The sequence below is a fragment of the Nelusetta ayraudi genome, unplaced genomic scaffold (assembly GCF_046127955.1).
Source record: "Nelusetta ayraudi isolate G7.1 ecotype Tasmania unplaced genomic scaffold, CSIRO-AGI_Nayr_v1 ptg000017l, whole genome shotgun sequence".
NCBI lineage: Eukaryota > Metazoa > Chordata > Actinopteri > Tetraodontiformes > Monacanthidae > Nelusetta > Nelusetta ayraudi.
Genome location: NW_027466067.1, coordinates 3069955 through 3140626, shown reverse-complemented (window position 1 = coordinate 3140626; position 70672 = coordinate 3069955). Strand labels below are relative to the sequence as shown.

The window sequence follows — 70672 nt, the reverse complement described above, 5'->3', positions numbered from 1 at the left end:
TTCGATATGGTTGTTTGCTGTTGTTGTTGCAGATGTTGTTACTGTCTGAATACAGTCCAACGTTTAGGTTTATTTTTTTATGGGAGAATAACGAAGAACATCTTCACATCATCAGCCCCAGGATCCAAGTTGTGTTTTCCTCTTTTACGTTTGGCTCATTGTCTTCTGAAATAATCATACACCGGTAATTCGCCCTTATGAGAATAAGAATAATTTGGATCAATTTTATATCATTTGTTCCTGAAAAACATAAATCCAGAGCTACATTTTAAAGCCAATTAACTGAAAACTAAAACACAGAAGAAACTTTTTATGATTTTTATCAAGTGATTATAAGTCATTCACATTGGATTCTCCATGAAGTTTCATTTTCCATACAATTGGAAGAATATTCTTAGACAGCTCTTTGATAATTGACTAAATATAACCACTAAGTTTTGAGTTAAATCAATTAAATTAAATGTATGAAATAAATACAACCAAACTGTGTGCAGAAGACACCACCGTGTGAAGCTTGGCGGTAAGAGCCAAACTATCGAGATTTCAAGGGTTTCAAATGTTTGACGCAAGATTTATTTGCCTAAACTGCTGTGCGAGAGCAGCACAGGATGAGGTGAAGCTACTCAGTTCTATTGAGTCCGCACAAAAAAATGACAAAGAGTCCTGTCACCAGGCACGACATGTTTATGTTGCCACCGCTGGCAGCCAGTGGTGACTCCAGTTCCCGCTGCGGAGTTGTTGACCCGGGCATGAAAGCTGGTTTGCATCCATGCGGACAAAAAACAGATGTCCGTCTGAGGTGTAAGTAATGTAAAAACCAAACAAACAGAACACATGTGACCGGCTCTTTGCTGACTGCAGAGGTTAGAAATATGCGGGGACAGAACGGGACCTCCTTGGTGAAGTGCCTGCTGCTGAGCACGCTGAGCTGCTGGTGGAATTGAAAAGTTTTCAGGAGCGTGAATTATGGACAAGTCAATCATGTCCATCGCTACTTCATAAAAAAGGGTTATGATTTCCTTGGATAACCGAGTGCGTGAACTTGGATGGAGGGCGGGAAATGGGCCATGGAATTTTTGGGGGCAAAAATTCAAAGTATCGTTCGCCGGTTTGGAGAAAAAGAGCGAGCAAGTGTGTGTGTGTGTGTGTGTGTGTGTGTGTGTGTGTGTGTGTGTGTGTGTGTGTGTGAGAGAGAGAGAGAGAGAGAGAGTTGGCCCATGGCAGCAGCCTGCGTATGGATTCCATGTTTCTGAGGTCCAGCCTTCTTGCCCAGCAGGCTAAACACCCTTTTTCCTGGCCTGAATATTTCCACCTGAATGCACTTCCACTGATGCCAAGTTAAAACCTATACAAAGTCTATGGGTCCTTTCACGTTCTGAGTCTTTATAATTTAAGAAAAGAAAATGATAGAATGACAGACCATTGCAGTAGTCTGTCATGACAACACCACAGTGTGCTAAAATTGAGGGCTGCCTCACTTTTGACTCAACAGGATAAATCTGAGTTTACTGGCCAAAAATTTTCAGATGTGGTGTTTGAATTTTTCATACCACTCGACAAATATCTTTACTTTTTCAGTGTGCAGTGTTTTGAATAGATTCAATTTAATTTAGTTAGTAATTTTCGTAATTAAATTAGCCCCTAAGTTATCTTCGTGATGGTATTAACATCTAACTTCCTCCTAGAACTGGCTGCCATTAGACCAATACTGTATATTGCTAATGACCGAGTGAAATTTAGGGGCTCCTCTTATCTGTCAATAGACTGAACGTTACTTAGCTATTGTCCTTTTTTATTTTTTGTGTTTGTGTTTTCTTCTGTTTTTTTTGTTGTTTTTTTTACCATTAAAAATCAGGGTAACATCTGGGTGTTGTGGACACAAAAAAATAACTGGCAAAAAAACATGCTTTATCACACAATTACTAAAATGACACTCGCCAAAAACTGTCTTGGCTTCTCATGATTGGACGCGCTTGGGGTCAAAGGAAATAAATCCTCAATTCATCAACTCTCGCCGTTTTCTTGTTGTCCCAACTCCTGTTTCAGATCATCTCAGCCAAACTATTTCCAACTGACTGACTCATCCCACCAAATGTTTTTATCACAGTACCTCCTTCTCTAGAACAGCAGGAGGTGCTATGAATATGTTCCTTTGCAAAAATAAAAAAATAAAAAAAAATCACCTGTTTAACCAATACGTTGCCTTGATGAACTGTGAACTGGATATATGTCCATTCATGTACATGTATTCTTTGGGGTTTTCTTACCACTTCCTTGTAATCCCTCATTTACCACTGTTCGTTCTAGGGATGGTGGGACGCGATCCAAGTCTTGCAGCTCATCACCTTGTACTCACATGTGGAGAGTCAAAGGCAGAACATCTGCACCTGCAGGAAGCAGTGTGGCGCAGTCCAAGATCCACACCACGGAGGAGAAACCACTTCCCCTTCCAGAATTCAGCCCGAACCACCGAGAAGGTGTGAAATGTTGTGTGTCATTGTCACCTGACGTCGGCATCACATGACAACTGCACAGGTACCTGCCAGTTTAGGGCGACGACTGGGACATCATGGACACATTCGAACATTGCCTGGTGGAGCACGACCCATAACTCACTGTGAACAAATTTGGTGTGCAATGAGTTTTAAGGCTTTTCCAATAGCTTTAAGATCATTTGCAATGTAAACTGTGAGACAAGGGTTGAACCAATCAATCCTCACCATCTATGGGTGGGCTTTTGGCTTCTACCATTGTGAGGGACGAGGCCAAGAAAGACTCATGGACTCCAGAACTTCACCACGTGTGTTTTTTGTTCTTTTTATTTTCTCTCTTTCCCTGTGGAGTGCAGGTGGAGTTCTGCAAAACACATTAAAGAATTATCCCCTCCCCCCCCAAAAAAAAACTTCAAAAGATAAGAAAAAATAGAGCTGGAGAAATTTTCTTTAACTATTTGACACAAATAAGAAAAGGAAAGAAAAAAAATTAAACAAAAAGCATGAAGGACCCAGGCTCATGGGCTGTAGTTGTTTCTGTCTTCCCGGCCTAAACTGCACTGTCACATGAAGCCACAATGACTGCTTAACAGGAGGCCCCACCTACAAGACAGTCCAATTTAATTGCAAATCAATCAAGCTTGAAAACTCACATCGTCCCTAAACACCTCGTTGACCTCTTCCCCACATTCATTGACACAAATTACCTGCGGTTGGTTGTATCCCCGATCACGTTCATCCCCTGGGACTGTTCCCTGTAATCAAAGGCACCAGGTTCGTGAAGTTTTGTAACGTGAGTTAGCCCAACTATGCCAGGCAACATCAGGACATCCGTCCACTCTTCCCACAACTTAACGAAACGGTGTATGTCAGTTCATTACGGGACAGGTTTTTTAGTTGCCAAATACGGTACAGGACAATCGCGTATTTTACGGGAGTAGACCACAGACGGAAATCAAATGAGGTTTTGTCATTTTCCCTAAAAAAAACGGGACAAATTATGTCCCGGTAGAGATTTTATTTTTCCCGGGACAGGTGGTGAAAAAAGAGAACAATTCTGGGGGAAACGGGACGGGTGGCAACACCCGGCATGACACATGCCAAAGCTACTTAGTACAATGCTCCCGCCTCTGTTCCACTAAAATTAGCGGGATGTCACCATGTTTTTGGACGCGGGATCGGCACTTTAGTCCTTGCTCCATGCACCAAACCCAGAGGGGTGTCACCCCCCGCCGGCAAGCTGCACCCCCTCCACTTTCACCGCTGCGTGTCTGCTGACGTCATCGCGCTGAGATCGCATGACGAAGTTCTACAGAATTCAAGAGTCCGGCGGTGGCCAGTGTTCTTAGTTGTTGGCCACTTTTGACTGTAGTGGAACGATGACGTCGTTGCCGCCAGACTCGAAGCGGCGCGAAGCTCCGCGGCCGCTTCCCGCCGTCTGGTCCATTTTGTGCGCGAGCAGCGGGCGAAACAGCCAAGAGGACAATGAACAATTATCCAGCACTGATGGAACGTGATGGAAAACCTTTGCATCGGTGCTTGATATACGCCGTGACTGGCGCGATATTATGATTTAGCGCACGTTACGCTCAACGTCACCCCGTGCGGCAGGTAAAAAAAAAATTTTTTAAAGTGGTGTTGTCCCGGGTGTCCCGATTCCATCGCAAGCCGATCGGTGCGGAGCCGATTATCACCCGGGTCGCTTCTTGCCGGGTTGTTTGACCCGTATTGTCGCGCAACAGCGCGGCTCAGTGAGCAGATTCCACCGCCACCAAATGCCGATTAGTTGCGGGACATCACCATGTTTTGTTTTTTTTTGGCCAGTGGAATTGGGACTTAATTGCTCTTTTGCCTTTAATGCCTACCATCTGCTGGGCGAGAAGTTGCTGAAGAGAATACGCTGAAGGTCCTTAAGCATCCCAGGAAGACAAGCACGTGCGTGTGCTGCGGGCCACCTAAGCCGCATCACTGCCGGAGATGGATAAAATTACTCAGCGGGGTATTATTACCCTCAGTCAAAATGCGGTGTAGTTTGAATGCGCTCCAGGCGGCACATCTCCGAACAAACGGCTCGCGATCGTCGGTAATCCTTCACGTTTCGTCGATGACGAACTACAGAGACAGCTCTGCTCATTTTCCAATAGACCCGCTCACGTCTGAAATCTATTCTGCTGTCACTGTAATGATGAGCAACAGCTCACATCTGTGCAACCAGCCAACGCAACCGAAAAGCTTTGAGGTTTCCCCCCCCCCCCTTTTTTTTAAACCTAGTTTCTCTCAAATGATTCTTCCATTCTTTAAATGCAAATATTGGTGCTTTGATCACAATCTTTATGGTTATAGCTGTCTTGAATGAAACACTCTGGACTTGTTAGGCCCCACCAGGGTTTTTTTCCCCGTCTTGTCGACCTGGCAAAAGTGCAGTACTCACTTTCAAGGTAAGCCTATCAGAGACAGAGTTTGCATTCCATTGGATTCTGCACACATTTGATTCTGTCTGTGCAAAAAAGGGGTAAGAAGAAAACTTGGATGGTGTTGGATCATAAAAAAAAATCTAAATGCAAAGAAAACATCTGCACACCCACAAAAGCTCCTGGTGGAGAAAATGCACTATGTGCTGTGAGGTTTTTCTCTTTCTCAAACGGAACTGCTTCCTTTTCATCAACATCATTCCCAACTTTTAAAGTAAATGACGACTTTGATGATTTTTTAGTTCATGCCCCAATGACTTACATTGAAGGTTTCACAAAAACCTAGGAATATGGAATCCAAATACTTGGAACTATATAAAGCATGACCATCGCCCATGCAATTCCTTTGTTTTGTATACTGATTATTCCAAAGTGCTTCCATTTGATATGATGGTGTTTCATTTTATAGTCAGCACTCTACAACATTCACTCCAAACACAGTTTTTAATCACAAATAACTTTGTCAGACTTTTTTTCCACTGCAGTCAACACATATAGAATAAAAAACAAAGTTTATTACTACAGTAAGGTTGTGACATTTTTGCCAAGCATTATTTTGGCACTCGCCTCTAACTTGGACTGGCCTATCCACGATAAAAAAAAATCTCATTATAGTTATAATACGAATTATATCATTGCTGCATTTAATTTCTTGGTTTCTTGACATATATACATATATATATATATATATATATATATATATATATATATATATATATATGTATATACATACATATATATATGTATACATATATATATATGTATATATATATGTATATGTATATATATGTATATATATATATGTATATATATATATATATGTATATATATATATATATATGTATATATATATATACATATATATATATGTATATGTATATATATATATATACATATATATATATGTATATATATATGAGATTAGTTTATGAGGCCGTGTTTACAAGTTACAAAAAAAAAAAAAAGATCTGCAAAATATAAGTGCCACAAAAAGAACACAAAAGGTTAAATAACTATCAATCAGGTTTATTTGGCCAAGGCCGACCACCACTACGCCAACCCTCAGACCTTTGACTTGGAAAGAAATGCTGACTGATTACATTACTAGATCTTGGCTTCTCAGGTTTGTCAAAACAGAGCTGCAACCCCTTATCTCTGCAGTTTTTATATCATAAAGCAGAATATCTCAAAGTGGCCTTGCGTGTTTAAGGTGAAGTTCACCGAGTGTGGACTGAAAGGAGTCAAATACAGTGGACCTTGAACTCGTACCACACTACCCTGGGACTATTAGCTCGCAACCTAAAACATCATCAGGAAAGGCAACTTTCTGAGAGCCTGTTCCACATGGGGAGTAAAACCGGTGCTGAGTTCTGATCCTGGGAGGCTATTATGGATTTACTTATTCACAACACTCATCTGTCTTTACATGCATTCAGTGAATGTGATTTCAATGACCTCTAGATGTGCTTCGCCCTCTTGGGCTTCACAACGTGATGGCAGGGAATGGGGGAGGTACAACCATATGTTGTTGTTTTTTCTAAGTCTAATTCATTTTTTTGAACTTTTGAGCATGTAGGTGAGATGAGACTGCAGTCACAGGTTGAGGCTTATGGTTTGATTATGATTTAAAAGTCAAATGATTGACTTAGCACTGCCTCAGAACTTCCACAGACCATATTCACGTTCATGTAAAATGAATCTCCCCAGGAAGAGCACTGAAGTTGTTTTTTTGCATTGAATTGTGATACAAGCTGGAGTTTCTATAGAGGCATCAAAGCATATTTAGAGAGTCAAAGAAATAACATGGCCATATTCAGCCAGTGTTTGAGGAATTTAATATAAAGTGTTGAAATTTCAGTGTTACAACAGCATTATAAGGTTTGACCTCCAGAAGGAAAGAAAAAAAAATGACTGATTTTGTGAAACGTCTTTCTATAGGGGATGTTTTGTTATTTACACTGAGTGCAAAACAGTTGATTTTGATCAGCGCTCATCTGCCTGGACAGCATTATCGACCTTCAAAACATTCTCCAAAGGAATGAGTAATATTTCGGTTTTACAATTTCAAAGCTGCTCGTCCTGATGTGCTCAGGTCATGGCAAATTGCCCCAAAAAACTGTAATTTCTCCACTTCTTCAAACGCCGCAAAGCGAAGAGTTAAATGCGGAGCAAGAATCATAGAGGTCAAGACTTGCAGGAGCGGCAGCCAGAATTTCTTTCCCAGAGCCCCGAAGCAAAGCCCACATTAAAATTGCCGTTTATGACTTAAACTACAGCACAAGAGAGGTTTAACAACACATTGTTGCTCCCAAGATCTCTCATTTGTTCTTGCGGCCCGTAAAAAGCAGCACAGTGCTTTACTACTTGGAGATGACATCACAGCTGGTCCTTATGGAATTCCCTTGAACAAATCAAACTTAACTGAAACCCACAACGGTATAAAGACAAGTAGTGAATGTGAAAATACAGTTTAAATAGTTTACTGGACATTTAAGTTTATATTTAATAAACTAGAGTCTGTAACTCGACAGATGAAGATCATCACAACCCACATTGCAGTTTATAGTCAGTGAGAAAATGTTGGAAAGGTTTATTATTGTTAACGGTTCACACAGTCCTAAGTATTTGACACAGGCCTACCTATGTGTGTGTGTACCACGGAAATTCTAATAATAGTTCATTTAATTCTTTACATGTTGAAGCAGCACAGAATATGGTTGAGTCATCAGCATACACCACAATGTTTGCTTAATCCAGAACATACTGGACATCATTGGTGAAAATGTCTAAATTAACCTGGTCCTAAATAGCCTCCTCATGGGACTCCACATACATGCTTACTTCTAGACAGGAGCCCCATTTTTTTTTTCTTCTTCCTCAAATGATCTGTAATGTGAACAATAGCAGACCAGTTACTAGTTCCATGAGTCGGTTGCTATTGTGTAATCAACCCACCGAAAAAAAGAATAATGTTGATTATGAACCTTGTGTATCATATTTGTATGTGATTTATTTTATTCTCTCCCTTCTGTACTGTTGTATGTAAATTGGCCAGTAGTCCAAAAGCAGAACAGTTGGTTTTTCCTCCCATCTGTGATGCATTAAGTGTGATCCACCTGGGAGAAAAACACAGAATTTTTTTAAACAGGCATTTACAACCAAAGTTTTTCTGTACAAGAATAGTGCTTTTTCATAATCCACAGACAACCAGCATTCCATCACGAAACCTGAATTCCTGTCAGGGGAGGATGCAGCTGGGTACATGAAGGTTTGCCCTCTGCTGAGAGGAGCTCTGTGCCACTTGTCCTCAAGTAGCATAATGTCACAGGACTTTCTAACCTCTACACCCCAGCTTTGCACATCACTTTGAAAATCCACACCTGCGCACTCTTTGTCGATTCCTAGGCCTCTTCTCAGACTTGAAGGTGAGCCTGCTGGACCAAGTGACCAACACTAAGAGTAATTGATCATATGACTTAATTGAAAAGGTCAATTCTTGGATTCCATCAAAGTGCACTGACTTGTGATACTGAGGGTAAATCTTTGGAGGCCATTTGTATCACTCTTTAAAGTAGCTGTGACTGTGTTTAACAAGACCTTCAATCCTTTGTTAAAAGAAAAGCCTGTTTGAGGAAGTCGAAGAGCACAACACACAACTCACAAGCCAGAGGTAATATTTAAATTAGACAGAACAGTTATGGTAACCTTTTGAAGTTATGGTAACCTTTTTTTTATTTATGTTTCACTACAAGGCATTACAAAGTAATAATAATATAGTCTGACTTGAGGCATATTGACTTTGATATTGAAATGATGGTTTCCATGTGTGTGTACCTTCATTTCCTGTAATAAATACTTTGCAAAAACAATGGTTTTAGTTTAAATTACCCTTTACTTTCTTCCACTGTGTACAACTTTAAAGAATAAAAGCAGGGAAGAAATTAATACAGGCTTTGATTGGCAGTAAATACAAGATAGATCACCCACCCCCCAAAGACTAATATTGAATCCCATTTTTAGTACCATAACCATTATATATGACTTTTTGAAGGTAAATGAGAGACAGCATTCCTTTGATCTGGCTGTCTGAATGATGGGGCTTATGAGATTTTCATTTAAGAACAATGAGCTTTTAATGCTTGCAGAGAGTTAAAATGCCAGAGACTACGATTTTAGTGAAGTGAGTACGTACTCACTTAGAACATCCAGAAAAAGGTAATAGACAATGTTGGCCTAGAACTGTGTTCTACAACAAGTGGCATCCTGCTTGTGTGCAAGGCAACATATTTTATCCAGGCAGGATCAAAAGTACCATCCAGCCCAGGTGTCTCCATGTAGCTCTTTGTTAAATTTCAGCGTTGCAGTGCACAAAGTGTATTTCCACAAAAAAACAAAAGAACATAGCATATAAAAATGAGGACAATACCCACATTCACAATTCATCCTCAAAAAACAACAGGGTAGAACTCTTCTTACTGCTGTTGCTAATCCTTTCAAGACTTTGACTTATCAGCAGCTGGAATGATTTATCAATTCAGCCGCTCAAATCAATGAACTGACTTAATCAATAACAATTTTTCCAAAACACAACTTAATTCCCACGATTTCGCTGCCTCGAAACATTGGTCCCACTTTTGTCTTTCACACGCCATGCAACATTTCTACTTCATACGGTTGTCGTTTCAGCCTGTTCTGAAATTAAGGAGAAGTTGTTTTTCACTTTTTTACTATATTTTATATTTATTTAATACATTGTTTTATCTAAGAATAAATGAAACAATTGAAAGTTGCAGCTCTGCTCTTATTAATACAGTTCCTCAAATAATGCACAGCCACCCGGCTCTCTTCACGACCGCAGACTATTCAGGAGGTGTCGGGTTTCATCTTGAGTTGCTGTGTGTGTACTCCCCCGCTATCCTGCCCTGCTCACACAAACAGCAGGCAGGCAGGATGAGCTGCTGAGAAAGAGAGACAGATCTCTCGTCTTCTCTGAGAACAGCAAGAATCCATCCTCTCAGAGGGCTATTAGTGGCTGAGATAAATGTGCTTGAAATACATTATTTCGCTGGAGAACAATGCTCTAGTATCAAAGGCTGAACCTTGAAGGTCAGAATAGTCATTAAGCACTGCAAGTGTACCCCTAGCTATGGCGACATATTTTATTTTTGGACGAATGATTTCAGTTATTAACTTGTCATATTTTACATTGGTTGATGGACAATACATTATATTTCCTTACAGTTTGTTGGCCATTTGCCCTGAGCAGAAAGAAAGAGCACAAAAGCACAAAAACAATGTTAATATCAAACATTGTCACAATAGCAGTGCACAATTTGGGCCGTTGCTACCCAGTGCTGCGATTAGCGTACCATACAATTGTATAATTGTTTACTGATGGAAGGAGAGGGAATGTGTGGAAATCTTATATTTTTTATTATTTTCACTACAATGTGGCTAAATATACATAGAATTATATGAGGTAATCATTTGTGTTCCGAGATTTATTTCAGTAAAATAGCACCATAAAAATGACAAAAAGAGCTAAAATTTAGCGCTGTTTGTCGCTGGGTACTTTATCCAAAATTGATCAATTCCATGACATACATCTCACCATGTCCTCCGTTTAACCTTGTGCACAACATCTGCACAGTTCATGTAGAAAGTTTATTGGACTTTCTTTTTTTTTAATCTATGGAGAATGTGAGGTACAACACAATGATTTATCATTTCCAAACTGTGACACATCCTGCTAAAACAAACCTGAAAGTTTGGCTCCATCGAGTAAGGCAGCATTTCTGGAACTTAAGGCAGCAAAGAGCTTTTTCATATATCTTGAAGCTAAAAAGTAGACAAGTGTTTCTTTCATGTCATCAGGCAAACTGGGATTTTACCGTATGGTTGGGATCCTTCTCAGTGTGTTGGGGTGAAGACTGACCTGATCTGCACATGGCAACACTTGGAGCCCATCCAAGTGAACATCCAAAAGCAATAGCTGAATGTGACATCCATGCATTTTGAGCGATGGTTAAAGCAGCATGTTTTGTTTTTTTTTTCTTCAATAATATTTCCAAGAAGAGGGTTACTCAAAGAACCTGGAACTACTTTGAAGACAGATAAAGGTCCTCCAGATGGCAGGGATGCAGTGATCAGGAATTCTGGGGCTGATCACCTGGGAGAAGGGACAGACTGATTAGCTAAACTTCAAGAGGGTCTTTTGTTATGAACTTGTCGATGATTTACCGCACGTTTGGATTCAATTTCGACAGCGCTGACTGTTGACTGCCTTGTCACCCTCCACTAATTAGTGTTAACGTTTTGTATGTAAGACCTTCTGGAAGGCTGAGTCCAGACTCACTGTTTGGCCAAGGGCAAATCATCCAGAAACCCAAAGAGAACTCAACTATTCTACCCTCCACCAAGTCACCAAAGTTATCCTGCTGTTCATGGTTTTAAACATTCCATTCTATTTTAGCATTCTTAATCTACGGAGGTAATTTTTTTTTTATCAACTTAAAAAAAAAAACAGTCTGAGACATGATTTCTTTCTTTTGTCTTTTCATTTTTCCACTCACCTTTTTCTTTTTTAACAAACTGAACCAGGGTGTCTTCGCGACGTAAAAAGATAGCGGCTTGTTACAGGGCTTTTGGATTATAATGGTTTTTATGACGCATTTTTACTTAACATTTTATCACTACAGTCCAGTTTGGCTTCTCACACGGTGCTCCAACGAAGCCTGTTTTACAACGTTACTTTCTGAGTATGAGAAGTAACAGCTCGCATCAGGCAGATACTGAAGACATCGGGTCATATTTGAATTTGGGTCAATCATTGAATCGCCATTAACAGCAGGGACGATAAAAGACAAAGGAAAAAATAGTAGTAATTAGAGTGCTACAACGACTTTAAGCTGTGGTCTTCAGGACGTGGCTCAAAACTGGCTGTACCACGCTCATTATAATGGGGACATTTGTGAGTTGAAAAATGTATTCCAGGATTCATTAAATCTTGAAATGTTTGGCTGGTGCTTCTTTTTCTATCAAATGTACATAAAAAAACTTTTCAAATATGAGAAGTAATCACACTGCAGACATGACGTGTTGTTCCAGCCAATGATCTTAACAATGAATACATGCAGTAATGAGTGTTCAACACCTTCCAAGTGTTGGCAGTCACTCTCACTTGGCCTTTGAAGAGTTCTCAAACGCGTTGATTAACACAGTGCTTGTCAATCACATGGTTTATGGACTCACACTGGTTAAATTATCCAGCCAGTCAAAATCAGCCATGTAATCATGAACAGTGGTTTGTAGCTGCAGTCGACCCATCTCATAGTTTAAGAGCCTGCGAAAGAAAAATCTACAATTATATAAATTGTGCCATCACATTCTGCTTCAGGGCAGGAAGTGCGTTAAATCCTGTGTCCAAGTCTTTGCTTATAGCACACTGTGTCATTTGAGGACAATTTATGTGTCCCATTCATATTTATTCAACACTTTAATTGTAAAAATGTGTCTGGTTTGGATTTCCTGCCACAGGCTTCTCTGACACCAAATTGACTATGTCATTCACACACTTTTTGGCCCTCAAAATCAAAATGCTTTGTTTAACAGAATCGGGATAGTACACGAACACCTTCTTAAAAGCTTGAAAGGAGACTTGCATTTGCAGTACAACAAAAACTGAAGACACCTTTATTTGAACTGCTTGAGATATTTTCCTGTTGAGAAAATTCCTGGCCAGAGACCCACGAAATGTCCAAACTAGACCTGGAGTTCCGTCCAGTCCAGGGGTGTCAAACTCATTTTGGTTCACGGGCCACAGAGGAAAATCTATTCCCATGCGGGCCGAACCGGTAAAATCATGGTATGGTAATAATAACGTAAAAATAATAACTTCCAGTTGTTTTCTTTGTTTTACTTCGTTCATGTTCTTTGAGCATTCTGCACTCTGCATCAGTGTTGGCAACTCCTCAGTAAGGAAAGTCGCCATTGGCTGTCCTGAAAGTCGCTAGAAGTCGCCAAATGACGTCATCATGTAATTTGTATAATTGACAATTTGCACTTGATCGCAACGTAATGACACCAGGAAAAGTTGCTAGATTTGTCGCTAGTCGCTTTTGACGACAATAAAAAAGTCGCTATGGGGAGAATAGCAACTTTTTTGGTGCTCTGCATCAGCTTTGTCTGTTTCGACAGAGACATTTTGGGGCAATGAGGGTAGCCAATAGGAAACGTTCTGGGGCAATGAGGGTAGCCAATAGGAGACGTGAGTGGCTGTACATGTGCCGATTTGCTCAGCCTCAGTATTGAGTTTGTTTGCGAAGCAGAAACGATATTGCGACACCAAGTGGATACATTTAGAACAGCACGTTCTTTCATTGATAAATTGCAGTTTTAATATTTTGCAAAATCATCTCGCGGGCCGGAAAAAAACAGTTTGCGTGCCTGATCCGGCCCCCGGGCCGTATGTTTGACACCCCTGGTCTAGTCCTTCAATCTAGAGCGCTTGAAGAAATACAAAATTATTTACATTGATTAGACCAAACAATCAACGTTTGGGATGCGATGTTAGACGTTGCAAGAAGAAGAATTTGCAAGTGAAACCACAGTCTTACCATCTGAATGTTTAGAAGAGGCGAAAAAAAACCAGCAGTACCAATGAATGGAACTTAGAAGGCCTGACTGTAAGTAGTGCTAATGATGTCAGTGATGTGGAAGAGATAACTTTCAGTGCTCATTTGGTGACCAGTGACATAATGAGCAGCTGTTTTAACCCGTTCAATATGTTTTGTGTCATTTGTAAAGACTATTCAGACATACTGTCAATGAGACATTTGTTTGCTATGTCTTAGACAATAACAATGCTAGTTAGCACCAACCATTCACGCAGGGTGTTGGTTAATGGCTCCAACTCTGACAACCTCCACACCAAAATGGTATCCACTGCCTCCCTTCTTGGCACTTAGTATTTAGGGTTGGTTAACAGTAAGTCCCCAGCACGGCATCGCTGCTGCTCACCGCTTCTGAAGGTGATGGTTCAAATGAGGAGGTCAAATTTTGCACCTTTTGGCATCTGACAATCAATGGGTCTTTAACATTTAACCTTTAACACCAATTACTGCAGGTCACCTGGTAAAATTTGCTGATGACAGTCCTGCTCTGCCTCCTGTCTGCCTCTAACCTTCACCATAGTTACAGGACTTTATCACTTAGTGTGAGGGCGCCTATATCCAGCTCAACTAGAGCAAGACCTAAGAGGTCATTAAGATGTTCCCCAGCAGGCAGAGACAACTGGCAGAGGCCGTCAATGCTAGGTGCGGAGGTGGTGGGGGAGTGCAGGTACCAGGGCACATTATTTGGCAACCTTCTGAGGTTTTCCTCCAACGCCGAGGTTTATGTTATGTTTATGACAAAAATGGTAAATGGACTGCACTTGTGTCGCGCTTTTCCAGCACATTCACAATACCCCAAAGCGCCTTACCAAGGCCTCAAAAGTAGTCTTGAGGTCTTCTTGCAAACATGACACCACTGGGAGTAATAGAAAAATGACTCCTTTCTACAGAAGCTGCACTGTTTCAGACTGGCTAGTGGATATTACTGGTTTCCATTCCAGTAACGCAGTATGGGAGAAATCGAGACGACATTGTAAAGGGCTGATAAAAGGAGTCTAAAACTTTGTCTGTCTGCCTGTCTGTCGAGCAATGACGCAGGTGTCTTTGAAGCTCCTTACAAATCAGCAGCAAAACTCTGTCTTGTTTTGTGTCTGTAAAGGCGCAGTTTTGGAAATCTTGTTCATTTAAAAATGATCCACTGTGAGTAAACATTCTAAATGACCCATTTCTAGATGGGCTGGCTTTTTTACTTGGTACATAAACCTAAAGAGTGTATGCCAAGCCTCAGAATATAATTTTTGTGAAACACCCAATTTTGGAAATCTGGGAAAAGAGAAAACGTTGACAAACATGGCAAAATGCATAATATGGGGATTTATTTCAAAGTAGTTTGTTTTATAAGATTAATAAAATATTTTGGCTTTCATTGCTATAATTTGGAGCGTTGTTTCACTGTGGTTGCGTTATAAAGTGACACAGTAACATTTGATGACTGATTGTCAGTAAAGACTACAGCACATACGGAGCAAAGTATCAAAAAAACTCCCACAAAAATGTCCGCTGATGTTTATCTGGAGGGAGAACAAAAGCTTTTATAAATAATGACATATCTCATATGTTAAAATTCATTCATTTTTGACCAGGTTTTTTTCTTTCAAGATGGTAATGATACACGCATGCCTGGGTGCCTAGACATATATTTAATTTGCTGGGAATTTGAAATGAATTTTAAATTGAATAACAAGCTTTAATACATTTCAACCAGAATGACATTAATGTTGAACGTCTTTGCGGAATATTAACAAATGTTTTGAAACACAATTCCCTCGAGACAGTTGTCTTTTATTTTTCATTAAAAAAAAAAAAAGAATGCAACAAAATGATCTGGAGTAGTCTTTGCTTTATTAATTAATCCGTTGCACAAGTGTGCACGGGGCTCATGAACACCATTCAAAAGCAGCTGTGTTTTTAGCACAGCTGCTATTTACCTGTAAATAGACACAATGAATTAAAGGTTGCTCTTTTTTTTCGCAAGAAATATCAAATTCTAACAGTTTCTTTATTTTTCAAATTATGAAAATCTTTCATTGCCTCGGGACATCTTGGGCCAGTAATGTAAAATGAACTGCTACGAGCACCAGTCATAGTACGACTGGTTTTAATGAAGATGATGTTTGTTTCGGAATAGAAAAAATATTGTCTGCAGATTGAGTTCGACAATTTCAGGTGTTAATGTTGAACTGCAAAAAAATTGTGTTGAACAAATATGACATTAAGTTCTCTAAAACCAGAATTGTATCACTGTCTTATGCACTAAATTGAGCGTAAAAAAAAGTTTAAGTAACCCGCAATTTACACCAAACGCGTCAGCGGTGCGTGCGCGGAACTGCGTGGAAACCGCTCCGTACCGTAAAGTCATAAAAAAGTCCGACCCAGGTGCAACGCAGGATTACCATTTATACTATAGAGGTTACTATTTATGTCATTTGATCAAACAATCAGGGATTGTTATGCTAAAGGGTTAGCGTTAAGTTGAAAGTTAAACCTTGTGTGCATGTGTGTTACCTGCTAAATATCAGAAATTTGGAATGTAAATGTAGAAAATCGACAGTTTTGTTGCATTTATGTAACAGACACTCTAATAGACACAGACAAGTGAAATTGAAAATAGTTCCTGCTTCCATTAGCAAAGACTGTTTATGTTGAAATAAGTTTATAAATGAAGAGAGCAGTGAGTTACTGTCTTGTTAAAAATCACTGAACCCACCATCACTCCAACTCTCTATTCATGGAAGCAAAATGAACAATCCCTTCAGGACACGGAAACAATATAGCACAGGTCTCTTCGAATGCATTTCAACAGTTCAGACATGCAGATGTTAGCATGGTGGATTGATAGTTGCAGGTGTGAAGAAGGTGTGTTATGTAACAAATTTGTGGTTCCTTTCACTCCTCTGCAAGATTCTTTCCAAATTCTTCATGATTTAATGAGCCACAGCTTGTTTTCGTTAACCCACCATGTGCACGTTAGGAAATCCACATGTGCCGCCTCGAAGTCAATTGAGAAACTCGGTAAGTCCAAAAATAGGTTAATTGGTGCAGGTTAATACCACAGATCCATCTTTAGTAGGATCAGTTGATAAGTGTGTCAGCATGGCAGTGACTGGGGGTGGTCTCTCTGGAAGGAAGTCAACTCTGTGTACATAGTTTTGAACTGAGAAATGCTTCAGAGCGTGGCACTGGTTAATGGGAAACACTTTCTGCTGCTCTCAGAGTTGTGAAACACCTCTGGGATTCATGAAGAAATTAATTATTAGCAGCATTTGGTCAGCACTTTGAGTGGGAGAACATTGTAGATTCCTTTAAAACTAAGTAACAAGATTTTTAAACAGATCGGGAGGGGGGACGTGGGAAGGAAGCTGCAGCCTTTTTGTCAACATATGACTTGTGGACTTCCTCTGGAATTGTTTAACTCAAGAGCCACACGTTAGCGGATTCACCCACACACTTGATTCCAAACCATCCCACTCGGCCACTCCAGTCAAACTACCGATAGTTTATTTTATTTACTATTTACTACAAGAACATAAATATGTATTTAATGAGCTAAAGCCGAAAGCCGAAGGTCTTCACTCTGAGCTGCTATCAGGAGTAAAACCTCAAAACAGCCCTATGGAAACTCTGTCTGCTAGCCCATTCAAAGCTGTCCAGCCAAGTAACTAAGGCCCTGTTTTCACTTGGTCACTTGTAACTGTTTTGGGTGATTGGATCACGAGAACGGATCTCGCAGCATCTGTTCGCACTTAGCAATTAACATGCGTCTCGAGCGTGTCATTTGTAATCGCATCACACCCCCCCGTGGCTTGTTTGGACCACCATTGAGGATTCTGAGTACCGCAGAGGGATTTACTTTCATTTTGTCAGAAACAATGTTTGAATCTTACACGGCAGCTCAAGTCTGAATGTCTGCCCTGAAAATATCCACATGGCAAGACAAGACAATGACCAATGACATAATCACCACTGTGTTTCCTTAGATGTTTTTTGACTGTCATTTTAAGGTTTGTTTGGAAAAGTTGATGAAAATCGTAGCAATTCCAATAACTTTCTCCCACTTTGTGTCAAAGTTTGTCCTCTCACCAAAGGAAACAGCTTGATCCAGGAACTGCTGATGGAACCAAGGTATGGACCACTGTTGGACTCTTCCTGTCAGTCTCCTGTTTTAAGAAAATCTCCATCCAATGGTTCCAAGTGGTTGTGGCAGAGCCGGTGAGCTACATTCCAGTGTTGCCCGTTGCTTCAGTGGAAGATATCGCCAACTCGCCTTGAAGGTATTGAATCTGACTGACTTTGGTTGAATGTGACAAACTTTCATTTAGTCTCCTTCAAAGTTTGCCTCTCTTCTCCAAGTGCTTCGCATGGTCTGCTTTTCAGATGGATATGTGAAAGCCACATCCTCAATACGTGAAACAAAAAAAAAAAAAAAGACTACATATGTTTTAACACTGATGGCAAAAGGTATTTCAACAGAAAGTTTCCTACAGAAACTTTACACTGAGACTTAATATATGTCGTCTTGTTAGGGTGGGAGACCTTTTCCTTTATAAAATGATGATAACTATGTTTTGTGTTTCATTTCCACTTTAACACAACCAGCTTTCTTCAGGGCTTATTTTTAATTTCTTAATTTGTTAAGCACCGTGGGTTGCACATGTTGTGTATGAGCAGTGCTATGCAAATAAAGTTTATTATTATTATTATTATTATTATTATTATTATTATCTTTTGGGTTCAACTGGACAAAGTATGAAATCATATTTTGTCAAGAAAGGCACTGTTAAGGATAACACTGTAAAATCATATTTTTTTTAAATTGCTTGCATACTGTAAATGTTTTCATGCTTTGTGTTTTTCTGTGGACCACAGAAACTGCATTGTGCAAGAGTGTTGCTGGGTCAAATAAGGATTCAGCTCTATTGGAAGAACATAATTATAATAATGATAAATAATTGGTGTTTTGTTTAGTATGATATTATATTGATGACGATTATTATACCCAACTGTAACAAAAATATTTGATCAATCCATCAAGCAAATCATTTGTGCGGCTAAAGTTCACCATTCTGCAGTCTGAGCAGTGAACACATTCAGCGAGTCTCGTTGTAATATTAGTGCAACCACAGCAAGGGAGGATTAATAGTCCTTCAAAACAAATTTAATATATTAGCCACAACTTTTGAAACATGGAACTTTTTTTTTTTCACTGCAATATGAAACAGAAGGCCTGTTCCTGATCAAGTCAAAATAAATAACGACTGAACGAATGAAATTGAAGTTTCGGTTTTTCCATCTTTGATGCACAGCTACCATGTCCAGGTGCCTACAACCAGTGTAAAGCTGGAACGGGACTCTTTTTTTGTGCGTGTTTTCGGAGTAACAAGATGTTGCGTGCACACATGCTTCTGGTTTGAGGGCTGTTTTATCCTTTTTATCTTCTGTGTTGATTTGATGGGTGGGATTATTTGTCTCCTTTTGGATTGGCAATCTGACAGGTGAAATCTAAAAAGAACATAATTCAGTCGGGGCGGGGAGGAGCCTCCCAAAACCATACGTTAGAAAAACTTAGCTGTTGCTGTCCTGAACATCAGTTCCACATAAGCAGAGAAAATACATCACTGAGGTGGCAAAGTCATTTGTGCGCTCTTGGCCGCCAGGTGGTTGCTGTTAATCTCTCAGGTTTTGATCTACGTTTGTCCTTTGTGTCCTGCTGGGATTCCTTTACGATTGCTGTGCTTTTCTGTGCATAGCAATTAGCTGCACAGTACATCTTGCGGTGACACAGGAAAAACTCTGGCCAATCAACTAATTGTTAGTTATTCATTTTTAATAATTAATGAATTTATGTATTTATTTTGCTTGCAACTTTTGCAAAGATATTAAAGTGTCATAGTGGAACTCTTCGTAGCTCCACTTCAGTCTGACTTTTGTTTTATAGGTCTAGTCGAGTCTCCAGCCAAAACGCTCAAAAAGAAGTGTTTTCAATTATTTTATTCTAGTCAAGGTGCAACATTAAACCCAACCGCATGTGTTTGGGGGTTGGGGGAATGACTTACAGGAGGTACCCTTTCATTTCCAGTTCATAGGAGGAAATCTGGATTCCCACAGCAGATCTATCGCTGCCTTGGTAGGGAACAGTGGTGAATGAAAGTGGTTTGGGGGAAAGAAAAAAAAATCACATCCTTAACGGTGTGAAAATTTGTCACAAATTGGAATAAAATTTGCAGAAATGTGACGCTGGGAGGGCGGAAAGCAATGAAAAGTGTGAAAAAGGAAAGGTCAGTAAGTATGTGCCGGCGCCGTGGCTTGTGACCTCCCGTGACTCCGTCACCACAGGGATGCACATGCACCAAAAACTGCTCCCATGCTACGTTTCTCTGTAACGTGAGTGTGATTGTATTGTGAGCAATAACACGACACTTTGTACAGGAAAGGGTTGACAGTTTAATTAAATTTAAGCGGAAAACCCTTAATTTAATATTTATTTAAAGATAATTCACAAACAGCCAAGGTCATTTGCATGACGCCAAGTTCAGAAACTCTGATCACATCTTCAAGGTCCCTACAGGGATACTGAGCAAACAACCTGCGCTCAACCCTGGTAATAAGATAGGTTTGCACACTGGCGTCATTTAATAGCAGCACTCAGACTCTTTTGTAGTTTAACTGTGCTTATAACACGCATATTTGCTCTGTGGCATTTTGTTCGGCCGAGGCAGGAGGCCGAGAGGTCAGTCGGGTGGGGGGGGGGGAATAAGAAGGTGTGATGAAAAAAGGTGCGATGTTAACGAGTCAATCTGGGAGCAGACTGAGCCAATAAGTGGCTGCTCTGCAGGGTGGTTTTCTGGCCCTGACCTCTCTGACTACAATATAATATAGAACACCTCTTAGCACGGACACTCGGCAGGAGTCCTGCCGACATTTGCGGTGATTTACAGCACATGTCCCAGAAGAAGAAAAGAGCCCCTATCCGATCAAACTCCTGCTCCAGTCGTTCATCGTGAAATGTGAGAGGAGTTCACGGCCGCACTTTGATCGCCGTCCTTTAATTAGATTAGCGTCTGAAGCTTCCTAACAACCAGATCGGGCACCACGGCCCAATGGTTTCCTGGCAGTCAGCAGTCTGCAGCCGGTTCGACTTCCCTGATCACCGCGGCCTGCATCACCACCTCTGCCGATCGCACCTTTCCGCAATCTGGAACAACAAAACCTCACAACCAGACGTCACGCAAAAGCCCCCCCCCGCCAGGTTTGATCGGATTATAAAAGTTGAACTTTGCATCACAAACCTGTCGGGTCGGCTTTTCTTGCACATGGTTCAGTGCGTTAGCGGACAACTTAAAAAAAAAAAAACGATGATAATAATGTGAAAGTTAAAGAGCTGAAATGATTCCTGCAAAAGCCCAAGAAACCACTTTCAAACTCAGACCAATTTTGCCAACACTGGAGACGGCAGAGAACAAGAGCTGCATGTCCCAGACAAAAATAACAACGCACGCCAAGAAATGACAAATCGGGTCAACAGGGATGCGTCAGTCGCTGTGATATAAAATTAGATATAATTGGGTTTTTTTTTGTTGACAGTTGAGTTTCTGGACCGTTAAGATGAGTATTATTTACACAGCTCGCCAATCCGGGTTTTGTTTTGTTTTCTTCTAGAATTTTCAGCTGTTTCTCATTGTTTCTCGAGGCGCCAGGAAAACAATGAGGATTAAGTTTGCATCTCAGACTGGGCGCAAGTAGCTGCACACGCACAAGAACAGAGAGACGTGACGACAACCCTTGAGTCAGCAAAACTCTTTCACCGGTCAAAGAGGGTTTTTGCAGCGGATCGCTCTGAGCAAAATGAGCCCCAAACCAGGCAGGTGGGTCCAACTCACTTCAGCAGCTATTTTCTATTGCACTCAGTGTATTTAAAAGTATTTTTGCTGACGGCAATGTGGTTGTTTTTAAACATATTGCATATTGCCTCTTTATCCGACATGTGAACGCAGTCTTGTGCAACTACCGCACTGGCAGGCCGGCCTGTGGCTTGTATTGTAGGTTTGAGACACAGGCACAGTTGTTTGTTCCTCTCTTTGTTGTTGTTGTTCCTCTTAGTCAGGAATTCTTGGAAAACAACTTGCTCTGAATTTATCGTGCAGTTCTGTGATCTGATGAGTGTGTCCATATTTGTCTGCGCCCCAGTCAGAAGCACGTTTGGTTACTTTTTCACTGCTAAAGAAAATAATGTAATTCAGCTAGGGGTCACATAGTGATGGAGCTTCTAATAACATTAGAATGCATTGAGGTTTTTATCCTTAGTAATCTGGGATATTTGCAAGTCAGCTCAATTATACTATACATATTTTAAATATCCTGTGAAAGTGGAGCTGAATGGACCCCTTGCGTGCAAACTTCTTTCCGCTCTTCCCTCTGCGTGTGGGTTGACTCCACGTGTCAGTCTGAAGGTCAAAGATGACACATGCAGAGCTCAGGGTGTGAAATGTCTTTCATGATTTCCACAACCTTCCTCAAACAGCCGGTGCTGTCAGAGTCGGATCTCCCTCCGTTTGATGGTTCTCCATGTGCTCGGCAGAGCCGACAATCCTACAAACACCACAATCCACAGCAATTTAGAGCCCGTTCCCTAATCAAGCTAAGGCTGAGGTTCATTGACTCCTCACTCCCGGCATCGGCCTGTTTCTTGCGTGCAGGTAGAAAAATCGGGAGAATCATACACCTGAAAAAGATATCAAGGGGCACTGCGCCTCAGGCTGAACTCATTAACACGCAGTCAGAACATTATGGCCTCCAGACCTGGAGTGTCAGAGAGATCTGCTGTGGTCTTGTGCCCCCGTCGGTAATCCTGTAATCTAAGTGCAGCGGAATTCTCCACTGTGTCACCCAGCGGAGTGAGGAGGCGACGTCCTGAGGCTCCTGATTATGGGGCGGCAGACATGTGTTAGTGATAAAAACGGGCAAACACACCTATCGCTGGTTGCCAAAATGAGACAGTCAAAGAAAGGACAGGGGTAAATCTCACACATGGTCCAGTTTAGTTACAACTTCCAACATCGGCCCGCCGCTCTGCAAACACGGTCAGTTCGTGCCAGTTGAATGCGTTGGGTTGCAAAAAAAAGTGACCGTTTACGTTCAAAAACAAAGATTGCAGGTGACTACGGCTGTGCAGACGTGTCATTTTTAGATGAGTCACGCAAGGTGACGTGGACCTGCCGGATCTTTCTGGATGGCTCTAGGCTGCAGCTATTGATTATTTCAGGCTCAGTCTTACACTTTCACGTCATTCGATGGTTATCACATGTATCAGCCTTGAGCTTCTTTGTGAAATGAGTCCAAGTACGAGCCCATGATGATGAGTGCGCAGCGGTAGCAGAAAAATCAGGGCAACAAAGGCTTCAAAGAACATTGAATTGAATAACCGTTCAATCAATTAAATCTATTAATCAGCTCTAGATGGAACAGAGCTACTGAACACCACCTAAGAACTGGGCATGTTTGAGAATCCGAGGGCCTGAATCACCAGAGGTTATAGAGAACAGCAAACATTTTGAGGGGAACAGAGCCCATGTTTGTCTAAATTACTGCTGTGGTGAAAAGTTTCCAATCCACAAATATCAGCTTGGTTGGCACACCAGCAGTGGTTGGTTGTATTTGCGGGACGGTTTAACAGCAGAGATCACCCAGAGTTCCCTTCAATCACGGCAGCAGTGGCTGCTGTGAGGCAATGATGTCAAGCGCGGCCGTGACCTTTAGTGTCAAGACAGAGCTGGTTATATTTACTGCGGTTCAGAGGATTACTGCACGGCTGCAGAACAACCAATGACTCGGACTTGGTCCCATCGACTTCAACCACCATTAGCGCTCACAGGCCCCCTATAGTGTGATCATTTCCTCAAGATTATTTATTCCTGAACAGACGTGATCTTTGTCCCACAAGTTTCCTTATATCAAAGCAAGGAAATGTAATATCTGAGTGCCAGCGCACGTCTGACATTGGAAGAGTTCCCTGTTTGAAGAAAAATCTGGAAGCCCACTCAAGTGTCCCGGCCACAGCTTTGGTGTTTCCCAACAGACGTGCCTCAGCTCCACTGAAGGTTGACGACATAAAAGTAACATCAGAGGTTTACGGTAATGACTGCCCAGTATCTATGAAAGCATACGACTTCATTTTTTGCTCAAGGCAAAGAATAATCGTCAGCCCTTGCACGCAGCTGTTGGCTTTTCTTCGTTTCATTAAACTAAATCTCTTGAAACTCAAAACTTGAACACATCCATCTTGTTTTATTGCCTTTCTGTCATCCATGTGTGGTCTGGCACTGCTCTATGAAATTATAAATTAAGTTCCAAACAATCTGATTGTTTTCAACAATAACTTCCAAAAGCTCCTTTCCAAACATTGAGCACAGTTTTGGATTGCAAATGTAACCTGTGTCACTGTAACTGTTAAAAAAAATCTTGTAACTAAGACCATAAAGCTCAGTTCAATCACAGGTTTTTGAAAAGAAAAGGGAGATTGGCAGCAGCAACTTAAAATAGACCCTCAACCCACACAAAACACACACACTTGATGAGAGACTGTTTACTTGCACACACAAAACAATTATGATTCCTCTCAAATAAAATTCAATGTGTTCCAATGATGTCTGGCGTGCAACTGTCTTTCCAATAACTAATGAGAAACCAAGATTCAATGAAATGCAATAACAGAATACCATCCATCCATCCATCCATCCATCCATCTTCTACACCCGCTTATTCCTATTCAGGGTCACGGGGGTCTGCTGGAGCCTATCCCAGCTGTCTCAGGGCAAAGGCAGGGTGACACCCTGGACAAGTCTCCAGTTCAAGGGCCACATAAGCCTCTGTTCCACTAAAATTAGCGGGATGTCACCATGTTTTTGGTCGCGGGACGTCGCGGAAGCAATCGGCATTGAGTTCCGTGTCCTAGCAAGAGTCTGGCGGTGGCCAGTGTTCTTAGTTGTTGGTCACTTTTGGCTGTAGTGGAACGATGACGTCGTTGCCGCCAGACTTGGAGCGGCGCGCAGCTCCGCGGCCGCTTCTCGCCGTGCAGCGATTGTTTCGGCGACTGGTTCATTTTGTGCCCGAGCAGCGGGCGAAACAGCCAGAGGACAATGAACAATTATCCAGCGCTGATGGAACGTGATGGAAAACCTTTGCATCGGTGCTTGATATACGCCACGACTGGCGCGATATTATGATTTAGCGCACGTTACGCTCAACGTCACCCCGTGCGGCAGGTAAAAAAAAAGGTGGTGTAGTCCCGGGTTTCCCGATTCCATCGCAAGCCGATTGATGCGGAGCCGATCGGAGCGGATTTTGACCCGGGTCGTCTGACCCGTTGTGTCGTGCAACAGCGCGGCTCGGTGAGTGGGGCAGTGGAATTGGGGCTTTAGAAAAAAAACAACCATTCACACTCACATGCACACCTACGGACAATTTAGAATATTCAATTGACCTCACATGCATGTTTTTGGACTGTGGGAGGAAGCCAGAGAACCCACGCAGACACAGGGAGAACATGCAAACTCCACACAGAAAGGTCCCAGGCCCGGGCCCCGGAATCGAACCCACGACCTTCTTGCTGTGAGGCGGCAGCGCCACCGTGTCACCCATAACAGAATACATTCACAATAAATGTATCCTTGCAGGACCGAATGTGAATTGTCTATTTTTGAGCTAAAAAAAAAAAAAAAATAGAATAACCGTCAGTCATATCCTGGCTGTTTTTTTGTTAAACAACATGCAACAAAACAAAAATCCAATTCCAAAAATAGCAAAGAAAATATACATTTTTCACCAAAATTGACAACAACTTCGTAATTTAGGTTAGCTGACTCACCAGGATATTCGAAGAAGAAAAAAACTTGTAACTTGTCGAGCTGCTAACGGCTCATACTCAGGTACAGGATGCGTTCAAGTTCATGGGAACTAATAAAACCAGCACGCTAAGGGATGCGGCATTTAAGACAGTGGGAAATTAGAAAACATAAAAAAAAATAATAATAATAAAAAATAACCAGGGTTACACAAAGAAAAATTGACACCCCATTATACTTCTTGTTTTGACATTCCAAGGACCCTCGGTTACGCCCATCATTAGTCCTCATATCTAAAGGCTTGTGTACTGCCAGAACGAGGTAAGCCTCCTGATTGGGCCGTCCTAGAAGAGATACATACACAACACATATTAAATCTTTGGCAATTGTAGCCTAAAATTCAAAAGAGTGGAACAAATTGTCCCCACCCCCCATGACTCCACAGTCATACAGTTGGGTTGCCAGTTTGAGAACATGAAACCAAATTCTGAAAATATAGACACAATATATACACGTTTAATCACAACACTTACACCATTTTTTGTTTTGGTTTTTCTTACTTTGCTACATGTGTGTGGCTAGCTCTACAGTTAGCCACATTGTTTCACCAAATTATGTACTAAATCAATCGTAAACTGAACATTCCTCAGTTTGGTCACTAAGTCCTCTGGTTTGTATCACATAACATGGGAACAGAGAAATAAGTAGCTGGAGCCTCGTTCCTGGCTGGAAATGTCCTGCAGAGAAGAAAACATACCAATCTGGGCGTTTGACTGACATATCATCTGTTCTAAACAGTCGCCGTCTTAAAAATCTCTCATATGTATCCTTTTACTACTGGCTTGAAGGACAGCGGGGCACATTGAGTAAAAACAAATATTCATCCAGTGAAAATAATTTAGGACCAGAATGAAAATGTCAAGACAAATTGGCTGTAGTGTCGCACAGGGAGAAGTCAGTACAACATCTCGGCTTAACCTTCTGCGATTGCATATTATGCCAATTATTTATTTCAAGACAGTGAATCTTATTATTATTTTCATTATTATCATTATTATTATTATTATTATTGTTACGGTTACTACATTGGTCCTTCAGATATTGTTTGCACCTGAGGATTCACAGACAGAAGTTGTGCTTCCGTTACAGTTTTTCCCAAAATAAAATCGATATTTCTAAAATTTCGACAAAGTACAATTACAATTTGCAGGCGTTTCTATTGAATGGAGTGATTGCGCATAAGCCTTAATTCTTGTAAAATCTCGTCCCGCGAGACCCCACTTTGAGGAGGATGGAGGTACAAAACATTTAGCAGCTTGTTCAGTTGTCACTACTGCTGTTGCCGCTGTTATCATCAGGAGACAAAAATATTCCGCAGCTAATGTCTTCTTATGTGCTTCACACCATTCAATGGAAACACCTGCCAATCGCAATTCTACTTTGTCAAAATATTAGAAATATCACTTTTATTTTGTGAAAAACTGTACTGGAAACGCAGCTTGTGCCTGGTGGAATCTTAACTCATTTGCTCTGGGGTGTTTTGGCTTAACTACCCTCCACTTCTACCAAAAGTGAGCTGTGGGCAACCTGTGTCTCTGTGTTTGTTTTTAAATTTTACATTGGTATCTCTCTTTGTTGAATTAGTAGGAACATTTTTTATCCTCTGTGAATATTCCACAGATCTCCTCCACGGATCTGCCCAATGCTTTAGCGATGGCTTAACTTGGTGAGCCATGTTAAGATGTTTTTTCCTTTGTGACGCATGATTCATTGTGCCCTGCCCAGTTTTAAACTTACCAAGTGGCCTGGAGTTGGCCTGAGTCAGGCTCCGTGTGTGAAACGACAATAAAACCATTGCATCTGTTTGTGAGAAACAGAGCAAATGAGGCGCATGGAGGAAAATCACAAAATTGCATTGTGATTCAAGCACTGAATGAAATCAAAGAAGCAAAAGAGGATGAAGGGACGTGGGAAAATATCATCAGCTTTTTACAAGTGGCTGGACATCGTTACTGAGTTCCAGGCTCAACACGGAGGTTATTTTTGCGTTGAGTATTGTACTGAAGCAAGCTTTAGCTTGTTTAACCTGTGCATTACTATTGGTAAGTGTCAGCAATGCAAAAGAGAATACGCAGATTTTTTTTTTTCTTTGATGTTCCAACACACATTTTGACTTTTGGCAGCCAGTGTTTTTTTGATTTTTGTTTCTTTTTTCTTTTCTTTTTCCCTGGGTTGACCTGAGCTGTGCGCACCTGAATAATCTCACGGCTCATCCAAGCATCTGCAAAATGAGACTCGCAGAGACCGAAGGGTTCATGCCTAAAGGTTCAGTTTGCCACACGAGTTGGACCTATGCGGTTAAAAACACAAAAGCAAAGTTTCAAACTTAAATGACGGCTAAAACAGAAGTGCAACAACAGCGAGGCCTCTGAGTCCGTCTCGGAGTCTACGGCGTCGACGGTCACTCTCATCTCCTGCTGCATGCAATGATTTGAGCGTGAGAGGAATAACAAAATCTGGATGTGTTTTACGGTCTTTTTTGAGGGAGGATAGATGTGCGTCACGGTGCGGGGGTGGGGGGGAGATCACTAGCGTCGCGTTGGGCAAGGCAAGAGTTATAAATGAGCATTATCTTGTTACTGGTCGTAAGACTGTTCTAAATTACATATCGGTATTTTCGGAGGTCGGCGGGGTTACGCAGCTTTGTGATTTTGAAGCAAAAACGAGACAGCGAGCACCTCTCATCTTCATCATCGCTTTTTATGCCAAAAGTGGAAGTGATTTCGAACCATCTGCGTTTCATTTTTTAGTGCAGAAAAAGGAATTAGCACGAGGGATTTATTCACCCGCCATCTTTAGGCATCTTGACTAAGCGAGATTTTCAGCGCAAACAAACAGAACAGATATGGATGAACGGCATGAAAAGAGTATATGAAAGACGGGTGTCAGACCTTCTGAAATCCACCATTTGGCCGACCAGTTTTACTGGGGTAAAAGCCAGCGTGTCATACCTGCCAAAAACTGTACGCATATTTTTAAGATTTGTCTTTGCCAAAACGAACATGTCGGCGATGAAAGTGAGGCTCGCCAAGTCGTGCAGATAGTTTGTCTCGACGCGGCCATGTGTCCAGACGGAGATCAGATGATCTAAAAAGAAAAAAGAAAATACTCTTGGAAGTCAACTCATCCATTTCATAGTTTTGCTTGAAAAAGCGAGAGAAAAAAATGAGGCGGCGCGAAGCAACAAAAGAAAAGGGGGGGTTATCTGATGTGAAGCGCACCACTCGGCAAACACGGAGCTTCGCAGACGTCACTTTATATGAACCTGACTTACTGGATTTCCATCCTTATTGTTATTGCGCCCGTTCGCCCGGGGGCCCCCGCTTCACACGCTACCATCAGTTTCAAATAAGACAGGTTGCTTTTGTAACCAGATATAAGAGGCGTGCTTCACGCACTGACAGTTGTACTTGGGTGAGAAGTCACTTCAGACAGCCTGAGATGTGAGGAGGAGGGCCGCAGATGTAGGGCTGGTTGCTCGCCAGGGGGATCATGAGTTGTCCAAAACACTGACCAGACCCCTGACTTTTTCATTAGGGTGGAGATTATTTTGCGGCAGAGTTGGTATGGAGCGGTTGCAGACGATTTCCACGCCCTCAAAGCAGGTGCCAAATGCTGTGACACTCTGAAATATCAAACACTTCCAGGAGAACCAACAGTCTAGGGAAGAAAAAAAAAAACACACCTGGGTGAAGTACCAATTCCGTTCCAGTGCATTATAGTAATAAGGGAATAACAGAGTGCCTGTTGACTCAAGTGCAAACTATTGTTGTTTCATACTATTGTTTGTTTGTTTTGAGCCTGCTGAACCCATCCAGCTGCCTCATACAATGAAGCATCCTGACACGGTTATTCAAAGGCAGTATTAAAACGTCAACAAACGCTAAATCTATAGCACAGCTTGTGCATTTCCAGCCCGTTCCAGAGCCGCTCTAGCAGGAGATCTGGACAGTATTGCAGGAAATCGCAACGTGACATCGCCGCAGTATATTTTTCCAAGCTGAGATTAACAGTCTGGAGAATGAGGAAATGCGAGAGAGGGAGGGGCTACTTTGTTACAGAAATTTTATAACTTGGTGGGATTGTTCAACTGCTCAAAAAATTAAAGCAGTTAGTTCCTTGTTTTTTGCTCAGTCTGTGAACCAGCTGGCAAGTGTGTCACCTGACCCTGGGATAATCTGTACAAATATGCCGCAAGACCACACCTATTGATGTTATAGTGTGATGCTATGTTGTCCTGAAGGATCCTGTCGTGCAAAATGCCAAAATAAAATGCATTTTCTTTCTTAGTTTTTGGAAAGGCTTGAAAAGACAGCAACTGTTTTTATTTGTCTTATTAATTTGTCTCTCCTCGTTGAGACGAACAGAGCCACTCCGGCACCCCTCCTTTACAGTGCCACTATCTAAACCAACACATGATAGCAATAACTGTCCTCTGCCTATGTTAGAACAACAAAAAAGTCACATTCATCCACCCCACACTAGGGCTGTCATGACTTATTATGGGTTTCAACATCTGGCATTTCACAGCGGAAAGCAGGGGGACAATAAATTGTCATACAGTGAAACCTGAAATCCTCTTCCCTCATCACCGTCTCAGCTCTGGTTGTGTTTGAAGAGCAGGTCTAAAGGCCTGCTACTTCCTGGCCATGGAGGATCACGAGGTGATGCAGGTGTGCTGGAGTTAGCGGAGTGGTCTGTGGTGACTCGGGTTTGGCCCCAGGTGCTGAAAGAAAGCCAGGAGAAGCCTGAGATATCCATGGTGCAGACAGATGAAAAACACTTGTGAAAAAGTGCACCTACACTCTCAGTTTGTATCCGCTCCAATACTGTGTGTGCAAACAAAAAAAGGCTGATCAGAGTAAAGTTGATAAGCTTGTTTGTAACTTGGAGATCCGGTGTTTCTCATTGCACTCGGTATTACCTCGCTGACCTGAACATTCTTCTCAGGTTCGATATGGAACCTGAACAGGTAGAAGGTACCAAAGGATGCAAAGACACCCAATGAGAATTAAAATGTGTGTTCTTATTCAGCTGCAGATGGGGAGTTGCCACACACACAAACAAAGCTGAGACCACCTGGCTGGACGACTGGCTGCTGGGAAAACAACCACTGTTTTGTGCTATAAAAGCCCAGCGGTCTTTAAGTTTGTTAAGGTGGGGATATGCTGGCAGCAGAGAGGCCAAATACACAGAGTAAACAACTTCTTGACCCTTACCTGCCAATTTAATGGTGCCAGTTCTCAGCTATCCAGTTGGAAGGCTTCAAACCCCCCACTTAGCAAATGAAAATCGAGTGCGAGGCGTCAACTGGTAGGACTGTGAATGGGTCGTGACTTTTATGAAAGGGCACCGTGCAGTTTATTTTGCTGAGGCATAAAAGTTCTTGCTTTTCTCTGCTCTCTAATGACTGAGGTTGAGGTTAGTTCCAACTGGTAAGTAACTCAGAACATACTGCATTTACGTGCCCTAACCTGCTTTAGTTGTTGACTAATAGACACAATAAATACCTAAAAGGGTAACAGGTTTATAGTGTTCACAGTAGTAACAGTTGTAGTGGAGGAGTGGAATATGAATTTTCATTGGCCAAGGAAATGGCTTCATCGGAATACTGTTTTACCTTTGTTTTTTTCACGAATGTTCCCGAGCTGCAGAGAAAGCCAGAGATGAAGTGAAGAGATGGTTGATTAAATGCGACTGATTGATCTCAAGCTTTAAGAAGGGCCTTTTTTTTTTATTAAATCTTAAGTTGATCTGGTTTGGATCAATTTCCCTGACTGCTCGCTGTCTTCCGTGTTTGGATTTTGCTTATTGTGTTGGGATGTTTCCTGCAGCAGCAGCTCGTTTATTTTGGACAATTTCTGACAAGGGCCTCAGTGGACAGGGCAAACAGTCAGACACAGAGACACACACACACAAAGAAAGCTCTGATGTAGAGGCATCTGTGCTGGTCAAAGTTCAGGACGCCTGCTGCCTGGAGGGCCTGATGTCAGCCAGCAGCAGCAGAGCCATCAGAGTGAGGACACGTGTTCGGGTGGCTGATTCACTGGTTCCCAATAAAAACAGATTCAGTAATTTATGAGGTATTGAGGATGTCTCACAGTGGACCAGTCAGGTTTGGGTTTTTTTTCTGTATGAAGCTAAACCATAACCATCGTACAACTGGAGCATTAGATCAGAGGTCACATCAGACCTCTGAGGAGTGATGGGAATCGTGTCGAGGCTGAGAAATTCTCGAATTCTCTGATAGCTACCGAACGAGGCTCCCACGATCCTAGTTACCGTCATATTCCGCACCACGACCTGGCAGGGAGCAGCCGTGACAACAGAACCTCTGACTGAATACTTAAGTTTGAGTTCAAGTTCAAAAGTCTTCGACTCTCACAAAATTCTTATCGTCCACTTGTGCATTGCTTCTGTGAAACGCTCGCACTCCAAGCATTTGCAGGCCGTGACACAAGGGGGACTTTGTGCTGTCTGGATGTGACGATTGGGTTTTTTACTCATATAATTAAGATGCAATGGCGCATCGGACTTAAGAACAACAAACAGACGACTGGACGCACCGCAAGGCGCGACGTGGGACCAATAAGAGAAGACAGTGCGGTGATGCTGCGCAGACATGGGCAGGGCGTGAACTGAAATCTTTGATAATATGGAGAGGCGGAGAGATTAAGAGGTGTAATGATGTGGTGCAGTCTGAGAACAATCGGTATTGAACTGGAAAAGACCTATAGTCCACATGCAGTCCAAATCTTTACCACCTTGCGTTAGTTCTGTCAAAAGTCTGGAGAAAAGATTTCCATCCACAAGGCCTGCTGGACTGTTGATTCACATGGTCAAACAGTACTTACTGTACATAACTAACTCAAACAAAATGTCATCAGAACTTTGCAAGAAAGGAGGATCTACGCAAACGTCCATGATTCTTTTTCTGAAAGCCATATTATTACACTGCATGTTGAACAGAATGACTTTCCAGCGCCTTTATGTGACACACTAATTTGTCATCTTAAGAGGAAAAAGTCAAGAGAGGGAAAAAAAGGTTTTTGACGAGACAGCAAGGTTTTGACACAGCGGGCGTCTTCTTGCTAAGTGAAGCTCTGAGGAAGACGCCTGTCGAGTCGGAGCTCCTTCTGAATCTGACTCTGTGCTCCACAGCTGCTGCTGCTGCTGCTGCTGCTGCTGCTGCTGCTGCTGCTGCTGCTGCTGCTGCTGCTTCTCATTGTGTGCGGTGACAGAGGGAGAATTATTTTTTAGTGACATGCTTGTGTAAAAAAAACAACAAGAAAATTATTTTTTTATTTATATATTTATTTATTGAGTTTGATTGATTAATGGAATTGAGAGCGGCAAATAAATGTTATTTTTCAAAAATCTTCTTCTTCTTCTTCTTCTTCTTCTTCTTCTTCTTCTTCTTCTTCTTCTTCTTCTTCTTCTTCTCTTTTCTGAGATAACATGCCTCAGCTGCATGTTTCTCTTTGGACCTCAACCTTCCATGGTCATTAATGTTGCTTAGAAAATGCACCAAAGACTAAAATCACGGCAAAGCAATAATGTGAAAACACTTCTTGTGTCATTAATTCCAGTACTTCACCAACTCCAGACCTTTAACTCTGTGGCAAACATACCCATGCTGGAAAAAAAAATACCCAGTAATCCTTTCAAGCCACATCATATTCTTTCTATTTGATCTTTGCTCTTATCTACATTGGGATTATAATTACTTTCCCTGAGTGTGTAAATTGTATTATTTGCATTTAGAATATTCTTCAGCTGCCTCGGTCTAACCCTCTAAATTGTCTTCTCACACTAACTTTCGTCTTTACCTCCTTCACTGCATCCATGAGTCTCCTCCCTGCTCTTCCTCCGGGCCTGCTGCCTGCCTCTTCCAACCTCAGCATCCTTCCGCTGATATATTCACTGTCTCTTCCTCTGGACAAACCGTCTCAGTCTGTCAGTTCCTCTCTCCTCTCTCTGGCTTTACCCCCAAAACGGAGCTCTGACTGTCCCCCTGACGTCCTCGCTCTCGATCCTGTCAAATCCCACCCAGAGAGGAGCTCAACATTTTTAACCTCTGCGACCTCCAGCTCTGCTCCGTCTTTTCCTCAGTGCCACTCTCTCTAAATCACACGATGCTGCTGCCCTCCCCGCTGTTTTCGGCATCTTTCCTTCGATTCTTCCGATGCTTGTTTATTGCACATCATATACCTTGAACTTGTCACAAACCTCTTCTCTCTTCCACACTGCCTGTTGCTCTGGACCATTGACCCTCAGTACCTCAGAATGCAGCCTTCCTGAATTAGAGACCAATCGTGTGCAAATGAAAGAACACAGTGATCAAAATGAAGGCCTGAAAAATCTGAGGAAGGTTTGTCCTTACACCAAAGCAACATTCTGCACTAAGTATTATCATGGCAGTCCAATTTTTTCCCACAGACTATAAAATAAATGAAGTGCTGAATTCTTTAGTGGTATTTGTTTTGTGGGTAAAATGTGACTGTATTAATCTGTTTTGTCCTATTTAAAATATATAATCCAATTTTGCCTTGCAGAATTATGTTGTTTTTTTCACATTGTGTTCCATTACGTAGGTGCAGAGTGCAAGTTAAAGGAATTACAAAAAAAAAAAAAAAAAAGTGGTCAAATACAGCTGATGCGAGGTTGGAATCCTCTAATTTCCCATTACGCCGCGGTTTTTTCCTTGTTTGTTTCCATCATCTGAACAAACCATACAAAATCATACTGTTTATGTGCTACAAACTCTAAATTAAAGGGTGATAAACTCTTGTAAAGATGTACAGATGGAGATTATTGTCCATTTTAGGAGGAGTTTAATTAGGCCTAATCTCGAGAAAATTGGTTACTTGGTGTTTTGTGGCTTAAATGTGTCTTGTATTACGTTTATTTTGTTCCCCAAGAACAAAAATGGTATTTGAGGCACTACAACTTACTCTTTCAAGTATAGTATTTTTCAGTATTAATTTGGTAATACAAACTGTATTAAATTGGATTTTATGGTGTTGTTATTGTTATTGATGTTATTTTCCTGCTTCCTGTTTTTTTTTTTTTTTTTTAACAGCTTTGTAGTTTCCTGCGGGGGGAATTGTCAGGCTGCATGTATTCTCGGTCTAAAACAATAAAGGTTGCATTTAAAATTTAAATAGGGAAGGACTCAATGACTAACAGGTCTGTGAGCCTTCAAACAAGCAACAAACAAGCTTTTAAGCCCTTTGGCAGACCCAAGATCTGCCCTGCTTTGATTTCTTTCACCCCCTGCTCTCTTCTCAATTAAATCATTAATGTGTTTTATAGAGTTATTTGTTCGGTGTGCACTGTGTCCAGCAGTTTTCCCACACAGACACTATCATCTTCTGCCTTAAAACTCTGAATGATGAGAAACACTTGCAGCCACAGCAACAACCTGACTTGAACCTGGATTTTCTGACTGAAACAAATGCAGCAAAAAAAAAAAAAAAAAATCCATGTTTTTAATGCAGACATTTTTGCATCATCACATTTTAGCAAAAGTCAACTTAGCCCCGGAAGATCAGTGTCAGTTTCGATCGACAGCGGACCAAAATGCCAAATATTGATCCCTGAGGAACACATGATTAAAAATTAAAAAAAAAAAAAAAAATGACTGATTTTTTTTTTTTTTTTTTTTTTTTTTTTTTTTGTTATCAGAAAAATTGCTAAATAGATTAATTTTTGGTTGGGCAATGATATCTGTGTATATGTTTTGTATAATACGACATATATGTCAGCCGACAGGTAAATCTTTTTTGTTAAAAACTCATCTTTCATCTGTTACCTTTCACAGGCTGACCAGACAAAGTGGTTAATAGTGTCAATATGTATCATATGGTAAACAGTCTCAGAAAAGTAAACATCAGCAAGATAAGCATTACATCATTCTGAAACCTTTTACATTTTTTTTTTAGATTGTTATTCTTTTAGGTGGATTTGTGTGATGGCGATTACAGCACGTGAGCAGCCGAACGTATGGCAGCAAGTTTATGTGTTAATTGAAATACATCAAGGTTGGCCTCTCCCAGGAAAACTGGTAAACACACACACACACACACACACACACACACACACACACACACACACACACGCACACTCCAAAGCACAAAGAAGATTAAAAAACGAACACGTCTATTTCCAATGCTTTCAACTGAGCTGCAGCACTCACTTTTGAGTGATTAGTAGTAGTAGTAGTAGTAGTAGTTAAGGTAATGTACAAACAAAAGAAAAAGTGATTCTTCCTAACTCTGGTAAAATCTTTATTGTAAACCCATTATTCCCCTCTGTCTCTCTGAACTACGCGGCAAGTGAAAAGCACAGTGTGTGAGAGTCTCCGTAATGAGCGACAAACTCACTTCATTTGTGCAACTGCTGCCGTTGCTGCTACTACTGAAAGGGTTTCTCGCAGTGTCTTGCTGTCAGATTAGAACACGGATACTGACATCTACTGGTGAAGAGAGTGGAGTACTGTATACTAAAGCTTGAAGAAGAGAAAAGTGGCACGGGCGGCTTTGGGCGCGACAAGGGAGGGCACATGTTTTTATTTCTGAGGGAGGTGCTGTTGGTCTATTGGGTTCATTTTTTAAATTCAGAAATTTAAGACCTGTATGCAGGTACATCAAATGAGATTTGGAGCATGTCCGGAGTGTCAAATTTGTACTGGAAGAGGAAGCTAATGTTTTTGAAAAAGCTCATTATGCAAGTTGTGTGTATTTCTGCAATTCAATTTAAAAGGTGAATTTGACATATTATATCAACGAATAATATGCAAATCAATATATTTCAAGGTTTTATTTCTTTGGATTTTGCTGGTCAGGTCTCGCAGCTTAAAAAAAACAAAACCTGAAATTTTATAATAATTTTCTGAGTTTGTGGTTTTAATGAGCTGAAAATCTTAATCAGCAAAGTTACAACAAGGAACTGCTGGAGTTACTGCTGCTTCAATTTGAGTGTAATGGCTCAATAAAATGAGTTGGTTTCATCTTTTATGTTAAGTTGCCAAAATAAAACAACTTTTACTTGATATTCTAATTTTTTGGGTAGTACCTGTAAGTACATGTTTGCACTTTATCAAACTGTATTAACAGATCTGACATGCTTGCCAAATTTGGTGTGTTTTTGAGTAAGTTCGGGGGGGATGAAAGGGTTTGAAACCATGTCAGGAAAACGGAGGAATAATCAGAAACCTTACAAATACAACCGAGTCTTCCACATCAGTGGAAGGCTGGCTCGCTCACTAAGCCCCACATTACAGCTCTGGCTGATGCACCAACTCAAAACAGCAGGAGGCGACTTTATCAGAGCTGTGATGGTCGTTATTCTGCTCAAACTAAAGCACTCACTGGCACATCGTTGCTTCTGCATAAGTAAATTCATAGCTTCCTGCTATGCAGGTTTTCTTTGTCATACTGTTTCACAGCAAAATTGTCTGTAATGGAAACAAAATCAAAATTCCTCCTCAACTTTATTCAGGTTAATGTCAAAGAAACAACCGCGACACAACTTGTGGTTTTCTTTTTATTTTCCCAGAGTCAAACTTGACAACAGTTGTTTACGAGCAGGTAAACATCTTTCAGGCTGTAATCGTTGAGAGCTGAGGCAGCTGCTATCACTTCATCCTGATTGGATACGGTAAAAAAGAAAAAAAAAACAATTATATATATATAGAAAAGAAATACAGGGAATAGCAAGGGAGCATGTGCATGTTTGGCCCTTTACCTTGATTTAAATAATTACATTAAAATAAAGTTCAAAATATTAAGACCGTTTTTTTTTTTTTTTCTTAAACCGGGCAAAAACATGATGTGCTTTGGCAGCAGTGCCTCACTTTTTTATGCTGTACAGGATGACAGTGGCAGCAGTCGCACCTCACACTCTGTCTTTCGCTTTCAACAGAAGCACCAACAACAGGTAGCATTCAAACACTGGGGTTAAGGCAGTGGCCCTCAGCGTTTTTGGCTTGATTCGTCAAGATACGGGAGAGAAAAAAGTTCCATCACTTCCAACCTCAAGGAGATGAGGGAGGACTCCGATAAAAAGCATTTAAAGGTTATTGGATTCCAAAGGAAATGGAAACGGGAATGACAAAAGGACGAGAGGAATTCTCTTTCAGCCACAGTAGCACTTGGTGTTTCAGTAGTACTGATCGGAACAAGGAGACAAAGCTGGGCAGACGGTGAGTGCGCGGTGGTGGAAATGAAAGCTGACAACGTTGCTTTAACTTGGTGAATCAATTCAGGTCTAATGGGAAGCTAACGGGAAACTTTTTGGCTCAAAATTGCTGCTTCAAGCAGAGCTGATCACCAGGTGTCCTGGTGGAGCGGTGGCCAAGCCTTGAGAGCTGACCTGTTAAAGCTCAGAATCCAAAAAAATGCCGCCCAGCGTCTGTGTTCCCGCACACACACACACACACATCAAAACAGAATCACCACCGCCCTCTCGGTCTCCTCCTCCCAGCAGGCCATGGGGCTTAGTAGCGGTAGTGGTCAGGCTTGAAGGGCCCCTCGGTGGGCAGGCCCAGGTACTTGGCCTGCTTGTCGCTCAGCTTGGTCAGCTTCACTCCCAGTTTGTCCAGGTGAGCCGCTGCCACCTGCTCATCCAGCTGTTGAAGACATCCAGAGTTTTCCCATTAGATAATTAAATTATGGGCTACTAATTTTAGTGTATGGTATGCAAAGCGTAGGGTAGCATAGCGTTATTTGACGTGCAATCTGGCCACCAGGGGGCTTAATTTTAGCTTCATTTCACAAAATTCTGTTCTGCATCTTTATATTGTGCACATAAAAGTAATTCAAAAAGTGGCTTCTCACCTTCTTAGGCAGGAAGTAGACTCCCAATGGGTATTTGGCCGTGTTTGTCCACAACTCGATCTGAGCCAGAACCTGCACAGAACAAATAAAATTTGATCAGTGGATGCGTTTGTTTTCAAACCGACACATATTCTCCTGCTTCGTCGTCTCGTATGCCGACCGGACAGTACCTGGTTGGTGAAGGAGTTGCTCATGACGAAGGACGGATGTCCCATGGCGCAGCCCAGGTTGACCAGCCTGCCTTCAGCCAGGACAATGATGTGGTTGCCGTTTTTCAACAGGAAGCGGTCGACCTGCGGCGGAGGAGACAGTGGGAGACTTCAGATTTGTGTGGCAGAGGCGAAGGCCGAGAGAAAACCAGGGAACAGCAAAAAAGAAATGAAAACTGTTGTAATAAAAATCCCACCTGAGGCTTGATGTTGACTTTGGCTTTGGCGTTTTTGGTCAACCAGGCCATGTCGATCTCACAGTCAAAGTGTCCAATGTTGCAGACGATGGAGTCATCCTTCATGTTCTCAAAGTGGCTGAAGGACAGGATAGAGAAATATAAAACTAAACAAGATTGTAACGTAGTATTGTATTATTAATTAGTATTACCAAACACACCAAGCTCCTTTCTTTCCTAGTAAACGTACCGGCCCAGGATGATGTCCTCACAGCCGGTGGTGGTGACGAAGATGTTTCCCTCCTTAGAGGCTTCATCCATGGTGGTCACTTCATAACCTGCACATTAAGGTAAAATATAAATAAAAGATGCAATTAAAAAAAAAAAAAACACACATTTTTTCAAAACACTGGTGATGACACATTTGAAGCAGGAGGTTAGAAGACCATTAAGCAGGGCTGCGCAAACATTTTTACTGGTGGGACCACAATGGGGTCTAAGACTTGACAGAGGGGGCGGAGCAGCAACAGATGGATGGAGTGTTTGGGTGACCCAGCTCATAGGAGGAAAAAAATGTATCATGGGATTTTAAGAAAACATGTGGTTTAAAGTCAATGGAAAACGAACAAAAGCAAAGTTGGAACAAAATCTGTGTCTTTGAAGCCCCATGGTAGCATGATGGGCTGCATATGGCCCCCGAGCCGTAGTTTACCCATACCTGCGGTTGGCATTCTGATCTCCTCCAAGACTTTGAAAGGCCTTAAACAAACCCCTCCTTCTTACCCTCCATGGCAGCCTGCAGGGCGTTGATGGGGTCGATCTCCGTGACGATGACGCGGGCGCCGAAGCCGCGCAGGGCCTGGACGCAGCCCTTGCCGACGTCACCGTAGCCGGCCACCACAGCCACCTTGCCGGCGATCATGACGTCGGTGGCGCGCTTGATGCCGTCGATCAGGCTCTCTCTGCAGCCGTACAGGTTGTCGAACTTGCTCTGCGGGATGACACAAAATTACAGCTTGTGGAAAAATTCTTGTGAGAAGAAAGCGCCCTCGACGGGCCGTCCGGTGTCAACTTTCAAAGAAGTAAAAATAACCTGGTGCTTTTTTTTTTTTACCCCTTCATTTGCATACAAGTAAAGGACAGCACAGAAGGAATTCTCACTCCTGCCGCTTAAGTAACTTGCTGACCAACTTGGCTGAAAGAAAGGTCTCGTATTATTGCAATACTTTGATCTCTATTTGCCATGCAAGTCTCCAGTGGAGCAGGAAAAAGAAATAATAACAAAACCTCATGTTTTCTAGGGACAAATGGAAAAAAAATATTTAACAGAATTCTCCTTCATTTCAGATTTACTCATCTTGAAAAAGAAAAAAAAAAACTTATTAAAAATATATATCAAACTATATGGCTCTGACATTTCCCCCCTTTCACAAGAAAAGGAAACATGAAGCTGAATGCACCGCTGTGAAAGAGCCTCCAGTTTGCTTCTATTGCCCTCTGGCTGAGTATGGCAAGAACAAAAGGTCAGTTTTCATTTATCGGGGAGAAGAAACACGCTTGTTCCTGCAGCCAGGTTCCCTACGCTTCTGGAGCCTCATTCCACGTTGACCTTTTTACCTTGGTGACGGAGTCGTTGACGTTGATGGCGGGCACCTTCAGCTCGCCGCTCTTCATCATCTTGTAAAGGTTGTGGACTCCTGTCGTGGTCTCCTCTGACAACCCGCGGATTCCTGAACACACGCCCGCACACAAATGAGCCAAATACACCTTTTTTCCCCCTTCGATACTAAAACATTAATTTAAATAAAAGAGTGACGTTAGAAATTCTGAAAAATGTATCCCCCCAAAACGACGTACGCCTACAGCAGTCGCAGAGACAGTTGCTGGCAGCAATGGAAATATGTGCAAGCATGTCAATGCAGCTGCAACTCTTACTATTATTATTATTATGAAGTGTCGGTGGCGAGTTGTTTGGAGTCGTCTGCGTGTGCGGCAGCAACTCCCAGTGTGGCCCGCCACCGGCCTCTCTCCGCCGCCTTATGACACAGCTGCAACACTTGCAGTTGGGCTGCAACGCCTCAAGGGGCAGTGTGCACGCGAAGGTGCGACTTTGTGAAGTGCTGCTTGTTACCAGAACTTCACACGTGACGACGCCTTGGCTGTTCATCACCAGCCTCTCAGCAACACGCACATTTTATTCCTACTGAGGACTTTTTTTTTTTTTGGGAAATTCTTTTTGCATGTGAAAAATATCAAGTCAGTCATTGTAGAGTTTCAAGCTTTGCTTGATCCATATTCAAGACTTGCTTGGATCCATATAAAAAGGTTCACGGTTATATCTGCAGGAAGATCTTTTTTCAATAAAAAATAAACTTTGGCCCCACTGTGTATTTGAGTGCGACACCCCTGTGTTGTGTGTGTTCAACCGACCTGCCAGCAGCTTGGGGTACTTCTGGTGGACCATGTTGGTGAGGTCCCCTCCGTCGTCCAGGATCATGTTGAGGGGCTGTCCGTCCTTGAAGTACAGGGTCTGCTCGATGCACCACACGTACTCCTCATCGGTCTCGCCTTTCCATGCGTACACTACACAAACACACACAGACAGACACACACAAACACACACGGCACAGTGAGAAGCTACTCCCATCAGAGTCGCGTGGAACTGCTTTCAGGAAGCGTGATGTCAGCGGCGAGAACCAAACTCCCGAGTCCTCGCTGCGTTGCAAGAGCGTCTCGGTGTGGCCCGCCACCGGTCTCTCTCTCTGCCGCCTTATGACACAGCTGCAACACTCGCAGTTGGGCTGCAACGCCTCAAGGGGCATCAAAACATTTTGCAGGTGCGGGAACAATATTCAGGCTGTGTTTTTTTGTCCGATAGCGTCAAAAGAAAACTTTACATTTCATTTCGACCGACAACAGGACATTGGCTCTCACCTCGACAGTGAGAAATCATCTTCAGTGAAAGCGTGAACAGCGACTGTTTGCATTACCTGGAATTCCAGCCTTGGCGATGGCAGCGGCGGCGTGATCCTGGGTGGAGAAGATGTTGCAGCTGGACCACTGGACCTGAGGAGAAACAGAGGAATTAGAAAACAGTTTTACTCCAGTAGGCTTGGGTTGAAAGGATTTTCTCCGCCAAGACAAATCTAGAAGGTCAGAGCCACCTCAGACAATGTGCACTTAGCACCATCTGGTGGACAACAATGTCACTCATTCGTTGTTTGGTTTTGTTTTTTTAGTTTGGATTTGCAACATGAAATTGTGCAGACAACTGCTGATAATTCTTGTTTTTACAGTTATTTGAAATATTACACGGTTCCCCACTGCAAGCCTGCTGCTGCAGTACTCAGTGTATGTGTTGTTGGTGGCGAGAATCACTCGAGTGCTCGGTGTGTTGCCAGAGTATCTCGGTGTAGACCGCCACCAGTCTCTCTTTGCCCCTTATGACACAGCTGCAACACTTACAGTTGGGCTGCAACGCCTCAAGGGGCATCATTGTAAGATATACTTCAAAAAAAAAGAGCAGTGTCTGCTCACTTAAGCTTGGTTATTATTCAATATAAAAAGAACTATTTGCTTTTACTCAGAAAATTAACTTAAAATTAATTTTAAAACAAATACTAACAAAGATCATGTTGTTTTATTTCCATGACAAATGAAGTTCATTTGCAATCTGCACATTTACAGAGGTCATCAGGTGTTAACCTTTGACCACACCAAAGTTCCAATAACAACTTTCTTGGATGCCAGTGCCCTCCATAACCTCAGTAGAAAAAGACTGGGGCAGTAGAAAAAGTAAAAGTCTACTTGATTTCTTCTGTCAATTTCTAGTTCAAAAGAAATGAAAAATAAATACTTCAAAGCATCCAGTAACATGGAGACACATTCCACCATCGTACTTTTCCTGAAAATCTTTTTTTTTCTCAAATGCAGCAAGCTTGAAAATTTGACTGCAGTGTGGCCGTGCGTCCGACGGTTTCAGGTTCTAACAGCACTGCGCGAGTACGATAAAGGTGAGGGAGGTCCTCGCACTGCCTGGGCTGGATATTTGCTCTATGATGCTTCTCAAGGTCCAGGATCCTACAGGAAAGAACCAGCCATGGTCGGACAGATAAAGCCAGCACGATAACCCTACGCTCTGACCATGAGCCAAATACAACAGTAAAACCTTTAGCCACAGATGGACCTCTGCCCCAAACATTCACTATATAGTCTGTTGTTTTAGGTCGAACTAGAGCCAACAACGTGACCAAGATGTTGCTATATTCAAGTCTAGCATGACTGCTTTTCACTCTGGCTGCTTGCTGGCACATGCGTATCATCAAATCCTCGATGATTTAGAGCCGTTTTCCTTCGGCGACTGGATCTTTATTACCTCGGCACCGAGGGCGGTGAGGGTCTCGATGAGCACGGCCGTCTGCAGGGTCATGTGGAGGCAGCCGGCGATGCGTGCGCCCTTCAGTGGCTTGGTCTCGCCGTACAGCTCCCTCATCTTCATCAGACCGGGCATCTCATTCTCCGCAATTTCAACGGCCTTGCGACCCCAGTCGGCCAGGCTGATGTCAGCTGGGGAGACAGGGGAGCGTCAGTAATGCTTCTTTCACCATTTGCTTTCAGTGAACGTAATATTACAGCTCATTTACAATGAATATGTTGAAAATAACAATAATAATGATTAAAAAAAAAAAAAAAAAAAGAATAAGTCAATCTGAATATGAAAAAGATTCAGCTGTGCTCCTCAGTTTTTAAACACAACCCTGTGGGTTACTGTTTGATGCCGCAGGTTAACTTTAGAATGGAGGTCCCAAAGTACAATCTGCACCTGACCAGCGCCATGTGGCTGCAGCCTGTGCAAACACGCCGACGTCGGGCCAGCTGCTTTGAACCAGCACGAGGCTGAATGGTCAGCCAGAGGGGATCAGTTCGACCACATTTTAATACAGCGACTGAGCAGAAACACACGGTGGGCAAAGAGATTTCTGGCTGGGATTGCCAAATATTTCAGGGGTCCAAATCCTGCGTTAGTTCAAGAAAAGGCAAACAGGAACAAGAACTGCCTGCTGCATGTATTATATCAAGGGGGCAAAGGAGCTGCCCAAAAAAAAACCCTCCTCATAAGCTGCTTATCTTTAAACATGTTGTGTCTTATGTCTATACAAATGCAGAGACTCAATGTGCTGATGGTTTTCTCTCAATTCACACTTGTGCTCACACGGCTGAGCAAATGACTTTAGCAGCAGATTAATACTACACATTAACAGGTGGCAATAGATCATTCATAAACGGTTATTACGCAACGATAGTGAATGGTCAACGTGCCCCAGAAGAACCGGGCCTTGGGGCAATGGGGTGATAGTGCATTAATTAACACGACAGGGCGTTGCAATGCAACTTCAAACATTTAATGAAGAATTTGGGACTTTGTCCTGGTTATCTGTCACCAGGCTGTTGTGCAACCTGTTGATTCAATGTGGCAGCTTTTCACACATACGTGCAAACAGAATAAACAAAAAAGATAATACAGAGAGCAGCGTTCTGAAGAGTGTCTCTCTCTCTTCAGACGTCTCTGACTTTGACATGGCATGATCTAACAATCCGACAAGACGCAATAAACGTGTTGAAATGCAGTTTGTTCTTAAATCATTTGATTATCTAATGAAACTTTATAGAATATTTATGCTGTACAGAAAGTTTTGTTTGTGTGTGTGTTTTTTTTGTTTTTTTTTTTTCATTCTATAGTTATCTGTTTGAAAATCCTTTTAGTTACATTTAACCGTTTGCTATTCCATATACATCAGTGGTCACAGGCAAATTAACTTTAACAACTTTGCAACAACGTTTTAATTAACAGCATTTAGCACCAATGGCTACAGCACACGGCACCACGTGCGGTCCCCGCAAGGTATTAGTTACGTACAATGCTGCTTAGACTACCTGCTCCTGTCAATCACGCCAAAGTAGCTGGCGGGCCGCGCAGAACCACGGGAAATGAAGTTTTAGAGGTGTGCAAAAGCAGGCGGGCGCGAGGGCCTCCCACGCCAGTCAGAAACTACAACACCCAGCAGCGGCCGTTTTCGTTCCCTGACAGAGCAGCCCGTGCTCGGCGCGAGTCCGACTGATAGATGTCGATTCATTCTGAGATTTGGTGCTAGCACGGGGCGGAAAAAGTAGGAAGTGTGCGAGTAAGCGAGTCAGGCGGAGCGCAGGCGCAGAGTCGATTAACGTGTAAAACGATGCAAACAGAAGACGAAATACAAACACGTTAGCAATAAACGAACGATAAAAGTCAGCCGACGCAACACGCATGTAGCGCCGGTTACAAGTCGCTCTCTGGCCACATGCTACCTTTCCACGCTAAACAAAGCTCCGTGCTCAGCGGCCATGCGCGCGGTCTTGTCACTGTCAATAAAACTTGTTTCCGAGCTAGCAAAAATAAGCTAGCAAGCAGTGATCTACATTGCAGCACAAACTTAAACGCGTTGATACTGACCAACTTTGTAGGTAAGTTTCTCGGACATGGTTCGCTTTTTTGGGGGGTGTTTTGCTCCGGAAAGGAAGAGAGAGAATCTGCGGTTGCAGGCAGGGACAGAGAAGGAGGGACGGCAACGTGAGGACTCGCTATTTATCCGCTCTCTCTCCGCAGCCGGATCATATTTGAGGGAGGCCCCAGCGCGGGACGGCTCTGCAATCCTATTGGCTACCACAGCTCCCGCCCCATGTGTCATGAGTGCGATTGGGTGGCCATTGATGTTAGGCGGGTCCATATCAGACCGAGCCTACGTTATCAACCCAGCGCCAAGGCCAAATTCCAGTTGTAGGAGAGGAGTGTTGCGTTCGCTTACCGGTTAGAGGAAAAGTTTGTTTTTGTTATGAACGAAAGAAAAATGCAACGATAGTACTCATGAGAATGAAAGAAAAGACATTAAATGCATAGGTTGTGTCCAAACTTTTGACTATAGATAGATAGATAGATAGATAGATACCTTAGTGTCTTTTTCCCCTGTAGAAGAATGCATAACCAGATATTGTGGATGACCCTCTCCAATCTTTTCCTTCAGTGTCATGCTCTTTTTGTTATACTGAAAAATAAAACATTGTTTGAATTGGAAAATACAACCTCAGGCTAATTTTATTGGAATTTTGAAAATGTTAATTTGAAACATTTGCAGAGGCAAATAGGCAGTTCAGAAAAGAAAAAAAACACGATGTTCACAGACCAGAAGACGCAATTTCAAGACTTGTTAAAGAATATATAAAAACAACTTTTACATTCATTTAGCTAATGTCATCAGTAGCAGCTAATGTCAGACGCTGGCATTAATAAACATGACAGGCACTTTCCAAATAAATTGTCAGTCAGACAGAGATACACACCCAAAGATCCTCGTGCTCACGGCACACTGCCCCCCGCCAGCACTGCCAGGAGCAGGACAGCCTGTAGCACGGCTCGCCCTTCACCTCATTAGTGGTGGAGCTTCCCGTGTTTCACACCGCTACTTGTGTCATATACACTGCTGAAACTTTGGAGTGCACGGGATGGTTTTGTTGCTGCTGCTGCTGCTGCTGTCCAGTGCAGATGGAGATCCTTGAACAATACTGCAACGTATTAGAGTCCAAAGGTTCCAGGTTTTAATTTCTTCCACAACGGCAACAACTTTGGGTGGGTGTAACTGCACTGCGTAACTTTCAAGCGCGGACGAACCACTTTATGGCAACGTCACACGTTTATTTAGAGGCAGTCTTACACACTAATATTACAAATACATAAGATTGTAAAATGGCGGAATGGAACCCATTAAGAAACCTCGATGAAAGACGAAGTAATGAAAGTGTTGAACGTTTGCTACGACGTTATTATCGTAGCAAGCTCAAGTTACTCAGAGCTGCTTTAAGTGGTTTGAGGCAAATGCTGAGTGTTTTGGTCAGAATGAAAAGAACACACAGACGCCACTCAATTTTTTATATACACCATGGGAAAGAAAACCTCCCAGAAGGCGACAGGTCGGTCTCAACTCCCACCTTCTAAAATGCAGCCTCAGGCTTTATTTGCTACCACCAACAATTAAAGAGTTCTTCCCTTTATTTTCCAAATATTTGTCCTCTATTGTCACGTTTTTGCATGTTTGGTTCAATGTTTATTCGTGCTGTTTATTTTCTAATGCATTATGAACTGATAGCTAATAGGCTTGCCTTGCCCAAGGATGTTGACATATCTTTTAAAAATAAATGTTGTTTAATTGTTTTCAGTGCTCATATTGTGTAACAATGTATTTAAATACTAATGTGCTGCGTTCTTTGAATTAAATGTTAAGAAAACATATTTGAGGATAAACAACTGCAATAATGCCAGTTTCCATCCCAACTTTATTAAGATAAAATGTATATAACCCCAGTCACAGAGCAACATGGCTGCAACATTGAAAATCTCCACATTCAGCTTCTTTTTTCTCATTACAAGTCAAACTGTGTTTCTATACAGATTGAATATAGGTGACATTCAAAAAAAAAAAAAAAAACCTGTAAAGAAAAATTACAATGACTTTAAATAAGATTAAGTATGTTTAAATATCAGGACCATGGTCCCTGTATATTTGATTCTGCAGACTGATTTAGCAAAAGTTCTCAAATTAACCTTAAAAAAAAGTGCCTGCTGATGAGGGTTGATACATAACACAACATAACGCAATGCCTTACGTTGGTCACTTTAAATTCAATTTGCACAATAAGAGAGACAAGGGCAATTGAAAAAATATTCCGTTCTCAGTTCCACTAAATATTCACAAAGGCATAGCGTGCACTCACCCATGTACACACGCACGCGCACGCGCACACACACACACACAAAATTATTTTTGAATTCAACCAATATAGGATATTCTTAGTGTAACGGCAGATAGTCCGTAGTGGAGGCACGTGCAGTTTTATGGTGGTCAGATCACGTTGTTACTCAACCTCTGACAGCCACACTAGAAGGCCCACAGTTCACATTTGCTTTTTTAAAAAAAGAAAAAAAAGACAGGGACGCCAATGACAAAATCCATTGCGCCTCTGGTGAAACAGGACTTTTGAGTCGTGACTGATTAAATCTGTGGGTCTGTCTAATGCTAAACCTGTCAGAGATATGGCAGACAGCCTTCTATTGTTACTGCTGTAGCAAATCAATTTGCTTGGCTGATTTTCTCGACACTGAAGCCGTGATGTAAACATCCTACACTATCATTTATCCTATACATGTACCTGCAGCCGGGATTATTTTTGAATGACCAAGACACGTCGTCTCCGATTTTGTTTTCATCCTTAAGTTCCTGATTCATGACATTCCTCCCAGACTCAAGCCTGGCCATGTTGCTCCACACACTTCCTTAGAAAGTATGCACTTGCACACTCCTGAAGTTTTATTCATTCACGCTTTGCAGAATTAAGAACTTTAATACAAAAGTGTACAGGTTGTCCGGGCATTTTTTTTTTTTTTTTTTAAAGCTCTTTGCCCTTTTGACACAGAGGGAAGTACAGCTGGAGTGAAGATTCTTATTCTAGTATTATACAGAAGAGAGAAAGCCTGCGTTCGATCCGTTCTGCACTCGCTCATAATGTGTACGAGTGCAGACTGTAGCACTGGGGTATGCTTAGTGTTTGTTGGGATGTTGGCTTTATGGTGGGGCGGCAGCCAGCTCAGCAGCCCGACATCCATGACTGCGTCGCAGACGTGTGGGACTCGCCTGGCAGCGCGGCGACAGCGGAGGCAGGGCGCTGGCCAGCTCACAGAGCTCGGCTTAGTTGGTCGACCAGGCCTGCAGTTCTGCCATGTCGTCTTCGTCTTCCTCCACCTTTGCAGCTAAAGAGAGAGAGAGGGAGGGAGAGAGAGAAAAGAGAACGCTGTATCAGCTGCAGGAACAGATAGTACAACAGACAGGCTGCTGGTTTGCGTGTCCAATCAACAGTAATCAAAGCCATAGCTGTGAATAATGTGGTGGAAAGAAAGACTAGAGTTTACAGTATATACACTACCGGCCAAAAGTATGGACACACTTGTTTCTTCTTTATCTTCACTACTTTCTACACTGTAGATACATACTGAAGACATCAAATACATGACCAAGATATGTGGATTAATGTGGCAAATGAAAAAAAACAGTTTAATACCTAAATATGTTCTATATATTTTATATGAAGGGTAGCTATTGTGTATCATCTAAATAGTTTTGATGCTTTGAGTGACAATCTACAAAATGAAAGAAAAAACATTGTCCAAACTTTTGACTGGGAGTCTATAAGCTGTGAAACTGCTGCCTGCAGCACTGAGGCACTCCTGCACACAGGAATGACTTCACAAGAAAAAAACAACAACAATAAAACAAAACTACTGTACACCTCAAACCATAAACTGTTTGCTAACAGCCAATGGTCATTTGTTGTTTGTTACAGTTAACAGTAACCAGGGCTGCAGCAGTTGTGCAGCAGCTGTATTTGACCCTGAGGTCACCATTAAAGGAGAGAAGGTTGCAACTCACGAAGGAAAGGAAATTAAATTCACAAAAAACAAACTGGCCATAATCAAGTTTGATACCTGGTCTTGTTGGAAGGGTTGTGGAAGGTACGCTGGGAAGAGGAACATCCTCTGTTCCCTGGATGTCCAGGAGATTCTTGTCCAACTCCTCCTGCTCGAGCTCCTCGAGCTCAGCCAACAGATCGTCCTGAAACACCACATGACAAAGATTAAAAAAAAAAGCATTAACACTTTTACATTATCAAAAAGTAGTGTTGTAGTCCAAAGACCGGTCTCAAGACCACTTTTTAAGGGCCTTGTTCTCGTCTCAGGCTTCACTGGTCATTTTTTTCTGTTGTTCTTTTTCTTGGATATATCCAGTCTGGCCTGGTCTGGTCTTGGTCTCGATACTCTCTAGTCTTGATAACACCTTGGTCGCGGTTGGTGCCGTCTTGACGACAACACTAGTAAAAAGTTTCTTGGGGTTACTAGGCTAACGCTGGCTCAAGCAGCGGAGACAAAAACCAAGCCATTGTCAGACACCACATTCATCCTGGTCATGTTATTGATTATTTCTGGCAGTCTGGCCGAATTCCAGACAACACAATGACTTTGCCTGCTGCATAGGAAACCAGCAGAAAACTCGCTACCGGAGTCGCCAAGCATGACAAGCCGTCTGCAACAAATAATTGTTTGTCCATGTGGTCCGACTACATCACTGATCACACAGGTCCTAGCCAATGATTAACACCGGCTGACGGCAGGTAACAGGTGCGCTGATACTTCCTGTGCAAGACTAGCCGTTTGTAATAGTACATGTTGCTCCTCCCTGCCCTCAGGTGCAGTTGCTGTTTGCGTTTATCTTTGGATACATTCAGCAGCAGTTGTAGATTGGATCTGAAGCCTGACTCTAAAAGTGCTGCTCCATCCAATCCAATCAGTCCTCCTTATTTTCCCAGCTCCCTACCTCGCCCCATGCTCTCAAGCATCCCAGCGCAGTGAAATTCATTTGCGCACGTCCAAGTGACTGTGATGTTCAGTGCTTGTGAGCAAATCCTACTTAAAATAGCAACTCTGCAGCTGACCATTACACTGTGGCTGGCACATTTTATACACTTTGTGTATACGAGAGAGAGAGAGAGAGACATGTCTCACACACACACACACACACACACACACACACACACACACACACACACACACACACACACACACACACACACACACACACACACACACACACACACACACACACACACACACACACACACACACACACACACACACACACGACTTGATGAGAACCACTGGGCGACTCTTACCTCGTCAAACTCATCGTTGAAGCCATATGGCTTGGAGATAGCTTCTGAAATTTCAACAGCCAGATCCTGTTGTTCTGCGATTTCAGCCATCAGGTCGTCAACGTTGTCCACGCCCCTGGAAAGCAGACAGAGGGTATTAAACTCCTTAATGTGATGAATACATCAATGAGGGCTCACCAAAGAAAAGCAGCAGCAACCTTGAAGCGAGGACAGCGTTGGAACATCACTCATTAGAGTTTTACAATGCGTACATTATGTTTGGTCTGCACGTGTTAAAGTGAAACTCCAAACAAAACAATCAAACCATTTTGAAAGGCCTCACTTACACTTTTTCATGCTCATGCTTCATTGCTTTAGCAGCCATTCCCATATTTTTGAGGACTTCAGTGTTGGTGTTGGCGTTCTCCAGTGCTTCCCTCTGGTACTCAATGGTGGACAGAGTGCCGTCGATCTGACCCAGTTGTTTCTCATAGCGCTTTTTCCTCTTCAGGGCCATCAGAGCGGCTGCACGCCAAGAGAAATAACAGCATTTGGTAAATTTAGGAGTCAAAGGCAAATCCCTGAGATCGCCAACCTGGTGAAAACTTCTAATGTTCTCGTCATACACACTTTCAGGTGCTTACGTGGCTTTTCATCGAGTTGGAGGTGTAAGAAGGGTTTTATATTTGAGCCCTGCTGGTCACAGGCATTAAGTGATTTGACCGAGAACCGATCAAGGGAAGGAGGCACCATGCCCATGTTAGATAACCTGCCTTAAGCTATTGTCACGATAAGAGACAGACTTTGTAGTACTGATAAGAATAAGAATGAACAAAAGTTTCAGGACACAAGACTTCCACCAATGTATCCTTGATCAACTCTACTGTCCTATGCTGGTGATCTTATCTGCAGCTGTCTCACTCACTGACTGACTGACTGACAGACAGACAGACAGACAGACAGACAGACAGACAGACAGACATATATATATATACACACACATGTATACATATATATATACATATACACATATATATACATATACACATATATATACATATATATACACACACACACACACACACACACACACACACACACACACACACACACACACACACACACACACACACACACACACACACACACACACACACACACATATATTAGTCAATTTTCCATCACAAAGTAAAGCTACTCTTGTGAAAATGACCCCAAACATAAAGAAATACATTGGCAAGACACCATAAAATGGCTGTAATACAGTTTAGAAGTAGTGATTAAAAACTGGAAAGAAAATCGCACACACACACACACACACACACACACACACACACACACACACATATATATATATATTAGTCAATTTTCCATCACAAAGTAAAGCTACTCTTGTGAAAATGACCCCAAACATAAAGAAATACATTGGCAAGACACCATAAAATGGCTGTAATACAGTTTAGAAGTAGTGATTAAAAACTGGAAAGAAAATCGCTAGCGGCAACGCCAAAAAGGGGGCAGACTGGAAAGCACGCAAACACTAATGCAACAGTACAGTAGCTGGAAGAAATGCTCTTCGAGTAGGCCATCAGGTAAATATTGTCATGTCGCTGTAGGCTTGTATATCCTCAGAGAGTGACAAAGCTGAAGCTAATGTTACATGATCTTAAGTTTATTGTGATCCAGGAAAGAGTTTGAAGAGCAGAAATGAATCAGAATACGCACCTTCCTTGCAAATGACGGTCGTTTTTATACGCAACAATTTATTCGCGTGCAAGGGTTGAATGTGTTTCTGGATTTTATTTTTTCTTTCTTTCAAACACACACTTTGACTACTGTACATTTTATCTCGCTAGACAGGAGGCGGCCAACAGGAGACCGTCCCAGTTTCATCAGATTATATCTGTGCCAGCCCCATTTTTTTTTTTTGAACCGATAATATCATTACCTGACCTTGACAAAACATTATCAGATTATACAGACTGTGCTGCTGCTGTGCTCAGAGCTTCCCCGACCATATCATGCGGTCACATCTGTGACAATCTCTTTTCCTCATCCCAGACTCTTTTCCTCCGAACAAACTCCCTGAAAACTGTAGCGGTGATAGATTACACGCAGTACGCTACACTCTGCGACGTATTTTGGCTATAAAATATTACGGCTTCCAGTAAGTACGCATAGGCTACACCTTGGTTAAAATGAGGCTGCCCCCCAAAAAAACAAAAAAACAAAAACAAAACAACAACATTAAAAATAGAAACATTTCAAAGGCAGGAGAAACAAAACATTCTGAACACTGTTTTGTAGCACTCATCGACAGAGTATTAGCGCCGCTCAGAGGGAAATACATACATACATGTTTTGAATTACAAGGTTAAAGTCATAATTTTAGAAAAGTTGAAATATTGTAAAATTGATTTGTAAAAATGAAAATAAAATCAAAAAGTTGCAATATGAGAATAAAGTCGTTTGTATGAGAAGCACACTACAGGAGTTACTGGCATGAAGTTTTTTCCTCTTAGTGACATCCAAATACATTGCTGTAAACTAAACTGTAAAATAAATACTAACTGAAGCAAATAAACAAAACAAAGTATTTCCTTTCTTTGAGTTAAATATTTGCTCTACCCGACTGTGAAAATACAGCTTCTACCTCTCTAATAAGCGGAATACTGGGAATGGAGAGAGGCACACAGGCGCAGCGCTATGTTGACAATCCGGTTTTTGGAAATAAAACTGTTCACTGGGTGCGGGAAGGGTTTTTAAGAACCAGTTTTAAATGGACTCCACAGCTCGTGTTGGCATTACGTAATGTTTATTATTATTATTAATGTTTACCATAAGCTCTGCGATTGCCTCAAAGATCTCTCAGCAACCACAGCATGGCACCATTTCATGCAGTGTCAGGCACATATTTGCCAACAAAACCGCAACATTTCGGGAAAAAATAAATAAAATAAAAACCACACAAAAAAACAACAACACATTTTTAACAGCAGACCGACTTTATATTTCAAATTCAGCATGTCAACTGCTGCTTTAAATTATAATGTACCCAGCTGCTGCATGCAAGGTTGTTTTTGCAAGTGTTTGTTAACATTTAGGAAAGTTGTTTTCCTGCTCTGACAATTATATGTTTACAAAACTTTACAGTATGAAATAAAATAAAATAAACATATTACGGCAAACGTGTTAAAAACTTTACAATGTCAGAATTTTGATTTTGATTTTTAATTGATGTTCAGATTACGGAAGCTGCCCATAAATTAAAGAATGGCATGTTGTAACACATGATGCAATTAAAAAGGTATTAAGACAACTTGATAAGTCAAGCCGGCATGAGGAAGCAGAATGGTTCAGGACAGACTTCATCGAGAGAACACGTGACCCTGATTTAGCCTCTCAAAATGTTCGCTAGTCGTTTTTACATTTTACACAACAGGCCTAACTAGAGGGAAACATTCGTGAAATTAAAGACTGTCTGAAGCCTGAGGAAGGATTGTGTGTTAGTTAATTAGAAAACGAATTCGTAACGACAACGATGGTGTTTATTAACGTTAAAATCGTTTTCTTTACCAAATATCTCGTGTCATTCCGACCGACTTATCGAGACTTCCTGGTTTCTTACGTCACGTTTAAAAACCCACGAGTCAACTTTTCCTCCCAGCGGTTTTAGTTTCCTTTTTTATAACAGTCCCCGTCGTTTATTTAGCTTCTGTCTGAATATATAAACTTGTCATTTAAACAACAAACCAGTGTCTGCCTAAAAGACGGTGTTTAAAAACATGGAGTCTTGTGCGAGTGGGGAGGGAGAGGTCGGCGAGGCTGCCTGACAAGTGGCAACTTCTCGGCTAGCCTGCGGCTAACAACAAAACTACTCCGCTCGCACGACTTAACAGCACCAAACACGCATTTTAAGGGATTTTCTCTCACCTCGTTTGTTTTTCATGCCATTCTTCTTTGCCGTTATGATCTCCTGCTCGATTTTCTTTTCTAGAAAATCCTGCTTTTTCGTCAACATTTCCTCGGTTTCCCTCAAACGCTGGATAGCCTCTTGGGTCGTCGGCGCTTTCACACTCTTACCCCCGCCGCCAAGCATCTTGATAAACCGCGACATTTTGACTCTTCGATACGCACGATGGCTACCGAATGTTGGCTAAAAAACAACCACCGTTGCCCTACGACACCGATTAATTGAATGTTAAATTCGCTAGGATCGTCTTCCTCGTTAATGATCGCGGCCAACCTGGGAGGCTACCGCCGCTGTTGTTGTTGTCCCGTTCTCTTCCGCTTTTTCACACAGGCCCCGTGATGTCATTACGTCAGTAGGTGACTCATGCGTGATGCATATTTTCCCATCGCTAGATATTTTTTGTATTTTTATTTCTGATTCTTTTAAAGTCACAAATTGAAATTTGTCACATTTACCATAACAGTCAGCTCTTAGCTTACTCGCGATGTCTTACAACCATATTGCTTTCTTAAAAGATATGTTCACATTCATATATTAAAGCTCACAGCATGACGTCATCCATGACTTTTCCTGAACACAGAAGATAAAAGTTAAAGCTCAGAGTAAGAGGACCAAAAGTTGTGGATGAGAAGAAAAAAGAGTGGGGGAAATTATCCCTACATTGGAATCAGATCATTTTAGCAATTGGTAAAATATGGGTGGGAAAGTTTTTTCCCCTCTATTTTTCAATGCTGAGGAAAAAAAGAAATGGTTGGAACGTATAAACAGGTTTGAAAGTAAAGATACTCTCGGCTAAACTGTACAATTTTTAACTGTACAATGCTGCATCAACCGTGTAATAACTAAATAGATTTAAATGTAAACATTACATGTTTACATTTGTTATGTGCCACATTTTTTTTTTTTTAATGGAATGATACAAGATTTGCTGACATACAATATGGATAAGAGGTTAATTTGTGTTGTTTTTGTTTTTTTTTTACTAAAAAAAAGAAAAAAAACCCTTCTAAATAGATAATAATACACATCAGATCAGGTCATCACAAGGAAAGTTGAGTGATAATTGCATTGCAGCTGCATCAAGAGATTAAAAGGGTAGAACAATAGGCTTACATTCCTTTTTTTACTATCAATTACACCAGGCTTCCACTTTTCAAAGTATGATTTCAGACATAGCATCAAGACCGACACAAGTATGGAAGCGTCACAAATCACTTTTCATGCTAATGGTTGATATTGTTAATGTGTATCTTGACACTGGACACCACTGTCTGTGTTTCAGCTTCACATTCAGCTTTTCACCGGAGTCAGATGCAAGCGTTGGCGGGCCAGTCCAGCTCCTTCAGAAAACTCCTCCTCCCATAATACACTCTGCCATACTTTTCCAATGGAAGACCTGAGCGCCAGCCAATCAGAGCCTGAGTTGTTTGAGGGACAGGAGGTGAGGGGGGCGTCTGTGGGAGAGACATGGACAGTGTCAGACAGACAGATACAAACGTGGGTTGGCGGGTGGATAGATAGATAGATAGATAGATAGATAGATACCTTAGTGTCCTTTTCTCCTGTAGAAGGATGTATTGCCAAATATTGATGACCCTCTCCAACCTTTTCCTTCAGGGTCACGCTCTCTTTGTTATACTGAAAAATAAAACATTGTTTGAATGGGAAAATACAAACAACCGCTAACCTCAGGATAATTTTATTGGAATTTGGAATTTGTTGATTAGAAACATTTGCAGAGGCAAATAGGCAGTTCGGCTAATCAGACTGTCGCAGATGATATGGATTGATAAACAGTTATTATTGCTTGAACTTAAACAGCAGGATCATGTGTGCTTGCATGTTTACCTCCTTGTAGGCTTCAACCAGGAAGCCCCACTTCTTGGGCCAGACTTCGGCCGAGTCCTTCTCGCTGTTAACATGGGCCTTCCTACACATAAGCAGTTAGAACACAGACTTGATAATGAAACCTTTGATATAATTAGTTGAGAGTTTTTTTTTTTTGCAAAGAGAGGTTGGGGGATAAAAGAGATTTACCAGATTTCATCCTGATGAACAAAGTTGACAGGTTCAGATGTTCTCTGCAGGTCCGCCATCTGTCTTGGACCACTACCTTGTGTGAGTGTGTGTATAGTCTAATGTTTCACCTGTGTGTGAGTCACACTGGCTGACCTGTTTACGGTGGTCATGGAGATGGAGTTCCCTGACACACATCTCTGGTGTAACTGGTAGCGGCTGGATGGAAAACTGAAGTCTCCTTTGTTCAAAACGCATGAGAAGCATATTGTGACATATTTCATCAAGTGAAATTCAACCTTTTATTGGAAGGGATGTGGTCAAAGGTAACTTCTGGCATGAAGTTGTGTGGATGCACACATAAACACTCTCTAGCCATTTTCTGCTTGGGCCCACATTTGTCTATAATTACACTCCTACTCACTCAGTATGTCCACTTTTCCAAACCATTCCTAAAACATCCAAAGGTTCTGTGAGCCTTAAAGATGCTTATGCGTGAAATCCCATCTGTCCATGAAAAATCAGACCAGCTCATCTGGCATCAACAACTGCATTGCTTTCAACGTGATTTAAATGTTGTGCTTTGAATGATATGTCTAATATATAAATGCATTGAGTTGCTGCCATGTGATTGGCTGATTAGGCATCTAGGTTCAGGTGCAGGTGAACAGGTTTTATAGATAAAGTGAGTGGCAAGCAGCTGCTCAATAGTGTCAGAAACGCTGCACTAAGTTGTAGTATTTAAAACATACACTAGGTGGCGCTGTAACCAAAGGCATCCAAGTTCATGAAAAAAACAACATCTTGGCGCCTCGAAAATGCCTGCATAACCCATGAGACCCCTGAAAGCCTCTATTTCTGTGCGAAATATTTATGGGTATTTCGCACACTGGTTGGAATGTTTTGAGAAAAGGAAACTGGAGCCATAATCCAGTCCAGGCCAATACAGATAAACTAACGCATCAAAATAACAATAGTTCATTACAAACCAAATCCACACATTGTAAAAAAAAACAAAAGGCTCAGTCATCTTTCTGACCCTGGATGCAGGGTGAAGCTGAACTGATTTCTGATGATGATCACTAAGAACAATTAGCAAATGATAATAATCCAGAATTTTGCCTGTGGAAAAGTAGTATTGGTCATTGGGCCAACCATCTTATCCAGCTAAGCAGAAGAAACATTATTTGTTGAGCTCCAACCAAACCAAGTCTGTCTTGTCCAACTCCTTTTGTCAGTCACAGTGACATAAGACTTTTTTTTGTTTACCAGCTGAATCATGATTACCTGAAGTTGCATCAATTGAAAAATGCAGGAACAAGGTGGAGCACTGCGATCGTATGACTTGAGTGCCCTGTTACATGTTGACTGGCAAACGACGTGGTGGAGTCACCACAGCAGCCTGTAATGAGTCGCTGCGACTGACAGATGGAGTTAAGGACTCTCACGTTCACCACAGTGAAATGTTGGAGTAGTAAACTCTGGTTCTTGGTTCACATGGTGAAAATAGTTCCTGACAAAGTTAATTTTCAGAGCACAATATTCACTGATTGTCGGTGCCTCTTCCTTCTATCACGTGTGACAGGTTTCTGGTCTGGCAGCACAATTATGTCACCTGCAGATTTTAAGATATGGGAAGCAATGTTTGTTTTTGTGCTAAGGTGAACTTTTGTGAGGCCGGATCCACAGAAATGTTCAATTTTCTGGATTTGTCATGTGGTGGCAACCACATGTTTAGGGATTCGTGTAGTGGAAAATGGAAAGGCAAGCAAAACAAAGCAAAAGTCATTTGAACATTTGAATTTAATTCAGGTAAAGGTAAAATTGCTAGTCCATTTTCTTCATGACTCGTCCTCAAACATTTCACGAGTAACAAACACTCTGGTCTTTGAACCTGTGAGAGCAATCTGTTTTTTTCTACCTGCTGAATACTTTAAGTTCCGTTTGGGGCTTTATTGCCTGCTGAGGGGAGAAACCAGGTGGAAATACATGTGTCACACCCATCCTACCAAGTGTCATTAGTTCGAATGGCGTCAAAGCTGGAATCTAAAACAGCCACGCTGACTGCTTTCTTGCTTTGTATTGACGTCATGAATCAGACAACAATGAAAAATCCTAGTAAAAATTAATTTTCAACAGGTCAGCAAGAGGTCCAAATACTGTGTTATACCTCTTGATGACTGATAAGCCAGGCTCTTAGCTGTTATTAGACTGATATGGCACTTTCTCTTTTCATGCAATCTATGGATATAGATGATAAGAGGACTGGAGGAACTGGGTGGTATAGCACTTATTTAAAGTAATAGCAGCTAACATTCAAAAACATTCATGAGCATGATGCCTGAATCATGTCTGCATTAATTATTACATTATATTGTGTTAACCATTTACCTTTAAGCAGTTTAAAAAAATATATATATATACACTTAAACACATTTCTTCTCAAGAACGTTTTCACTTGTTTTCCACGTTCATCTGCTGTTCTTGCCCATATCAAGTCTTTAAATCCCAGAGCTTGATTTTTACGCTGACAAGGACAACTTGAAGATTCCTCTAGTGTGTTTTCTAACTGCCAACAGAGTACCACCTAACAGCGCTGTTCATAAAACACTGGAGCTCAGGGTTTTACATAAGGGCCAGTTTTCCTCTTCCTCCCAGCTCCTGTTCCTCTGCAGCGTTTTGTTGTTGTCTCACAGTCAAGCAATCAGCAATAGATGATTACATGTGTCACCTGCAGCCGTCTCAAATGCATTAGCTCCCCCTTCTTCTGCAAAATGCTTCCACCTAAAGCTTGTCTTCTAATCGTCATAACTGTCAAAGGTAGTAAGTCAGGTCTGCGGCCATGCCAGAAACTTGTACCATCGCAAACACTCAAAGGCTTTTCACATTCCTACAAATGCCATTGGCTCAGCTCACTTAAACCTACTCAACCTCCCTGGCTGATCTAAAACGCATGCATATTCTGAAGCAATACGGAAGGACAAAAAAAGTGAAATCATAAAATTAAAGCTTCATTGCCCCAAACAAAAATACTGATTTGGTAAAACAATTCCGTTTTGTCAGTGTCTCCTCACTAAGTAGCTTTTGGGTGTTATTGGCCTTTGCCATGTCATGTTTTTCAGAAAACAATCAAGCCTCAATAGTCACAGAAACTATTTTTCACTTGCATTTAAAGTAAAGCACTTTGGCCACTGACACCTGTCATTTCTGCAGTTGCTGGAGGGTACCTAATAGCACTAGTCACGCTATGGTGCTTTCACATGCGCTGCGCAAGCACATACTTTACCTTGCCGGACTTCTGCCTGCACAAAGGCGAGCCCCTGTCCGTCAGCCAATAGAAAGTAGGCCAGCCAAGGTGCTGCCCATGTCGCACACCTGCCTGAGGGTATGTGTGTGCCTGTGTGTGGGCGCACGCGCGTGCGCATGTGTGGAATTTGAACTTCATATTACCACTGTAATGTGGGTCAAGGTTCACCAACAATTGCATGGGGAATAGAGGTGTCCAGACCACCACCACAGTGAGAAAGAGAAGAAAAAAAGAGTAAAATGGAAGAAAATGATTTTGGTGACAATCGCTGTTCTGTCATCTGACCGAGAAAGAAACAACAAAAACTCTTTCGCGCTTGATAGAAAAGGTGTGAGCAGACTGATTTTTTACATTGCTTCATCTGTGTTACATAAACTTTGGAGTGAACGAACTGGCCATTTCAGTGACCAAGTGCACCCAGAAATGACCGCTCTTTCTGTGATAGTGGCACTGTGACGCTAACTGACTGTCCTTTGGGAGACGAGCCAAGTTCCAGCTGTCATTGTACAGCCCGAGGGCAGAGGGAACCGGTTACGTGAAGGGTATGCTACGTCCCAAAGGCTGGCTTAATGATAAACACGTTGGGGATGACACGGTGTTTCTTCGATGTGCGCGCAACAACAGGTTGCCGCAAACAGATCCGTAGACCAGTCTCCCGCCCCAAGCCTCTCCTCCTCCCTCTCATCCCCCTCCCCCTCCGGTGCGGCATCAGGTATAAAGAGAGCAGTCCGTCACACCTGATGATACAGCTGAAGCAAGAGGCAGAAATCCTCCTGAACTCTCTTGAAAACTGAAAGCATCGGCTGATGAGGCCACTCTGAAGACTCCTCTCCCTCAACGAAACAACTCAAGGTAACCTTTCTCCTTCTTGGAGTGCAATGTGACGGGTTGAAGAAGGTGGGCACCGCGATGCTGTCTGACTCCCTTTGGGCACAACACTAATGTTTTTCTTCTCTCTGTGTCTTCCATTCTAACCTCTCCTTCAGCCTAGCCAACCCCTTTGGCTTGCTCGCCTCGTTTCTTCTCTCCAGTCTTTCCACTCACTCCTCCAGACACTACCAACCATGCCTCCCCAGCTTCAGTCCCAAAACCAGAGCAGCACCAGGATCCTGCAGGGTGATCTCAGCACCCTTAGCCCGGCTGTCAAGGACTTTGTGGAGACCAGCGTGAGTCTGTGTCAGCCAGACTTCCTGCACATCTGTGATGGCTCCGAGGAAGAGAACTGTGCCATCCTGACACAGATGGAGGAGCAGGGGATGGTCAAGAGACTCAAGAAATATGAAAACTGGTAAGTTGGTGTGTAATTATCTAGACTTTTTTTCTTGGTGGAAATGTAGTGTTTTGCCTTTTAGTTGGTGAGGCGAAAAGAAGTTTATGCAACGTAGTTGTTTTATCTGATCCACTACAGCAGGTATTTGAGTTACGGTTCAAACGGTCATACCTGAGACTGCTTTTGGTTCACAGATTGCAGTGACATTACATCAGGTCCGAAAGTTGTTTTGAGCATGCTCCAACTGGATGCTAATGGACATTTGAACAGATGTGTCATCTCAATGGATTTGGCAATCTGATTAACCAGTTTGACCACAAACTCTTTCCAGTGGTTGTCTTGCAGCTACGCAGCATTGCTTTAGGGAGAGGATTAACACAAGAATTTTGCTAATTTATCCCATTGCGAAACATAACAGGATGTGGCTTCTTAAGTCAGAGCTGGTATTATCCAAACAAGTCCTACAAAGATTTTGTATTACTACAGTTGGCTGGCCCGGACTGACCCGAGGGATGTCGCTCGTGTCGAGAGCAAGACCGTGATTGTGACCAAGGAACAGAAAGACACAGTGCCCACACCCATTGGTGGAGGAGTCAGCCAGCTGGGTCGCTGGATGTCCCCAGAACAGTTTGACAAAGCAATGGCTGAGCGCTTCCCTGGCTGCATGAAAGGTACCACCGGGCACCATGTTCAGCCTTTGTAACTTTCACTAGAGTGAACAAGTGTAGTACAAGCCCATAATTACACTAAATTAATGATGTCTCTGACCTCCAACCCCCAGGTCGGACCATGTATGTGATCCCCTTTAGCATGGGCCCAGTGGGTTCTCCACTCTCTAAGATTGGAGTGGAGCTGACTGACTCTCCCTACGTGGTTGCCAGTATGAGAGTGATGACCCGCATAGGGACGGCTGTGCTCAGTGCCTTGGCCAATGGGGATTTTGTCCGCTGTTTGCACTCAGTTGGCTGTCCACTGCCACTCAAAAGTAGGTTAACAGTTTAATTGTTTTTTTTTCTGTCAGCTACAAGTACATTTTTATGGATCTTAATGGTCAACTGTGCAACTAATGTTGCCTTAAATAGCTGTAACTACTTGTATGGATGTAGGTGACTCATTGAATAGTTGGCCTTAAGTAAAACTGACTGATTTGTCTTTCAGAGCCCTTGGTTAACAACTGGCCCTGCAACCCTGACCTGACGCTCATTGCTCACATCCCAGACCGAAGGCAAATTGTGTCGTTCGGTAGTGGCTATGGAGGAAACTCCCTGCTGGGGAAGAAGTGCTTTGCTCTCCGCATTGCTTCACGTCTTGCCAAAGAAGAGGGGTGGCTTGCAGAACATATGCTGGTACGAAATAAAATGAAAAAATAGATGGATTTCAAATGAAGGAACTTGACCAAATGTCTGTCTGTGATTCCCTATTAACATTGTTTGTCTGCCTTGAATTTTCTCACAGATTCTGGGCATCACCAACCCTGCTGGTGAGAAGAAGTACATGGCAGCAGCTTTCCCAAGTGCATGCGGGAAGACCAATTTGGCAATGCTTTGCCCCACGCTTCCTGGCTGGAAGGTTGAGTGTGTGGGGGATGACATTGCCTGGATGAAATTTGATGAACATGGTGAGTAGCTCTCAACAATCAGTACAGTCGGTCGAATTTATATGGAAATGGACTATAAAACATAACCTAAACCCCTTTAATTTCTGATGTTAGGCAATCTACGTGCCATCAACCCTGAGAACGGCTTTTTTGGAGTTGCGCCTGGCACCTCGGCAAAGACTAACCCCAATGCTATGGAAACCATTACGAAAAACACTGTTTTCACAAACGTTGCTGAGACCAGTGATGGTGGGGTGTACTGGGAGGGCATGGACCAATCGCTGCCTGAAGGAGTCACCATCACTTCCTGGAAGAACACGCCCTGGAGCTCCCAAGATGGTACGGATTTAATTGTTAGACAGTGAGACAGTTTTGAATTAACCATGACATGGTTGGACAGAAATTAGCAATTTGATGGTTCCTTGGTTTTTATCTTAATTTATAACCACTGGTATTCATATTTTCACATTCCTCAGGAGAACCATGTGCCCATCCCAATTCTCGTTTCTGCACCCCGGCCAATCAGTGTCCCATCATCGATCCACTATGGGAATCCCCTGAGGGAGTCCCCATTGAGGCCATCATCTTTGGAGGACGCAGGCCTGAGGGTAAGCTGGAAGTGGGGTGGATATGGGTGGAGCTGTCAGGGTCAGAGCATGAAACCTTTCAAGATAAATTCATGACATGCCATTTTAAATTTGTGACTTCCTTCCAGGTGTTCCTCTGGTTTATGAGGCCTTCAGCTGGCAGCACGGGGTGTTTGTTGGAGCGGCCATGAGGTCAGAGGCTACTGCTGCTGCTGAATACAAAGGTCAGCCTACAGTCTTCTTAATGAAAGGCTACTTTAATCCTAGCACGCCATAACCTCAGACCTGACCATTCTCTGCAAAATAATCAAGAATTTGCAGTGACATAGGCAAAACGCTAAAGGTCCAAGAAACAGGGTTGACCATTCGACAAAATAAATAATCACAACTTCCACTCTCTTTTATTTTCTAGGCAAAGTTATCATGCATGACCCCTTTGCCATGCGGCCCTTCTTTGGCTACAACTTTGGACAGTACCTGTCTCACTGGTTGAGCATGGCAGACCGGCCCAGGGCCAAGCTGCCTAAGATATTTCACGTCAACTGGTTTCGGAAGAGTCCCAAGGGTGGATTCCTCTGGCCTGGCTTTGGCGACAACATACGTGTGCTTGACTGGATGTTCCGGCGGCTGAACGGCGAAGCCGGCGCCATGCCTTCCACCGTGGGATACCTGCCCTGCAGCGGCTCCCTGAACCTCCAGGGTCTGCAGGATGTGGATCTCAAAGAGCTGTTCTCAATAGATCAGGAGTTCTGGCAGAGGGAGGTGGACGAGGTGAGGAAGTACTTCACCTCGCAGGTGAATGAAGACCTACCAAATGAAGTGGCCCAGCAGCTGGAACTGCTGCATCAAAGGGTGAAGCAGATGTGAGCACGAAGGAAGAGAAAATAAGGGGAAAAAAACATGTTTAATTCTCAGGGGCTGATTTGTTTTGTCTAAAACGAATCATAATGAATTTCCTAGTCCTAGAAATTATATCAATGCCCTCTTAAAAGTGGTCAAACTAATTTTTTTCTTGTTATAATTCAATGCACTTTAATATTACTTTAATTGTTCTCGAGCTTAAGGCAACTGTTTTTCTTTCAATTGGTCCTGATTGAAATTTTTTGGTGATGTATAAATTGCATTCAATTTTCTCAGTTTCAGCCTAAAAAACATACAGTCACAGAAGAGCTGTGCTTTAAATTGTTGTTTCAATGTTTCGTTTGACTTCTATTATTTAATAATAAGTTATTACGCACACCCTTTACTTATTCCTATGAAGATTTGTATGACACAGAGAGTATCCAGATGACCTGGGCTCCACTTTTATTGTTTTCTGTTCAATTTGTTATTTCTTTAACTTATTTTTGTACTCTTATTATCCCCTGGTTCTTGCTTTTGTTGCAATGAGTCCCCGGAGATGGGACAAAACAATAAAGCTGTTTAAAGGGAAACATTGTCTCAGCATTTCATTGGAATTGCTCATGGCTTTGCAACACAAGGGAAAGTCAATAGAATGGTGACTTTAGTGGTAAAGTAATAACAGCAGCCAGCATCATGAGGGAAACTCGACTAACAGGATGGTGTGTCTTTGACTGACACACAAATAGGGCAAAGGTAAATCAGAGAAATGCTTGACATGACAATGAAAAAAACACCAGGAAACTCATCTTCAAAAATTTCAAGGATTTGACATTGATGGTTGTATGTAGTGTATCCCCTTAAAGCAGCAACCTGGCCTGCCAGAAGGCCTCAGCAGAGACACATTCAGGCCACACTGATGCAGTAATTTGCTGCAAAAGAAACTCTGGCCAAGTACTGAGAGTGTGAATCCACTGGCGTTTCTGAACGTTTCATGTGCATTCAGTCGATATGAGATTCAAGCTTCATTGCTTCAGTTTAAATGAAGGGGCGAAAAGAAGTTTTCACGATTTTCAATTTTTGAGAGCTCACTAGAAAACCAAAGATGTTTGGAGCAAAGCAATTTCTCACAAATCAGAATCAGAATCAGAAACACGTTTATTGCCAAGTAGGTTTAGCACTTACAAGGAATTTGTTTGTTGTTTGCTTGGTGCTTTGGAGGACAGCGGAACAAAAAAGAGGGCTAAGTAACGATACTAAAAAATATTTTAAAATATACAGAAATATTTAAAAATATACAGAATATTTAAAAATATACAGAAAATGGGTAATTTACAAAATGAACAATGAACAACAAGTATGTAGTGCAAGAGTGAGTGCAGGGTATTGAGCTGATGGAGTGCATATTGTCTATGGGTGGAGGGGTGGGGGGGACACGAGAACTGTTAATCAGTGCAGTTGCGGATGGGAAAAAAGGTGTTCATGTGGCGGGAGGTTTTGGTCCTGATGGACCTCAGCCTTCTGCCAGAGCGAAGGGGCACAAACTTATGTTAAGTCCACTTTGACCTAATGGAAGAATTGTTGTTGCAATTGTTCTTGTAAGCTGGCTATGGCCTAATTGAGAAGCACAAGGTGCCTCTTGGTGTCTTAGGTCCAATGTTCTAAGATTCACGGGAATACACAAGATTGCTGCACGGCTCCACTGCACTGCTTATTTTATGCGAAAGTACAAACTATGCAGAACCATAAATCATCAAAGTGTGGACCAGGAAATGATTAAATAAAATAACTACTAATACTTTATTTAAAGAAGGACTTGGCCTTGATGCAGAAATCAAATATACCACCAATCCTATATGTGGCTGCCTTCAGTCACAGCCAAACAATGACATGCAGAGAGAAACAACAGACTCTTCAGCTCATCTTCTCAAACACTTGCTTTTCATAAATGCACAATATAACAATTATTTATCTGTCATCTGTCATATTGTGTACATAACTTGTAAAATAATCGAACTTTCAATATAATGTAAATATCTTCTCTTTTTTTCCTTCCTTAGTCTGTAAATATTTCTATTCTATTTCTTTATTGGCTGTAATTTTTGGCATAATTTTCCTTCTTTTGCACCACATTGTTGTTATAATTATGAAATTTCCCCCAATGTGGTATCAATATAGGCTTCTTCTTCTTCTTCTTCTTCTTCTTCTTCTTCTTCTTCTTCTTCTTCAGTGTGTAGATTTCTAAAAAATATATATACTTCTTTACAGGAGGTTTGTTCTGTTGGTTAATTTTACAGTCCACTTTACAATCCACTCGAGCCTTTTCTGCAAACGGTATGGAATTATGTAAGTGCACTTAAACAGGAAGAAAGAGGCTCCCTGTTTTTGAGTAACAGGTCGCTGCAGCTGTTGTGTAATGTTCAGATAATTTCCTGACAGACAGACTGACAGACAGAAGTTAATTATCACTCACTTGTTTTTCACTTTGTGGAAACCGAATTTGTTTTTCACGTTCTTTGCACTTTCAAATTCACAGTGGCGACGACAAAACACAAACGGACTGGGTAAATTGTTGACCGCATAGTGCAGGATTCTGGTTTGTAATCGCCTGAGTGGTGACTACAAAAAATTAAATATTTTTATTAAGGGAAAAACTGAAATATATTGATTTGTTTTAAAATGTTTAAAATATTTTATAAACATCTTAAAAATGTTCAAATTAATTTTTAGTGTTCATTGTTTTATACTTGCGAGGAATCTCTTCTCCTTTATATCAATTGCTTTATTCAGCCGTCTTTAATAAAATCTCAGTTGCATATTTCCAATGTGAGATTGTTGAAACTCACAATGTAAATTCATTATACAGTATAACTGTACTGAGATTTATTGTGCAGCGGCCTGGACATCCTGTCCACTGCCCTCTGTTTTGCCATCCCAGCACCGCAAAGGCACATCCTTGCAACAACTGGAATGTTTTTCTGACTTTTTCTAAGTCAATAATTTACACTTTCTGTTGCACCCTGGCGTGTCTGGGTGCTCTTCTTTGGTTCTGGCTTTATCTGAGGAAATCCCAAAGTCGCTGAACATGCAGGGAGCAGGGGGCTATACATACATGAACTGATACTTTACAACAGGGTGATTATTAACTCATATGTGAAAAAACATTCCTCGATTATCTTATCTTTTGTATATCTCATCAGATGTAACGAAGCACTGATAGCACCGATACTCTTATCTCTCGCCGGTCAGTGTTTCAGTAAATCCTCGGAAGGCCTGATTTGACACTGTGTGTCAAATAGAAACCTGCGAAAATAGAATTGGGAGCTGAAAACCTTTTAGAATTTGCAGTTCATGTTAAAAAAACAAACAAACAAATAAAAAAAAAAATGTTGCTCATCTACTTTTTGGTGAAGAATAATTTAAGCTAAATTAAAGCTGGGATTTATTTGTCCAAATCGGCAGTTTATTTGGTAAATCTAATGACAAAGGTTACCAAAAGCGGAGTAAATGTTTAAAAAGAGCAAGACGGCATGGAGAAATGTCGTCGAGCAGCTCGGCTAAAATATATCATAACATAGCAGGATGTCACTGACAATGATGACAATGACCAACTTTGCCAAAAAAAAAAAAAAAAAAAGTAATCCTCTGGGGATCTCATGCCATCAGTTGTTAAAAAAAATGCAATTGTGAATACTTTATTACAAACAAGAAATGTTGAGGAGTGTGTTTATCTGATGGAAACGCAATGATACAGTATTCTGCTGAATGGGGTCCATGTATCAACTGTTATCAGTGTGAAATGTGCTTTTCCACTCGCTGCCAATTAACCATCAACGACTCCGACCGAAAGACAGAAGTTGGAAGAGGTCAACCTTTTTTCCCCCCTTTTTTTTTTAGGATCCTGCCTTCAGATTATCGTACCGCCGATTGTTTACATAGTTGCTTTTTTTTTCTTGCTGTCGTCATCCTTTCCCCTTTCCCCCCTCGTTTCTGCTCATTCCAAGTCAAGTTGTGCAATGGCGGCCCAGCTCCAACTACTGAGGGCTTATCGGCTGCGTCAGATTGTGCGCGTTACCTCATGCCGGCGCAGGTGGTGACACACAGCGACGGGATGGAGAGGACAGACAAACGTCAGCGCTGACGCCGCCCGAGGCCGAGCTGTGATTGGTCAGCGTGGGAGGGAAAGTCCGCGTGACAGTGTTTTAAGCGAGGGAGGCCACGTGAAAAAACTCACTTTGCTGGTGTTGCCGCATTTGTTTGAATTTGATTGAAAATTTGATTGAAAATTTGAAATCAACATTTCAAAAATGGGCTCCCTTAATTGGCTGTAGGAATGAGTGTGAGTGCAAATGGCTCAGTCTCACTCCAGTATTGTGGTCCTGCAATAAACTGGCAAAAGCTGATGTAAAAATTGAAACAGGCGCAGGAAGCATTGTTTTGTCAAGAACAACAAATTGACTGCATTTCATAGAAAGACAAAAAATGAAGGATAGTGAACGACAATCCATATATTTTTAACCTCATTTTCTGGGTTTTATTTGAAAAGGGTAGTACAGAAGAAGAAGCAGAAGTTATCTTTGGATTCCACTTTAGTAATCAGCCTACTTTCAGCCAGTCACCCCATCCATCATCCGTCTCCATTATATCACTACGTCTGCGCCCTCGAGAAACTTTTCATCTCGGCTGCCAGGCGAGTTGTAAAAAAGGCCTGGGACGGTCCATTGGGACGGCTGCCAAGTGTGTGGCAACGCAGGCGCACAGATAAGACAAGTCGTGGACAGAGTGATTCATAAACCCGGGGGGAGGACTCTGAGCCCGGCGCTGACGTAGAGACCTGGCGGCTGGAGAAACTCTCTCACTCTGCGCCGCACGGATCAATAACTGATTCAAGTCACACTGGCCGGCATCCAGTTGGCCAGCGATCATGCAGCCGCCGGCCAGCACTGCTGATTAGCTGCTGGGATGCCAGACAGATACGGCCTGCGTGAGAGGGGAACACCTGCCGCTTTGCGCAAACAAACTGCCAAGTGCGAGTACAGTCGAGGACAAAAGCCTCAAGTTAGTGTCACTTTAAAGGACCAGAGTGGGACATGATTGCAGAAGCATCTAGTGGCAGGAAAGTGCACTACAACTATAAAATTGTTAAAAGCTTCTCTGATGCTAAACCTGCTTTTCTACTGTTGTACGTTCCGCTTTGGTTTCACTTTGTTGGTACATGACGAATTTGGCGTCAACGCCTGATCTGAGTTGTGGCTTCATGGCAGCAAAGTAGATCTACACTGTGAGCTGCTGCAGATACGTGGAGATATAACTGGAGATGCACTCGTTGAGCCGCTTTTTACGGAAATATAGATGTTTGTAATTAGCAATCGTTAGCAGTAATCCTTTCTTTAATTTTCAGCCATGATATCCTTTCAAATGTCCCACATTGTGTTTCTTTAAACAATCTGGCCAGAAATGATGTTGGATAAATCGTTTTTCACCTGAATATTCAGGTCAACTCTCTTTAAAGAGTATTCTTAGCCACGCTTCACATTCAGAGAGAGGAAATAAGTCAAAGGCCGACAACACACTGTGAGATTTTAACCATCTTGATAGGTTCACAGCAAGCTGCACCATATGACTGCATGAATCTAATAAATGTGAACACAGAATGAGATTCTCAGAAAATGGAAACTCAACCGCTGCCTATTACGCAGTGAATCAGCGTCAGTGTGCAAGGCCGGTTTGTTCCAAGTACACGGGTTGCCGCGGCAGTCACGCAGAGACGATCCTTCCAAAGGTCTGCTACTGCTAGAACTGAATCGCAGGCCACATTTTGGTCTGAAGACGGTTCGCTCTTAAACAAATCTCCCACTGTGGCCAGTGTTTTACAGCCAGGAACAGTGACGTCACCACAATTTATCTGAGATTCAACCTAGAAACAATTAATCTCAAGGAGGCAGATTTTCTTATTTTGACACTTGCTCAGACAAAGACGCACTTCAAGTAAGTAATTCTCTAAGTTGGACCTGTGGCCGCCTGTCTGCAAAGAGGCAGGTATCGCTGTTCCTTCATCCGGAGCTTTAAAAACTGACCATAATGTTTTTCAGGCCAAGGTTAAAGGGTGAGAGTGACACAAAGGAGGTTGTTTTGTTTTTCTTATCCAAGTCGGTTAAAACAAACAAACAAACAAACAAAAAAAGAGCTAAACTGCTAAAAATCAGTTTGACGGGATCACACAGCAGGCGCTATCAGCTGCGCCATCTGGTGACAGCACAGTGCCAGTCCTGGATGAGGCAGTCAGGTCCAACGCTGCAACCTGAGGGATTAAAGCTGATAGCAGCGTTTGCCTCTTCCTCCACCACGTCCCACCTCCCTGCCTCTGCTCTCCCAGTCTCCTTGCACATTTCCATTATATCCTTCCCTTCCGTATTTTCCCCTGCACACATCTAAACTCCTCACCCTTCAGTCGAATTCCAATCGCATTATCTGGGTGTCTCAATTGGAGTTTTACGATTCCAATCGGAGTTCTCAAAGTCCGATGTTAGTCAGACTAA

General features: G+C 42.1%; 4 protein-coding genes and 3 non-coding genes across 7 annotated transcripts; 1 reads left to right on the top strand and 6 right to left on the bottom strand.

The window, feature by feature from the left end:
• Positions 1-37065: 37065 nt before the first annotated feature.
• ahcy (adenosylhomocysteinase) lies at positions 37066-45405 on the bottom strand. The gene is made up of 11 exons (XM_076024777.1): positions 45247-45405; positions 43132-43322; positions 41747-41822; positions 41187-41339; positions 40374-40486; positions 39540-39747; positions 39007-39094; positions 38778-38895; positions 38542-38664; positions 38372-38443; positions 37066-38163 (listed from the first exon to the last, which is right to left on the bottom strand). Exons 1-11 carry the CDS (start codon positions 45272-45274, stop codon positions 38032-38034), a joined length of 1302 nt encoding a protein of 433 aa, XP_075880892.1. The 5' UTR covers positions 45275-45405; the 3' UTR covers positions 37066-38031.
• LOC142887638 (small nucleolar RNA SNORA17) lies at positions 40709-40846 on the bottom strand. The gene has a single exon (XR_012926566.1). It is a non-coding gene; the product is annotated as a small nucleolar RNA SNORA17 (small nucleolar RNA).
• On the bottom strand, positions 41436-41579 carry LOC142887640 (small nucleolar RNA SNORA17). The gene has a single exon (XR_012926568.1). It is a non-coding gene; the product is annotated as a small nucleolar RNA SNORA17 (small nucleolar RNA).
• Positions 42114-42250, bottom strand: LOC142887639 (small nucleolar RNA SNORA17). The gene has a single exon (XR_012926567.1). It is a non-coding gene; the product is annotated as a small nucleolar RNA SNORA17 (small nucleolar RNA).
• Positions 45406-47106: 1701 nt separating the features above from the next.
• Positions 47107-54848, bottom strand: chmp4ba (charged multivesicular body protein 4Ba). The gene is made up of 5 exons (XM_076024783.1): positions 54477-54848; positions 50891-51068; positions 50565-50679; positions 49324-49450; positions 47107-48591 (listed from the first exon to the last, which is right to left on the bottom strand). The coding sequence occupies exons 1-5, from the start codon at positions 54658-54660 to the stop codon at positions 48530-48532; spliced, it is 666 nt and encodes a 221-aa protein (XP_075880898.1). The 5' UTR covers positions 54661-54848; the 3' UTR covers positions 47107-48529.
• Positions 54849-55493: 645 nt separating this feature from the next.
• On the bottom strand, positions 55494-57310 carry LOC142887273 (ciliary microtubule inner protein 1-like). Its single transcript, XM_076024784.1, has 4 exons — positions 56554-57310; positions 56365-56446; positions 56062-56154; positions 55494-55970 (listed from the first exon to the last, which is right to left on the bottom strand). Exons 1-4 carry the CDS (start codon positions 56610-56612, stop codon positions 55824-55826), a joined length of 381 nt encoding a protein of 126 aa, XP_075880899.1. The 5' UTR covers positions 56613-57310; the 3' UTR covers positions 55494-55823.
• A 3232-nt stretch (positions 57311-60542) lies between these two features.
• Positions 60543-64726, top strand: pck1 (phosphoenolpyruvate carboxykinase 1 (soluble)). Its single transcript, XM_076024780.1, has 10 exons — positions 60543-60691; positions 60826-61127; positions 61596-61780; positions 61891-62094; positions 62268-62455; positions 62565-62727; positions 62821-63045; positions 63183-63314; positions 63422-63517; positions 63706-64726. The coding sequence occupies exons 2-10, from the start codon at positions 60904-60906 to the stop codon at positions 64158-64160; spliced, it is 1872 nt and encodes a 623-aa protein (XP_075880895.1). The 5' UTR covers positions 60543-60691; positions 60826-60903; the 3' UTR covers positions 64161-64726.
• The last annotated feature ends 5946 nt before the right edge of the window (positions 64727-70672 follow it).

Excerpts from the sequence above, each read along its gene's own strand:
- ahcy (XM_076024777.1), bottom strand. The coding sequence starts at position 45,274 with ATGTCCGAGAAACTTACCTACAAAGTTG. Across the intron at positions 41,823-43,131 it reads TCACCGCCCTCGGTGCCGAG|GTCCAGTGGTCCAGCTGCAA; the intron begins GTAATAAAGATC and ends GTTTCTCCTCAG. Across the intron at positions 38,444-38,541 it reads GCAACTCCTTCACCAACCAG|GTTCTGGCTCAGATCGAGTT; the intron begins GTACTGTCCGGT and ends TGTTCTGTGCAG.
- chmp4ba (XM_076024783.1), bottom strand. The coding sequence starts at position 54,660 with ATGTCGCGGTTTATCAAGATGCTTGGCGGCGGGGGTAAGAGTGTGAAA. Across the intron at positions 51,069-54,476 it reads TGGCATGAAAAACAAACGAG|CCGCTCTGATGGCCCTGAAG; the intron begins GTGAGAGAAAAT and ends CTTGGCGTGCAG. Across the intron at positions 48,592-49,323 it reads AACCCTTCCAACAAGACCAG|CTGCAAAGGTGGAGGAAGAC; the intron begins GTATCAAACTTG and ends CTCTCTCTTTAG.
- LOC142887273 (XM_076024784.1), bottom strand. The coding sequence starts at position 56,612 with ATGGCGGACCTGCAGAGAACATCTGAACCTGTCAACTTTGTTCATCAG. Across the intron at positions 56,447-56,553 it reads GTTCATCAGGATGAAATCTG|GAAGGCCCATGTTAACAGCG; the intron begins GTAAATCTCTTT and ends GCTTATGTGTAG. Across the intron at positions 56,155-56,364 it reads TGGTTGAAGCCTACAAGGAG|TATAACAAAGAGAGCGTGAC; the intron begins GTAAACATGCAA and ends TTTATTTTTCAG.
- pck1 (XM_076024780.1), top strand. The coding sequence starts at position 60,904 with ATGCCTCCCCAGCTTCAGTCCCAAAACCAGAGCAGCACCAGGATCCTG. Across the intron at positions 62,728-62,820 it reads GATGAAATTTGATGAACATG|GCAATCTACGTGCCATCAAC; the intron begins GTGAGTAGCTCT and ends TTCTGATGTTAG. Across the intron at positions 63,518-63,705 it reads TGCTGCTGCTGAATACAAAG|GCAAAGTTATCATGCATGAC; the intron begins GTCAGCCTACAG and ends TTTATTTTCTAG.